We start from the raw sequence: 65,316 nt of genomic DNA, 5'->3' as shown, positions 1-65,316 counted from the left end.
TGGAGATTCATTCATCCAGGTAGAAGTTCCTTCTAAATAGAGTTTAATTTACAAAAACACTGGACTTACAAACATACTTAAAAACACAAGACGTTTCAGTGTTCATCCAAACACCTTCATCAGTTGTTTGGTGCACAGGAAGTAACTCTGGCAATTGTAGACAAAGGGGTCACATGATCTAAATCAGCTTAAACAGCTGCTGGAGCACCATCTTCTCTGGCACACAATTGGACTAACACCTGTCATGTGATTTAGATCATGTGACCCCTTTGTCTACAATTGCCAGAGTTACTTCCTGTGCACCAAACAACTGATGAAGGTGTTTGGATGAACACTGAAACGTCTTGTGTTTTTAAGTATGTTTGTAAGTCCAGTGTTTTTGTAAATTAAACTCTATTTAGAATAAAAAAGTAAAATAAAATAAAATACAATAAAGTAAAAAATATATTTAAAAATAAAAGAAAATAAAGTAATATAAAATAAAACAAAAATATTTAATGTAAAATAAAATAACTAAAATAATGTAAAATAAAATACAATAATAAATAAAACAATAAGTCAAATAAAATATAAAATAAAAAAATAAGTAAAATAAAATAATACATTAAATTAAAAATAAAATAAAATTAAATTAAATTAAATTAAACATTAAAAAATAATAAGTAAAATAAAATATAAACTAAAATGTTAATTAATGTAAAAAGGAAAATAAAACAAAACTAAATTAAATGTAATTAAAAATGGAAATGAAATAAAACAAATAATAAATTAAATTAAAAATAAAAAAACTAAATAAAGTATAAAATAAACAAATTAAATCAAATTAAACTAAATAAAACAATTAAAAAATAAAGATGAAAATAAATTTAATTAAAAAGGGAAAATAAAACAAAATTAATTTAAAAAAGGAAAATAAAATAAAACTAAATAATAAATGTAAAAACTAATACATGAAATGAAATACAAACTATATTAACTAAGATTAAATAAAAAATAAAATAAAGTAAAATTAAAACAAAATATAAAAGAAAAGAAAAAACAAATAAAATATTAAAGAATAAAGTAAATATAAATTCAAAAACATTAAAAGCAGGAATGCGAATATCTTATTCACATATAAACTTGCTTTAACCAGTGTAACTTCAAAGTTACAGTTAAACTGCGATTCTTGCAACATTTCACTTCTTTCTAGAGGCAAAAAAGCTCTTGCGTGTATAATATGATAATGACAACATGTATTTCTCTCTAAGTTTGGAGAAGCAGAGGGTGCTGACCCTAATATGTGGATCACAAACATTTTTGGCGCCAAAAATAACATAATTATACTTATTTTTCACTTCAACCCTACAATTTGGCCGCAAGCAGGGATAAATATCATGAAATCCCCCCACACGTGTGACTAGAGCTGTGGGTCTTACATGCAGTGATGTTTCATCAGAACCATATGCAGTGTAATATAATCAACGCTCCTTAAACGGAGTGTAAAAACATTTTTCTTTTTTTCTCCTACAGTACAAGAGCTGCATAATTTGAAATTATATGGCACATAATACATTCTGTAGCTTTTTTCCTCATAAAAGCAGACCCCATAAGAAAAAACGCACCGATCAGCATCTCCTGCCCAATGGGTCAACATAAACAAATACTACACTTAAAGCTGTTCAGCCTTCTGTCACAGCTGATTAGTCACACCGAAATTCACATTACAGTACTTAAGTGAGTGAAAATGACTTAAATAGACAGGACAAGCAAGAAAAAGAATAAATGAAATGAAGAGGGATTTTATTTGTCCTGGCAATCTATTTGCTGCTGTTAAAATGAAGAATTTATATGGCTGCAGCACATACACAGTTCACAGAAGGATGTGTTTTTGTACCTTACAACATTTCACACATTATGAACTTTCTACCTTAGAGTCTGCAGAGAGGCCTCTTACAACACAGTGTTTTATGGCTTTAATGGGCTTGTAATACAGAGTTTATGGGTCGTTAAAATGTAGCATCTGGACTCATTAGCGTTCGTCTTGGTGTTGGCATGTATAGAAAACTAACTCCACACTCGCTCGAGTCAAAACAAGCCTAATTAGACACTTAAACACAAAGCGCGTCATTTTTCAGATGCTCAATACTTTCTTCATTCCCTGTTTAACATGTGATTTAAAGCCATTAAAAGGCTCATTTGCCTTTGAAGTGTAAACACTAGCTCTGTGGCATTTTCAAAACATAGCTTGGTGTATTTGAGCAGCCCAGAAACAGCAACACTGGCTCAACCAATATGAGTTTGAGGGAAGAGCTACCTGATTTTTTGATCAATGGAAGATAGCGAAAATGTTCCTGTTTAAAAACAGCTATTATGTTTAAAATTTCATTTGGTGATGCTAATAGAGTGCAACATTTGGGTTGAAGTAAAAATCCTGATTTTGAATGATAACTTTTAAAGACATACTGTGAGCTACACTACAAAACTCAAAAATCAGATGCTGTTTAATTCGATATGTTGTTCTGAATCTAACGAAACCAGTCTTTTGATTTTTGGCCAAACTGGTCAGAAGTTATAAGCATAAATGTCAATTTCTTATATCTTTTGACCAGTAGGTGGCACTGTGCCGAAACGATTCATGTGCCTTCAGATCATGCTTGGTATTTACTAAATTTACTCTGAATCCACTAAAGCATTGCAAAAATATAGCCTTATGTCCATTTTTTCACAAATTACATCAAATTCGTTAATGCGCTATACAAAAATGGTTTGGTATGTTAAAAACCTTTTGATAACTTTTTGCCTTTTTGTCTTAAGATGATCTGAGCCAATTTTGGTGAAAATCTGACAATCCGTCTAGGACAAGTTTAAAAAAGTAGATTTTTAAATAAACAGTATTAGCAGAAATATGGGTGCAAATTTGGCCTATTGGCAGTGCTACAGAGTTTAAGACAGCGACTCCAAATTTGCTATGCTTGATATTGAGACTGCTCTCTATCTATGTGCAAAATTTCATAACATCCCTGCAAGTGGTTCAATGGGCTGCCACAGACTTTTTAACAAATACGCCATTTGCAATGCTTCATGTAGTTCTGTCTCTCATTAAAGCCATTAAGTAAAGTCAGTACAGGCTCTTAAATGAAGACTTTTAAATACATACTGTGAGCTACACTACATAACTCAAAAATCTGATATTTAGTATGCCATTTTGACTCTAATGGGATCAGTCTTCTGATTTTTGGCCAAACTGGTCAGAAGTTATAAGCACAAATATATAATTTTATATAATAATATAATATAATCTTTTGACCAGTAGGTGGCGCTGTGCCGAAACTGCTCATATGCCCTCAAGTCATGCTTGGTAAAACACAGACCAAGTTTGGTCCGAATCCGATAAAGCGTTGTGGAGATATAGCCTTATGTCCTTTTTGAGCAAATTTCGTCAAAATTCAGCAACACGTTATATGAAATCGGTTTGGTATATCGAAAAACTTTTTGCCAGCTTTGTCTAAAGATGCCAGTTTTGGCGAAAATTGGACAATCCATCTAGGATGAGTTTGAAAAAATAGATGTTAAAAAAGTTTTGTTAAAAAAGTTATTAGTAGAAACATGAGTGCAAATTTGGCCTATTGGTCGTGCTAGAGAGTTTGAGATAGAGACACCAAATTAGCTATGGTTAATATTAAGACTGTCCTCTACGTGCAAATTTCATAACTTTTCCGCGAGCAGTTATTTTGGCTGCCACAGACTCCCACAGCAGAAGAAGATGACTAACGGATACAATAGGGGCCTAAGCACATGGGCGCCTTTGTTTTAACAATTACGCCATTCACAATGCTTCATAGGATTGTAGTTCTGTCTCTTATTAAAGCCATTAAGTACAGCCATTCAGTCACATCTTTTGTCCAGTAGGTGGCACTGTGCCCGAAACTACTTATGTGCCCTGTTTGGCATAACATGTACTAAATTTAGTCTAATTCTGCTAAAGCACTGCGAAGATATAGCCTTGAGTCCAATTTTAGATAGCGGAGATGTTCCAGAAGCCTTTTTGAAAGCTATTATGTTTACAAATGTCATTTGTTGATGCTAAGGGTGCAGAAATGACATGCTTCAGCTTTCAAGTTGTTGTATTAGCCACATTGTTAACTTGCGCCACAGAATTAGACCGCCCCCCCCCCCCCTTAATTGAAACCACACATCTCTCCAAAAACCCTTCAAAGACATGTCATGAAAACCAGACATCAGCAAATCCAAATGTGCAAAATGACTGACAGTTGGTCTGGTGCTAAATTTTTTGACAGGCCTTTCTGTTGTTTACAGAGCTTAGGGCTGTCACAGAGACAAGCGTGATTCCTCATGAAACCTTTTTCGCTGATATCTGTCAGGTAGTAGCGTAGGTAATAAAAAAATAGCTAACAGCAGCTTAAAATCCTGTGGTGCTCTGTGATTAAGGAGCAAACTGAGCACCAAGGACTGCGAGTTCCTAGTTCAAACACATACGGCAGACTCAAGCAGGGAAATAAATTCACCCTCTGTACCGCTGAGATACGCCGGGCCGCCCCTTCTCTAATGCACTGTGGCACTATTCATTTTTCTAAAAAAAAAAAAAAACACCATTAAGTCTCTTCCATTTCTATAACCAGTAACACTCTGACTGCTGAGACACACTATGCAAGTGGAACTGAAAGCATATATAAAAGAGTTACTGAAAAGCCTATTCAGAACGATCCCTCGACAGCCATTTTGTGTAATCACAGACACTTTTTTTTGGAGTTCTCAGAGTGGAGAGACACACAACCCACACTCAGACATGAAGGAGGACTGTTATGACCTCTCGGTTCAAAGGCGGTGAGAGCATCCAGCAGTGATCTAGGACTTAAAAAAGATCAAAACGCAGAGGTACCAGTATTCATTTTCAGGCCCCTCTGCCCTGAAAAACATGTTTTTCATCTACAAATATATTTTTATGTAACCTACGGGTCAAAAATCTGAAAAAAAAATTGTGTAAAAACTACAAGAGTTTGCCTCGTTTACGAACAGAGGAATGTGTCGTGTTACTTAAGGCTGGGTATTGTTCAAAAATTTTCGATACTGATACCAACACCTAGAATTCGATACTGGTTCCTGAACGATAGTTTTTTCAATACCGATTTTATGAAACCAATTTTAACAAGATTACATTATTCCAAAAAAAATTGGGTTTTTTTTTAGCTTGTTGACATTTCTACAGACTCAAATACTCATCTTCTGAGCCACTGCACAAAGGAACAAAAAAAGAAGCACAAAGGAACAAAATGTAACCAACACAATAAATCAGTGCAAATAGTTTTAATAAAGTTCTAATAGTTTTCAGTTTCCACATTTAGGCTACGTTCTCACTAGTGCGTGTTCATTTTAAAAAGCATTGCCCAGACAGAATCATTTCTATCAATTTTCCACTGATTTACTGATGAGCATTAGCTGTATAAAAAAAATCAATAAATAAATAAATAAACATTTTTACGAATGAAACAAAGCTAATAAACACGATTTGTATGTGATTTTCATGAGATTCTGCCTATTTTCATATTAATACAGGGTGTTTAAGAAATTCTAAGAAGATGTAGCATTATCTTGATATAAAGGCTACAAATAACATATTTCAGCAACATTATACGGTCAAAACACATTAGACCGCAATCGGAAGTTATTCCAAACACTCGATTGTGATTTAAAGTGAGTAAAAGCAGAATATAAATCTTATTCATTGTCTTATGCAGCATGATGCTACAGTGTGCATGAATGGTCATGTAACATGTGTTTTTGGTTGTCTAGTTTGGGCGATCTTTTCTGAAACTCACTGAAACTCTGAAACTCACTGTAAAAGCCAGAGGATAGTTTTCATTTTAAATCACCATTGGGACACTTGGGACACTTTTACGTCTGTAACCAGTGTAAACTAGTAGGTGTGTTCGACTTGACTTGACTTGACGTGGCACTGCGCAAACCGACCAGTGTATGACATCAAAGTACCAGAAGAACTATAGAGAGCAAACTAATTCATACGCTTTCGAATCGCTCTCGCTGTACTCTGATGTCAAACAGCAATTGATCTGCGCAGCACTGCTTCAATTTGAACACATCTAGTGCTGCATGCTTTTTGCCTTACTGACATTGACTAGATTTACCCCTTAGGTATCAACGTTTGGTACCAAATGACAAGATGTTTTTTGATACTCAAACAGTTGAGGCAATTATCGAGAATTGAGGCAATTTGGTCGGTGCCTAAAAAGTATCAAACTCAATACCCAGCCCTAATGTTACTCTTGTGAACGTGTGTCAAAGACTGACACGGAAGAGGAGAAATTGTTAAAGGTGCAATGTGTAATATTTAAGATGATCTCTAGACAGATGTGCAATATAATATACATAACTATGTTTTCAGAGGTGTATAAAGACCTTACTTAATGAACCATGATGCTTTTATTACCTTAGAATTATCAGTTTATATCTACATACACCGCGGGTCCCCTCACATGGAAGTCGCCGTTATGTTTCTACAGTAGCCCTAATGGACAAACTGCTCTACAGATCGTGTTTCATCACTGTTGTTCTTTGTGAAAAACACTGACACAAAGATGAACAAGTAACAGTAAAATTCATAATAACAAAGTTTTATTGAATAGTTAAGTAAATATAATTCCCTAAGTTATGTTTTTAAAAGAAACCTCATTATTCGTTGCTGTCTAAAACGACGACATCTTAAACCTGCATTGGCCACCGTAGCTTCTGTAAAGGGAGGGGTGAGCGGTGGACCGTAGCAATTCACAGCCTCACCGCTAGATGCCGCAAAAATCTACACACTGCACCTTTAAATAAAGTCATTATTTTTGTTTTCGTTTTTGCACAAAAGTATTTTCATAGCTTTATAAAATTAGGGTTGAACCACTGATGTCACATGGACTATTTTAACGATGTCCTTACTACCTTTCTAGGCCTTAAACGTGGTAGTTTCATTGCTGTCTATGCAGGGTCAAAATGCCCTCAGATTTAATCAAAATCTTATGGGTTTGGACTGACATGAGGGTGAGTAATTAATGACAATTTTGGGTGAAAAAAATTATGAAAAACTTGACAAGTTAGATATATTTTGCAAGTAAAGTGTACAATCTTTCTACTTACAATCAAGTTTACAATTCAAATCAATGAGTGTTTTGCTACATACAATCCAATTTCCTCACCTCTTTAAACAAGTTCATGAAGCGCGGGCCGTACCTCCAGGGCTTGTGTCTGTGGCACTGGAGGGAGCTCACTGTCATCTGCGTGGCCCGCTGAGACGCAACGGAAACCATGAACACTGCGTCATACATGAGCGCAGCCTCTGTCTGTGGAAGGAGAGAAAAATTTACACACGAAACATGCTCTAAATATAATCAAACTTCATTATGCACGAATATACCAGCAGAAGGTGTTTTTGTTTGCCATTTGCACAATATTGGATGTTACGTAATGGTATTTAAGTTTAATTTTCTTTCCATCCGATCACAGAAGGAGAGCCCCTCCCCCGCCCCCTGCCGCACACACCTTATGTTTCTCTGGGTGTTATTCAGTGCTAAAATGTGACCTGGATGGTAAAAATAGATTTGAATAAATCTCCCGATGCTTCCTGCTTTAAGCCTTTCATGCATGTCTAATGAGGCTGAGTGTGCTAGCAGTATCTACACTGCCTTCTGGAGGACGGGTAGATTAGTCAACATCGGTGAGACTTAATCCCAGTTATTCTAACTGTGAAGGAAGGGCTTAAAGAGAGAAGTTAGGATCTGGTTTTAGTTCTGGTCTATATGTAAATGAGGATTTTGAGCATTGCACACAACAACCGTAAGAGATGTGACTCCGAATTGTCCCGTTCATGCAATATCTTACAGAAGTGGATCAGCTGCTGATCTGTCAGACACTCTGTTTATGTGATAACTATAAGTCCTGAAAATGTAACAGTGTCACTTCGGTTTGACTAGGTGTGAATAGAAATGTATGACAGCAGATCAGTCCTCACAGTCATAATGCCGCTCATCAGTCCACTCTCAGGTTTAGGTGGTGCCAGCTGGCGCTCCATGGACCACTTTTGGATCACGGAAGCCACATATGGATCATCTAGATTCAGGAGGCGGAAGGCTGTCATGTTGACTCCACTATAGCGGTACGGCTCAAGATCCAAAGCAAACATATCCTGCAAGGCAGTGAGAGTTTGTCCAGATTTACCCTTAAGAGCTGTGCAAACTTTGCACAAGATATAGACTCTTCACGCCATGGTTCTTTGCTCTAACAGATGAAAAGGAGCACTAAGCCCTTGTTAGGAGTCCACAAATCATAGCTGTGCAAAAATATAAGAACTGGCTCCATTTCAATTCTTATGTTGAAATGTTTAATCAAACCGGCAAATGGAACTGGAGTTTGAATTACAGAAAGCAGAAATTCAACAGGTAATGCATTTTGGGAAATGAAGTGTCCATAGTCTTCAAATTTGTATTGTACAAAATTATATAGGTGACATTTGTAACAGATCTATTAATTTTAAATCAACAGGCCTAATTTTAATATATGTTTAAATGTAATTTATTCCTGTGATGGCAAAGCTGAATTTTGTAGTTATTACTACAGTCTTTAGTGTCACATGATCCTTCAGAAATCATTCTAATATGCTGATTTGGCGCTCATGAAACATTTCTTACATTATCAATGTTGTAAACAATTGTGCTGCTAAATAATTTTGTGGAAACTGATTTTTGTTCTGGACTCTTTCATGAAGAGAAGTCCAAATAAAAGAATAAAATAATTATTTTATAACAATGTACAAAACTACTGATCAATTTAATGGGTCCATGTTAAATAAAAGCACTTCCTTAATCGGATGGTTCACCCAAAAACAAAAATTACTCTATTTACTCACCTTCAAGTCATCCTAGGTGTACATGACTTTCTTCTTTCAGACGAATACAATCAGAGTTATATTAAAAACTGTCCTGGCTCTTTCAAGTTTTATAATGGCCGTGAATGGGTGTTTTGATATTTTGAAGCCCAAAAAAGCACATCCATCCATCATAAAAAGTGCTCCAAATTGATGCCTTTGTGTATGAAAAATATCCATTTTTAAAACTTTAGAATACGGTTTGTATTCATACAGACTGTATTCGTCTGAAAGAATAAAGTCATATACACCTAAGATGGCTTGATTTTCATTTTTAGGTGAACTGTCGCTTTAACCCCAAACTTTTAAACATTAGTGTGTCTGCTTACTTGTTAGGCTTTTAAATCCTTCAAACTCCGAGACTTTTTAAACTTCTTTTAATTTTCTGATTAGGCTGCCATGCCATAATTCAAAGTAAGTTTTGACAAACCTTTCTTTTTCTATAGTTAAAATTTTTTGCAAATTTTCTCTGAATCTTAATTCATTAATTCGACTTCCCTGAATTCAAATTCAAACGGCAATTCTGCATTCTGTTTGCTACTGCATTTAAAATGAATAAACTGAATTGAAATCTTACATTTTTTGATTTACTTCTGAAATGTGTACAACCCTGCCACAAATCTTTTGCTCAGGCACAACTTAAGTTTCATGTGTCAGGGAAAATGTCAGAATATGACATTATGATATTTAAAGCCCAGTGAAAGCTGTCAAACATAAATTAGGATGAACTGTTGTACAGCCTGACATGAAAGACAGTTGATGTCGCCCAGGGTGCATAAGGGCTTTATGTCTCTATGTCATTGCTTTATGTCTTTATGTCATTGGGGTCGTATCACACAATCTGACAAGCAACAATTCTACAAAACAGCAGAAAATCACTCAGCCTGTTCATCATCTATTGTTATGAAAAACACTCAAGCAGTCAGCTTTTCAGACTCACCAAAGTTGTGAAGAAGAAATGATAGTACTCTGTCATCATACCCATCGACATCAGCTGCGGGGAAGAAACCCAACAAAACATTTTTTGGGAAGAATCCGAAAGTAACAATTGGTTGAGTGTGAAATAAGACAGTATTCAGGAATGAAGGCAGCATGGCAAAAACTGTATTACATCTTTCTGCTTTAAAGCAGAGCTTTGAAATCCAGCTGGGCCACAGCATGCAAGAGCACTTCACTCTCATTTTCAATCCATTTCAATCTGTGTGACGTACTTTGCGAGTTCATTGAAAGTTCAGAACAAAAGTCTACTGGAATGGTGCCGCACCTGTTTGAGAAGCTCGGCGGCTACTTGGTAGGAGCAGTCGAAGATGATATAAAACTCTTTTTCTTTCTTCATCTCCTTCAGCAGGGGGCGACTGTCGCCTCCTCCCGACGCCAGCTGGCGGATACGGATCTTCAGGTTGTTTTTGGACGGAGCTTTGATCAGTTCCTGCATACGCATTAATCCTTGAAACAAGAGAACACAAAAGAGTGATCGAAGGTGGGGGGCAATGGAAGAGAAACAAACTCATCACGAGCTGCAGTAATTACACTTTTGATTTCCCCAGTGTGATAGCAGATGTTTACGCGGACCATAAATTGGGACTCATCTATTCCGCTGATACATAACAATCAGATGTGTTTTTTCGGCTTCTCTTTAATCAAAACACTCAGCAAAAAGTAATACATTAAATGGTAGCAGGTCAAATGTTATCCAAAGGTTAAACAGACCTATGGAAGGGATGAAAATGACTGTGAGGCAGTTGTGAGGCAACTGTTATTAGATAACATGATACTTTTATTAAAGTATAATTGCATACTGCTCTAAATCTTTCTTAGTGTTTCAACAGATTTAGAAATATTAGTAAAGGCTAGAGATATTCTATAAATATCCTTTTAAAATGTAACATGGTGAAAGCCTAATGGTTTCGCCTAGGCAGGATCAAAAGTCCACAGGGCTCTGGGGTACAAACATCCACAAGACAGTGTGATGCAATGACCTCCATAAACACAGTCTCAACTATAAGCCACATTTAACAATGTCTGCACAGTATAACTTCAGCTGTTCCATATTATATTCACCCAATCCCTAGTTTTTTGACTGTTTAAAATTTGATGAGGTGCTGATCATTTAGATCAGGGGTCCCCACACTCGGTCCTGGAGGGCCGGTGTCCCTACAGAGTTTAGCTCCAACCCTAATCAAACACACCTGTACCAGCTAATCAAGGTCTTAATAGGTATACTTGAAACTTCCAGGCAGCTGTGTTGAGGCAAGTTGGAGCTAAACTCTGCAGGACACCGGCCCTCCAGGATCAAGTTTGGTGACCCTTGATTTAGATCAACACTGAGAGGATTCTAAGTTAAATGTTATTTAAAGGGATAGTTCACCCAAAAACGGACAATTCTGCCATTAATTACTCACTCTCATGTAGTTCCAAACCTGTAAGACAAAAATTAAGATTTTTTTTAAGACATCCGAAAGCTTTCTGACCGCATAGACAGCAATGCAACTGACACATTCAAGGCCCAGAAAGGTAGTAAGGAAATTGATAAAATAATCCATGTGAATTGTTGAATAATGTCACTATTTTTGTTTTCTTTGCGTACAAAAAGTATTCTCCTAGCTTCATAAAATTAAGGTTAAAACACATGTCACATGGACTATTTTAATGATGTCCTTACTACCTTTCTGGGCCATAAACATGGTCGTACCCTTGCTGTCTATGCAGGGGCAGAAAGAATTTTTATTTTTGGGTAAACTATCCCTTTAATTATTATTTGTTTACGATTATAGTATTTATTAATATTCTAAATGAGCCTTTATTTTTAGATTTACAGTTTTCATTGAGCTGTTTTTGTTTTAAGTATCTCAAAAATGAATGTTTTAGTAATAGTTGTGCTTCTGACACTTTTATTAGTTTTTTGTTTCTATTTAGCTTTAATTTTTTGTTTGTTTACATTTTAGTAATTTCACACTGAAGAAAAAATCACCCAGACACTGCTAGTAAATTTCACATTAAATTAAATATGAAAATTTTAAGTGGAAAGGCTGAAATGGTTTGTATGTATTTTACGTAAAAAGTGGTTCTACAAAATGTACATTGACTTATGTTGTTACAGTCACTAAAATGTACAATACTGACGTATCTACAGCATATAAGCATACAAATACGTATTTTCAGCAATGCCAACATATTGGTGACACCTAAAAATGAATCCTTATGAATACTGAAATCGCTGCAAAAATTGTATTATTTTTTTCAGTTGTCATATCAATGGTATTATGTTTTTAGTTGCGTTGCACTTTATTTGAAATGATAAAATTTCGTTCTGTTCAGTGATTTCTGCTGTCAGCTGTTGCTACTGCCAAAGCATATTGCGAAACAGTGCTGTGAACAGGGCTGCAACTAACGATTATTTTAATAACTGATTAGTTGATCGATTGTTTTTTTTTTATTAATTGATTAATTGGTTTAAAAAATCCATTAAAAAAAATCTCACTATGCCACATTCTGCCCAATGTCCTTCAAACAAATGTGCCGACTGAGAGCTATGAAAACACAGTTTTTAACAATTTATTAGACCATCTAACACTATAAAGCGCTTGACTATATTTCTCATAAATAACCGCAATAATTATTATTAATAATAATTATTAAGCATTAGAAATAGCCTGCTGTTGCTAAAAAGCTTATGCATATTGGAGGACTAACCAATACAGAAAGCTAAAAAATGATTTTGGTAATCACCAATACTGTTAGTTTTGAGCAGCAGTGGCACAAACCTTACATAATTTGTTAAACACCTTACATAAATTAGTTTTATTAAATTTGTTAAGCACTGTATGTAGTCAACATACTTTAAATCTCTACATTAAAAACTAAAAGAATAGCCTAATACAGAAAATAAAGATGAATAAAATCAACCAACAGGTAAGAGGAATGTTCTGCAGGAACACGCGTTTACTTTGATCAAAGTCACATTTACTGTCATTTCTTTATATAAAAGGCGGCTATGAAGCGTCTGGTATTTATATATAAGATAATTACATGCTGTTATCCCTTTACAGTTCCTACTCTCCATAAATATGTGCACTACACGTTGTCTTTTAAACCTACATTTAACATTCAACAACAGATATTTCATCACAATGAATGTTTTTGCGCTGAGTATTAATTGTCTCCCTCTCTGTGTTCCGGCTGTCTGACACGCTCATTCAGTAAAGATTTAAACTTAACACAGACTGCCAGGACGGACTTTTAAGCAAAATTGGAAATGCTCGGGTGAATTTGTGATATTTACAGATAAGGATGTGACCGTAAACTGAAATTTTCATGCTTAGGATGCAAACGAATCTGTCAAAGCGCCTCACAGGGCAAGCCATTATGCTATTAGCTTAAAGTTTAAAATAAAAGAATTCTCATGTTTTGGGCAGCTCAGATCAGGTAACTCTCCTGCAGCATCTCATTCGGTTTCCTCCACTATTTTTAGATGCATTTTGTCCATAGAAATGCTTCATTCAGTGCTGGAATTTGACACAACCCTCTGTCCACATTAATCAATAATGAAAATCGTTGTCGATGATTTTCGTTATCAATAATAAACGATTTTATCGACTAGTTGATGCAGTCCTAGCTGTGAGTATTAAAGACATAACTGCTGCTGCACAAATAGCATAAAATAACCCATAGCAGATCTATACAGGTGGAGCTGGGGAAGGTGGAGGGTTTTTCTGCAGCTGTTTTTAACATTTCTGCAGCTATCTGCCCAGTTGCCACTGCTTTTTTTTCATTTTCATCCCATTTTTATATTTTATTTTAGCTTTACTTCAATTATTAATTTTACTTTTAACAATAACAATACTGTTACAGATGAGCAAATACACCATTAAAGAGGCTATCTTGCAGATGAGTCGATCAAGTGTAATGCTTGTGCATTAAAATGTGACAACACTGTGAATGACTATTGATTCTTTAAGACTCAAATTACCTCCTCATGAACTCATCAATTATCGTAGGACATTAATAATCACACAAGCTGAGAAATCAGGGGTCCCTGGGCTCTTAGGATAAGACTCTGATACAGGGCATTCAGTTACATATTGGGCCTCTGTACTGGGAATCACAATGCTGAAATATTTTTTTATTATTCTATATTATTCCCTTAATATTCTCAAAAATTTATTATATTATAATCCACACTTTTAGGACATACAGTATGCATATAATGAACATGTCAACACGTAAATTAAAAAGGTTTCCTGATGTAGGATCTAATCAGACCATATAAGCTACCTGATTTAATTTGTCAATTTAATAATTTGTTATTAAATCATCAAGGCTTTATTAGGCCATCGCAGTCTATTGACACCCTGGCCGTTTTGTACAACCCTAAACTATCCCTAAATATTCCTGTCTACCGAAACTCAAAGGGATCGAAATTGGATTACAGAATTATATATTTTAAAGAAAATATCCTATGCAAGATCAAAGGAAAATTCAATAAAAGTAGTGGCAGGCTAATATTAGGGACATGCATTTCTTATAAAGGCAGTGCTACTGCACATGTTCAATGCAAATGACATGCAAAAAGAAATATACTGGTCATAATAAAGCCCAATAATACAAGCAAAACACATATTTGAACAACAAAACTGCTTTGATGCTCAGAGGAAAAAGAGGTATGAAACCCTTTTAGCTACAGGCTACAGTCATTTGCCTTAAGTTCAGTCTTGGCCATATAATGACATACTTCCATGCAATGATAACATCATAAATCAGGCTATCGACGTATGAGATTCCTAGACATAAACACACAGAAAGTAGTGTGTAATTTGTCTTTTCAAACAGATGGCTCGCAGGAATTCAAGACAAATCGCACTACAGCCGAGACAGTGTGATGTGTAAATACTAGGGTAAATTTGCGCTGGCATCTGTTCCCTGAGCTCCCCTAATGATTTCGATCCAAGTCACTGGCTATGAATCAGACACACTAATCATTTTGAAACTGGTCAATCTGACACAAATTTTATCTGTTGCAAGCAATTTCTGCAAAGGCATTGGCTAGAGTGTCGCCGTGCTCATTTTAGGCTGTAGAAATGGAAGTATTCGCAGGGCAATTTTCCATTTGTTTTGTCTTGAGGTTATTTGTTTTTATGTGTTATTAAGCTCTAGATTTGTTTGTCTGCATTTGATTTGCTGTCCAAATTAGTTTGCTGCCATCAGGGGATCACTTGAAGTGTGTTAGTGTACTACAGCATACCGCAGAATTTGCATATAATATGATTATTTTGATTCAATGTGTTGGTCGTTCTGCTGCTTTTTTTTAATTGACAGGAGAGAGGGAGTTGTATCAGGATGTGATTCAGGTCAGATTTTCTTATTTTGTTTACCATAGGAACATAAATAATTTTAAACAACAGTTCTTGTCCTTATAGAAGCCCATTTCTGCCACTGAATAAAAAAAAAGAAAAAAAAAGGTTACTCTTTACCTCACAATTTTGACTTTTTTTCTTATAATTGTGAGATATAAACTTGCAATTGTGAGTTATAAAGATTTAAGCTTGCAATTCTGAAGAAAAAAGTCAGAATTGTGAGATATAAACATATTATTCTAAATAATTTCAGAATTCAGACTATTTTTTAATTAGAACTGCTAGTTTATAATCATGCAGTTCTGATTTTATAACATGCAATTGCGAGTTATTAAATCAGAATTGTGAGATATAAACTTGCAATTCTGAGAACATATCAGCCTTTTTTCCCCTCAAAATTCGACTTCTACAACTCTCAATTGTGAGCTTATATCTCATTCTGAGAAAAAAAATAAGAATTGCGAGATACACACTCGCATTTGCAAGAAAAAAAGTCAGAACTCTGACTTTATTTCTCGCAATTGTGAGTTTATATCACGCAATTCTAACTTTTTAATTTGCAATTGCGGGTTTATATCTCTGAGAAAAAAGTCAGAATTGCACATTTATATCATGCAATTCTGGCTCCATAGCTCGCAATTTTAAGTTTATATCTGACAATTTGGAGAAAAAAAGTCCGAATCGTAAGTTTATATGACACAATTCAGAGGAAAAAATGTCAGAATTGTGAGATAAATGTTGCAATAACCTTTTTTTATTTTTTAAATCAGTGGCAGAAACAGGCTTCCATAGGTCCTTGAATCTGATTGGCTAAGAGAAGTAAGATATTCTTGTGATATTGAAACTCCAGCCGCTTCACCGTTTGTATCACTCTGCTTGTGGTATTCTTCGCAGCAAGTGTCATGACGGACGCCTAAATCCCCCGTAATTATAAATAATACTGTTTTTGTGTCATGGAATGTAGTTTTAAGAGTTTTTTAGGTGAGAATGTACTTTTTTAGACTTCAAATATGGGGTTTGTTAATACAAATAATGCCTATTTGAAAATTTGCTTCAGCATTTTCGGAGATGTGAGCTGTGAACATTTTATATAAATAATAGTAGTATTTAATTATAGTGTTTAGTATTGGGAAACAATGTTTGTGATAGTGAGTTTAGTTCAATAATTCGGCCAATAGATGGCTACAAGACTGCTTTTTTGAGTGAGTCTTTTATATTAAAAGAGACTGAAGATATTTTTTACTTTTAACAACAGCCTACAAATGCACTGAGTAGCGCTGTCATCAGAAATCACCCTTAACAAATGAAAGGATTGTACGACAAAGATATCGCTTTCCTCAGCGGACATTCAAACTGTTTGTTTTGTAATGTTTTATTGTGAACATGAGATTGAGCAGAAGAATGAATGATCTATTAGGTCCAAGTCACACTCACACTCGCTCAGTCCATCTTTCTTTTATAATACTCGACTCCACATAACACAGTGATTATTTAATACAGTAATACAATAATCTTTTAATGATACAACTTAACGTTCCTTTGTTACTAGTTCTAAAGTGACGCTTTCAAATTAGAAACAGAGGCTTGGGCTTAGCTGTTAAACTGAGATTTGAATCTGTAGAGGAAGGAGGGTTTTTAAAGACATTCCTTTGTTGTTTCTTATGTATTTATACACGTGTGTTGTCGAAACTGTTGTATAAATGCAATATAACACCCGTAGCCATGAGATATGGCTGTATATGCTGACATATAGCCATATTGCACAGCTTCTTGAGTGATATTGCTACAGAACTCAGAACATTTAACAGATTGTCTAGTTGGACATAATGATATTATATTTTCCCCATCTGTGTGTCCCTGATTACATCAAAAAAGAAGTCATCTCAGAGGCAGAGTTATTACAATTGAGGACAGATTTGATCTGGTTAGCTGGCCCGACGCCTCTATCGGCATTGTGTTTCTGTTGGGGTTGGAAGAAGATACTATATGATTTCCCATTTGTCGAATTGGTCAATATCATTCTTTATTTAAACTGCTCTAATTTCGAGATAGAACAAATAGAGAATGTCAGTCCGATGCAACGTCCAACCCCCTCAGAAACGCGTCACATCGCACCAGCTCACCCAAAGCCAAGAACCTCCACATACCGATCCAACAGTTCAGACCAGCTGCTACGCCCTGAACATCCAGAGATCCTCCAAAGCTCCATAGTCTTCCTCAGTCCAGTACCGACGGCTGCTATGCCCGAATCTGCACGCAAGATGGCGGCAAAGCCCGAGTCTGCACGCAAGATGGCTGCAATGCCCGAGTCTGCACGCAAGATGGCTGCAACGTCCGAGTCAGTATGCAAGATGGCTTCTGTTCCTGTTTTCCGGGCTGAGATGGCCGCTGATCCTGAGTTCCAGGCCGAGATGGCCGCTGTTCCTGAGTTCCCGGCCAAGATGGCTTCTGTTCCTGTTTTCCGGGCTGAGATGGCCGCTGATCCTGAGTTCCAGGCCGAGAGGGCTGCTGTTCCTGATTTCCCGGCCAAGGTGGCCGCTGTTCCTGATTTCCCAGCCAAGATGGCCGCTGTTCCTGATTTCCCGGCCAAGAAGGCCGCTGTTCCTGAGTTCCCGGCCAAGATGGCCGCTGTTCCTGATTTCCCGGCCAAGGTGGCCGCTGTTCCTGATTTCCCGGCCAAGGTGGCCGCTGTTCCTGATTTCCCGACCAAGAGGGCTGCTGTTCCTGATTTCCTGGCCAAGATGGCCGCCGTTCCTGATTTCCTGGCCGAGATGGCCTTAATGCCTGAGTTCCCAGCCATAAGGACTGCCAAACCTGAGCCTCTGGACAGGATGGAGATTATTAATATTATGGACATGGCACTCCCAATGGAGTTTACGGCCCCAATCCTCTCTCCTGGATCTCCGCTGGTTACGTCCAACCTTCCAGAGCCTCCGCTGGTTACATCCAGCCTTCCAGAGCCTCCGCTAGTTACGCCCAGCCTTCCAGAGCCTCCGCTGGTTATGCCCATCCTCCCAGAACCTCAGCTGGTCCAGCCCAGCCTTCCAGAGCGTCCTCCGGTGTCCGCTCCTCCAGAGCTCCCTCCAGAGCCCACACTGCCAGAACCTCCTTATGAACCATTAAATTTCCCCAAGAAAATTTTTTTTTGGGGGGGGGGGTGGCTACAGGTCCATAGCCAACGTGGCCAGGCCGAAAGTTGAGGCCAAGGCCATGGGGGCTGCCCAGCCATGGCTCCTTGAACTGTCTACCCAGCCATGGTTCCGTGAACTGTTTACCCGACCATGGCCACCTGGATTGTCTGCTTGGCCATGGCTCTCTGATCTCCCTGACACGCCATGGCCTTATGAACTGTCCGCTCAGCCATGGCTTCCTGACCCACCATGGCCTTATGAACTGTCTGCTCGGCCATGGCCTCCTGACCCACCATGGCCACGTGAACTGTCTGTCCGGCCGTGGCTTCCTGACCCACCATAGCCAAGTGAACTGTCTGTCCGGCCGTGGCCTCCTGACCCACCATGGCCAAGTGAACTGTCTGTCCGGCCGTGGCCTCCTGACCCACCATGGCCAAGTGAACTGTCTGTCCGGCCGTGGCCTCCTGACCCACCATGGCCAAGTGAACTGTCTGTCCGGCCGTGGCCTCCTGACCCACCATGGCCAAGTGAACTGTCTGTCCGGCCGTGGCCCCCTGACCCACCATGGCCAAGTGAACTGTCTGTCCGGCCGTGGCCCCCTGACCCACCATGGCCAAGTGAACTGTCTGTCCGGCCGTGGCCTCCTGACCCACCATGGCCACGTGAACTGTCTGTCCGGCCGTGGCCTCCTGATCCCCCTGACCTGCCTTGTCTCCCTGATCCGCCCTGGAGGCTCTCCCTGTCTAGGTTATCCTGGTCCCGTATCAGCCTCCAGGGCGCCCGCCCTCCCTCCCCGGTAGTATCGTCACGGCGCGGGACGCGCCTACCGGAAGGGGGGGGGGTAATGTTATATGTAGCCTTGTTTGCCTTTGTTTTGCACTGTTTATCATTTGGTTTCTCCCTTTGTTTCCCCCTGTCATTTTGTGATCATTTGGTTTAGTCCTCATTTGGTTTATTCCCGTCACCTGTGTTTCATGATTAGTTCCCCTTTATAAGTCTGTTTGTTTCCTCAGTTCTCTGTCGGTCATTTCATGTGGTACGTGTGTGGATATTCCCTGTGTTATATTTTGAAGATCAAGATTAAAAGTATATATTATTTGAGTTTGTCTCACGTCTCGTCTTACCGGCACGGTTCGTAACAGTAACAGACACGTTTTATAATTTCTTTAAGAGAAATAATAAATATAAATCTAATATTAAAAATAATTATAAATTATTAACTCTGAAATCTAAATATGAGCCAAGGCCTGTAATAACCAGTAAACAATGTGAGAGAAGATGTTCAATATTCAGTCAATATTTCACTGTTTTCAAAAGCATTTTGGTTTAGAAAAGGTCACAATGTCAAAATATACAGAAAATGAAATATGGTATTGAAATGATGCTGTGAAAAGGAAATATACTGATAAGGTCAATGGAAAGTTAAACCAAACTGACCTAGAAAAACAAACAAACAAACACTTCCACTTGAAATCACATTAAAATTGCCAATGCCACATCTAAAACGTTCACCACGGTGCATTTCAATGCAGAGATTTAATGCCAAGAAACTGAATGTAAATGCTTTGAGTGACAGCGCCCTGCTAATTAAAATAAAACCAACATTTACACATTATGGGCTGGCTGTGTGCAATGTCTCGTCTTGAAATTTGCTGGTTACAGAACTGTCCTACATCAAACATTACCAGAACAAAAAATTCATTGTGCCTGATGAGTAAAAGATGCAAGTTGACAGCAAAAAATGTAAAAAATGCATGAGGGGATCCCTGCTGAAAGACTGAAAAGTTTCTCCAAAACTGGTTTATGCTGGTTTAATTTTTTGTCTATGCTGTTTACCAATGAAACTTGCATAGGTTACTGTTAAATTCAGTGAATTCCCACTTAAATATAATAGAATGTAAATGTATGAGGATTTCAGTATAAATGTTGTGGCCTGCAGTTTTCCATTTCAAAGCTTAAAGGTTCAAAAATCCTCTCAACAATACCTTAAAAATAGCACATTGAGCTGCCCTTCAAAAATCCCTTTGTAAAAACTGTCACCCCTTTCTAAACCTTAGCGGTCACTCACCTGTGCTGTCCTCATAAACCACAGTAACAGACTTCCATTTGTAGAAAATGACAATGTCCAGGATAGCCCTGCTTATGGAGGTGTACTCAGGGTAGAGGTTAATGTAAAAATTGTCTTTATTGTCCACAGATGGGTGTTTCCAGCGCGTCTGGATGTGTGGCACCTCTAGGGCATTGCAAATGGATTGGACGGCACTGACCGAGGAGCTGTGAGAGGGGCCGAAGACCGCCGCAACCCCCAGGGCCAGCTGGTCACATACTGAGAGAAGACCGATGGAAAAAATTGGAAGAAAAGTGACATGAAAAAATATGTAGTAGAAAAAGAGAAAAGGAAAGCACAGTACAAAGTAAGTACAAAAGTCTAGCCTTTTTAGTTCTGTTAAGTTTTCATTATCTAACAATGGCACTTTCAATTAAAATTCTGGGTGTATAATTTCTATTTTAAAGCAGAGGTACAAACAATGCTCTTTGTAGTCAGACTTACTAGATATGTTGAACATAAATATAGTATATTCAAATTTGTCACAATTGTATAGAATAAAATTGTAAAATAAATACAAAACATACCCCTTCGGGAGGCTTCAAAGCTATCAAAGAGGTTTACTCTCTGGATATCGTAGGTCAACGTGGTGTTTGGCATCAAGGTTCTGTTTCGGTTGATACTTGTAACTGCAAATTTAAAGGCGAGTTCATCCATGCTGACAGGTTCATTCTCCCGCGTCTCAAAGATGCCACCTTCAATCAAAACAAACAGCATTAAGCAACAAGTAAAAAGTAAAAATTGCACTTTCAAGTCTGTAAGTAAAGTAGATGTCTAAACATGTGCTTAAACTCAGTGTCCTTGTAATGCATAAAAGTCATTAAAATTCAGTTCAAAGCACTGGTGCCAAGCCAACATTAAATACAAACCAAATCTGATGCAAGCAATGCTAAGGCAAACTGAAAAAAAGACAAATCCAGCTTTTGTTCAAGTGTGTTATTTAAAACACATTTAACAGTGTCTAAATGCACAAATTAAACTAAGTTAGTGCCACACTAATTCAAAAGTAGTTAAACAATAGTGCCAAGCTAATGCTAATTACAAATCGGTTCCAAGTTAATGCATTTTTTGGAAAAAAAGCAGAACGCAGCATTTGTTACAAAACGTATTGAAAAAACAACGTCTAGGTAAATGTATAAATAAAATTAAAATCTGTGCCCTGGAAAAGGATATAGTTCAGTTCCACACTAATTTAAAAGCAGATAAAAACTACAGTACCATACTGATGCTGTATCAGGTCAATTCTGGGGAATTTTGACGGTTTATCATGTTTTGTTTTTTTTCCTGACTGTGCCTTTATATTAAAGGATTAGTTCACTTCCTAATTAAAAATACCCTGATAATTTACTCACCCCCATGTCATCCAAGATGTCTTTTTTTCTTCACTCATAAAGTAATTAAGTTTTTTTAGGAAAACATTGCGTAATCACATCTGAAATGTCACATGCTGTTAGTTCTTTGTCTGTGTACTTCGGCTGAAAAAGGTAGGGTAGGACGACTGAAGAAAAAAGACATCTTGGATGACGTTGGGGTGAGTAAATTATCTGGAAATTTATTTTGGAAGTAACTAATCCTTTATTTAGAATGCATGAACAGCTGCAGAACCACTGCAGAACCAAACATGCTACATGTAGCATAAGTGCTTTTTGATATCAATTACATTGCATAGCTTTAAAATTTGAAGCAAAAACAGAATGGTCTGATCTTAGCCTTGTGATATTATGCTACATAAAACATATCTGAAAAAAACTAAATCAGCAGACGGGCTGAATGAGAACGCAAATTCACCCTCTGACAGCAGGTGGTGCTTATGGAACAGCAGCGATACAGCGTTTCCTTGGTTACTGCTTTAAACAAAGCAGTGCTGTGCTTTTAAAGGGAACCCCGGGTATTAAGACTTGTATGGCTTAATATAACATAAATGTTGTCTCTTACTGAAATGTAGTAAAAACCCCTCTTATTTAAAAAATCCACATTGGAATGCCATTATTCTGATTACGTAGAACGGTTGCACTCGGTGAGCTACTGGCACTGTGCTACGCTATTTTTACCGCAACACAACTCGGATAGTTCACCCAAAAATGAAAATTTGATGTTTATCTGCTTACCCCCAGGGCATCCAAGATGTAGGTGACTTTGTTTTTTCAGTAGAACACAAACAAAGATTTTTAACTTGTTAAAAGTCTTTCAGTCATATAACAGCAGTCAATGGTTACCAAATCTTTAAGAGTAAAAATAAATACACAGACAAAACCAAATTAAACCCTGCAGCTTGTGGGGCGATACATTGAGGTCTTAAGACACATAACGATCGGTCTGTGCAAGAAACTGAACAGTATTTATATCATTTACCTTTGATCCACCGGAATGTTCATCTGTATGGGGCGCGTTCACAACAGCCAACGCGTCAACGTGCTCTGGTAATATAGTTGGTGAAAACACTCCCAGATGAGTTCGCACAAGGAAACGTAATCTTTTAGTTTTTAATCGGTTGCCAGAATCAGGATATGCACAAGTAATTACCATTTTGTAGCATCTGGACCAATCAGACATAGTTATTTGTTATATTTAACAAATTACCCAAAAACTCAACAATTTAGAAACAACCTAGAAACAACATTCTAGAAACAACCCCCAATTCGGCAAACATTAAGGGAACTGGGCCTTAAGGGTTCAGTTGCCAGGGCAACTAGCTGATAACACCAGTTTTACGATCCAAAGGAATGCAGCAACTATAGGACAGACATTTGGCCTGTTGAAATGGACTCTTCCCTAATTCATAGAAAACCCTTTCTATGAATGAACACCCAAATCATTGTGTATAGTAGTGCGGTTTATGTATATTGTCTTTTGTATTGTGTAATGTTTTTATGCATGTGTTACTATAGATATAGATAGAAATATTATATACTATAACCACACGGTCATGTTTGGTATCTCTGAATTCGTATTTTGGTGATCTAAAAAATGATGCATATTATATGTTGATACACATGTAACATATTAGAGTTTCATGAATCCCTAGTAGATTTACATGAATTTACCCACATGCAAAATACCTTGCTCTCAAACAAAGGGTCGTAAAAGCCCACATCATTTTGAAACCTCCCGCTTGGAATTTCAGCCTCTCTCATTGGTCAAGCCCATTCTGAGAGGTGTGACTCTTCCCAGAATATAGAAGGACTCACACACAGTTCCGCCAAAAGTTCTTCTAAAAAACTTGATTGCTGCCTGTGGAGGGCCTCCACAGGCCCAGGCCCAGAGGGGGGCCTCCACACATGGAGCTGTGTGGACTCTCCTCAGCCTGAAAAGAGTCAGACTACTCCCACTGGAGTTCATTCCATTCAACCATGGAACTTATCAAAATGTCCATGATCGGACACCTCTCTCTCTTCACTCCTGGCCGTCTCTGGATCCCCATCTCTGAAGTGCGGCCTGCGGTTCCTCAGAACTGCTCACTCGGGAGAGAAGACTCCCCTGACCTCAACAGAGTCAAGAACAACCTAGGCGTTTCAAGAAATTGCAACTTCGGCCATCGAATGGAACAATCCATGACTTCTTCAGAGGCTCCACGAGACTCTCGTTCGGATGCAAGTATCGTTTCTTTCACTAAACAGAGGTTTTGTGTAAGCTATCGTATACGGTTCTTTGAATTAGAAACCGATGGTTCTTTCAGACGGTCAGCTCAGCCTCACCCCCTTTTTCCTGTACTTTTCTAGCTATCCTATACTCTTCCCCTGTAAACATGTATGAGTGAGTATATGTTTGTTTGTTTAGATTAGTTATATGTTAGTCGTTAGTTAATAAAACTCTTGTGCACAAATTACATGAGTCTCTGATTCTGCCTTGCAAATTAATGTCCCTTTACGATTTCCGATCAAGCTACATGCTCTAATGCATTATTACTGTAAGAATGTTATTTTTCTGTGGCCAAGAAAATATCATTGCTTAGGGTTGATATGAAATTACCCTGTATGTTCGCTAGACGAACAGATTAATTGATGGCGATTAAATTCCGCTACAGTTACTACTGGCGGCTGATATAAATAATGGTAATTAATCCAAATTAATTGTAATTATTTACATACATTTCCCTTTTGAGCTAAATTCGCTACAATTTTGAGAGGCCAATATGCACCATGAGTGACATGTATCTGACAATGAGTTACGTATACGCGCGTGCATCTACTATGGTAGATCATACGATGTGCCATGCACCGGCTGGGTGAACGCGCTCAGGACAATAGAACGTTGCGATGGATCAGAGGTAAACAATGATATAAATACTGTTCAGTTTTTAACACAGACTGACTGTTTTGTGTCTTAAGACCTCAATGTTATCGCCACAAGCCACAGGGTTTAATTTGGTTTTGCCTGTGTATGTTTTTTACTCTCAAAGATTTGGTAAGCATTGACTGCCATTATATGAGGACAGACTGCAACGGTTTGAGTTAGGAATCTTTGTCTGTGTTCGACTGAAGAAACAAAGTCACCTACATCTTGGATGCCCTGGGGGTAAACAAATAAACATCAAATTTTCATTTTTGGGTGAACTATCCCTTTAATACCTAGGGCTCCATTTAAACACAAAATTAATATGCTTATACAGACATAAGAAAATACCATCTAAACTAAAGACAGTTAGCTTCCCTCAGACATACATTCATATAAACACCTCACCCCCAATTCAGTAATTGGAATTTTCTTCCTATATTTTGCACATCATGAACAGTAAACTTGATCTGTCTGCTACAGTATTTTCTGTCTGCTTCATCTCAGACAGTTTACAGTTGCCTTATTTGACCAGTTAAATAATTGTGTGTTAATAATAGGGGTGGGCATAGATTAATTTTTTTAATCTAGATTAATCTAGATTAAATTTTGGAATTAATCTAGATTAATCTAGATTAAAATGGCTAATTTGAATTCTGCTGAAGGCATTCAGAATATGTGTGCTACCCAAATAATGACTTAAAGTCTTTGAGAATGGATCATAAAGCTCATGAAGCTGTTCTATGATAATTTGTTGATGAAAATAAATTATGTTCAATTAGATGTACTTGTGTTTACTAACTAACTAACAATGAAATTATTTTTTCTACCTATTAGATTGTGTTTTTTTTTAACGTCAACACCTACCCAGCCCATTACATGTTACACCGTACTTTTATTTTGACAGGTTGCCGAGAAGTTTCTGTGTCATACAGTATGATATGATGCTAGTTTTCTCAAATGAAACGGTATAAGTGACACTCACAGCAGTTTGGGAGATTGAGTTTATCTGTTCATGTGAGATGCAAATGCCAAAAATTACCGGGAGCGTCACGTGGGTTTCAGTATGCGTGTAGTAAAAGCGCGTCTCCGCAATGCATACATACAGCTAGGCAAACGGAACATATCGGATTCATATTAAAACGGTCTTTTTGCATTTCAGTTTTCACATACACTAGTCCATATCGCGATTTGAATTAAGTGACTGACCAACATTTGATTTATGAATCCAAAAAACGACGAATTTACGTGGCATTTCGCTATAGTAGATTCGGTTTTTATGAATGGAGGATGACGCGATCCCGTCTGTGTTTTGGCGGAGGAGACTTAAACGCGCGAACATATTCTACTACTACAGTCTTCGGTATACATCCGTGTTAAACTATCAAGGTGAAAGTCATCATAGCTTGCGCAGTTTAGACCCAGCTCCCAACCCAAATTTGAGAATAGATTAACGGCGATATTTTTTTTATCGCGCGATAAGAGTTTCACGTTAACGCAGCACGTTAACGCCGATAACGGCCCACCACTAGTTAATAATTCTAAAAGTTTTCCAACCATTAAAGAAGATGCGGTTAACAGGGATCTCCTCTCAATTAACGACACCGTGTATGTTGTTTAGGCACTTGCACCGGTATCCCGGCTTTATAAACATGTATACCATTTAGGGATGGGACGATAAATCATTGCAAAATGGCATATTGTGAATACATAAGGAAACACAACAATCCTAAGACACATGTGAAGAATAAACTACTTGGTTCAACTACTTGGTTATTCATGGCTGATTACTGCTCATGAACAGTATAGTTTATCAAACAGGTAAAAAGTTCACAGTCTGTTCAAGTTGACAATTTAATACTGCAGCAACAGACATAGATCTTGTTGCTCTTGATTAAATAACACCCCCCTTGAGTGATGGACAACATTTAAAAAGTCATGTAGCTGTTATGGTTGTACGTGCTGGACGAAGCGAGACGAGATAAACAATTAACACTATTTTAATATAATCTTCTGAATAACAAGCAGGAACAGGCAGGAACACAGATAATTTCCACACACGAATAACGAGTAACATATGCAAAGGCCGACAGCGAACTCAAGAAACAAACAGACATTTAAAGGGTGACTAATTACAGAGACAGGTGCCGGGAATCACACAAACGATGGGCTAAACCAATTGACACAGATCAACAGGGGGAGACAATGGGAGAAACCAAAAACATAAACTGACAGAACTGTGACATTACGCCCCCCTCCGAATAGGCGCGTCCTCGCGCCGTAGAAAAAGAAAAACAAAACAGAAAAGAGGGGCGAAAAAACAGAAAACTAGAGTCCATAATGGAGGAGGGCACCCACGGAGGGGGGCCAAAACAAAAGTCCAAGGGGCAGTAAAGACAGTCCAAGAGGGCGACGACGGTGGGAGGAGCCAGGGAGGACACGGGAGGGACCCAGGGCAGGAGGAACAGACCCAGACCGCAGCCATGATAACGACCCACTGTGGAACCGACGGAGGGAGGAAACAATGTTGGAAGAAGGCGTGCGACTCCATGGGGCTGACCGACAGAGGCGGAGCAGATGGAGGAGGAGCCCGAGGCGGAGAGCCGAAGATCCAGGGTGACGCCGAGGATCCGGAGGGCCAAGGCGGAACAGGAGGCTCTGGCGGCCGAGGCGGAGGCAGAGATCCGGAGGTCCGCGGCGGAGCCGGAGCGACAGAGGATGGAGGCTGTGCCCGCAGGAAGGAGGAGTCCCAAGGAGCCGGTGGGACGGCGCGATGAGGCACAGCCGGAGGAGCAGAGTCCTGAGGTGACGATGGGGTGACGACTGACCAGGGCGGAGCCGAAAAGACGATAGAGCCCGGTGAAGCTGGTGGACCGACGAGCGACGCTGTAGACGAGGGCGCTGAGAGCCGTGGTGAAGCCGCAGGGTCGAAGGGCCGAGGCGGAGTCCTGGACTCAGAGGCTGGAGGCGGAGCTGAGGGATCCTCCAGCCGAGACGCTGATGGAAGCTGGCAGCCCCGCGGCGAGCCCACTGCACAGGTGTTGGGCTGAGGGTGAGCTGAGGGGCTGTCAGGGGACAGCGGTGGCCAGACAAACATGGATGTGGATGACAAAGGGTGGGAATTTCAGGCAGAGAGATGGTTCGGTGAAAAAGTCAATAAGATCCTCAGAGTTGTTTGCTGAAATTTCTGAAAAGAAGTCTATGAGATCCCCAGAATGTAGTCCAAGTTCACCCTCAGTGGTGGTGCAGTGGGCAGGGCTCTCTATCGCCCTCTCTTGCTCCACGTCATACTCCACCGTCGCGGATGTTGTAGTCGGCTCTCGCACCTGGTCAGATGGGTCAGGCTCTGGCTCTGTCGCTCTCGGCTCTGGCTCTCCATCTGCGGTAGGCTCGGGCTGCAACTCCGCTTGTCGAGGTGATGTTTGGCTGGGTTCTGGGTCTGAAGTGGGGCTGACGTCCTCTTCGACGAAGTCGATGGTCCAGGATGATTGACAGGACGCCAGCACCCACTCAATGTAATCCGGCAGGCTCTCTTGAGGACCCTCCCCGGATAGCAGCGCCTTGATGGTGGTATTCAGTCCAATGTGGTAGTAGATGATTAGGCTGCTATCCGGAAAGTGTGACTGGTTTGCCAGGAAGAGAAACTCACGTGTGTGGTCCTCAAGAGAGCGTTCCCCCTGCCTCAGGAGGATGAGGAAAACGGTAGGGTCCATAATAAACTGAAAAAAACAAAACACTGAGAAAAAACGGAAAAGAAACGCAGGGAAAGGTGCCGGATATGAACTGTTTCGGTCGGTCTTTCTGTTATAGTTGTACGTGCTGAACGAAGCGAGACGAGACAAGATAAACAATTAACACTATTTTAATATAATCTTCTGAATAACAAGCAGGAACACAGATAATTTCCACACATGAATAACGAGTAACATATGCAAAGACCGACAGCGAACTCAAGAAACAAACAGACTTTTAAAGGGTGACTAATTACAGAGACAGGTGCCGGGAATCACACAAACGATGGGCTAAACCAAATGACACAGATCAACAGGGGGAGACAATGGGAGAAACCAAAAACATAAACTGACAGAACTGTGACAGTAGCCTTTGAGTATTTTTCACTTAAGCAAACATTATCAGTAAACAGCCTGTCATTCATTTTAAAGAACAAAGAAATCTATTACAAGTGAAAGAACAAAGAGTGCTTAAAGTTTCTCTGTATCTACAGTAACTACAGAGGATTAATAAAGTGAATGTTTTTTTTTGTTAACGTTGCATTTAATAAGAACATAAAAGACAGGCTTGTCTATTGCTTATGAAAATGTAAGAAATTAAACCAACCACTTTATGAATGCATAACCTTAATAATTCATAACAAAAAAAAAACATACAATGGCTGTTTTATTTATGCTCTTAAATAATTCCCAGTATGATATGATGCACATAAATGCCAATATCAATATGTGACGTCATTCACTTACAGGTTTGAGCAGGTTATTTAGCGATCCCATAACATTTAGGAAATCTGAAATGGCAAATCATGCAGATTTAGCCGCTTAAGAAATTCAGACTAATTGGCCAACACAGCGTTTGACCTTTAACATGCCATTTTTAAACCACTTCCCTTGCTGGCGGTGAAGCTTGCTCTCACAATTGCACAAGGTTAATCAACATCATCTCTTCTCAATGATCACATGCAAATCAGACAATCATAAAGAGCAAAACAGACTTTTCACACCTGAATCAGCAAATGATCATGATCAAAACACCAGACTTTGTTGGTGAATACGCCAATCAAGACTCAATTGAACTCAGTCAGGTGCAAAGTCAACATGATGTAAATGTCTAGACTAAGTGGCCAAGAGTATATCTCCAGAATTATGCATGAGCATCTGTTACCACATTGTAATCTGTTATAACATTGTTATGTCATATTACCACTGCAGATACTCAAGCTACAATGCAAAACGGCGAGATCCGTCTGGAGGACATCCACCTGAGATCAGACTCTATTCATAGATGGCCAACAAACAGGTCTCAGCAGGAAATAATGGCCCATTAACTCGCCAATAAACAGCCAACCTCCAACAGTGAAAGTGACAGATTGGCTCTTTAATGAAAAGACTGTGAATGAAGATAAGAATAATTAAATGGAAATGTTAATGTGTGAGAGATGAAGCTCATCCGAGTGCAGATACGAGCTTCTGTGAAACCCAGTCTCAGTGGCTTGTTTTGGCTCTTTGAAAGCCGAATTGGAATGAGCAGGACTTCAAGCAAAGCCAGAAAGTCCTGCTGTGGATAACACCGTCTGATGTTCAGATAGTCCCTCGGGGAGAGCGCAGACCGAACGCTCCACACAGGGAGAAAGGAGATTTTGTCTGTGAAAAACTGATTGCTTTCATATAGTGGGAGATGGTCAGATTGGGTTGGATTGGGAGGCTGGAGATGAGAATGAAGCCTGAAGGTTTTGTAGACGAGGCAGATGCACTAACATGAAGAAGAGTTGATAACAATAAGTCTCGGTTCGTTTTTGAGGAAGTGTCAGATCTGCGGTTTTGCTATGTTTATTTACTCTTTTTCCACCGTGGCTAAGAAGTCTGATCCCTCAATTGATCTTTTATTATCCTGGAAACACCAAATCCATCTAGCTTTGCTTTTTCTTTAATTGGCACATTAAGAATCAGCCATTGGAACCAAATAGATTTACAGTGTCTTTAAGACATCAGGCGGCATTAGAGCGGAATGAAAAAGCAGAGAGAGTGGCATATAGACACTTTTGTATGTGTGCGTAGGCATTGTGATGCTTACTTGAGCATGCTTAAATGCTTTATTTCTATTCATTGGAAAATGGTCCCCTAGGGATGTCCAAAGCCTCTGCCGTTCACCTTGGAGACCACAGCTTTAATGAATCTATTTTCTATCATGATGTTTGTGTCATTACATGCATTTCGCCCTTGTGAGAAACAATAAGTTAACAAGAATGTTATGTGCTTTGGATCTATATGCTTATATTCAGAGCCAGAGATTTGCATATTTTTATAATTTGAAAAAATATTAGCTGTAAATAATTTATTTCACATCAAGGACAATGTTCTTCTCTGAAGGTAACAAACTGAAAAAATATATAAATGCTTGACAGGGTTGTTATAGTTAAAACCAAAAGCATAAAAAACAAGTTTGTTATATGAAATTAAATAAATGATAACTGAAATATGATAAATATATATATATATATATATATAAAAAACACTTATTTTAATTCGGCTAGTTAACAAGGCAACACTGGGCAGCCTGTTGTGTCAGTTTATTGGGTTGTTTTTAATATTTTTTACCCAGGTTCTAGGTAGTTATTCTGCACTCTAAAAAATGCTGGGTAATTTTTTTAAACCAAATGCTACATTTTTTATTTCTAAAATGCTTGTTAAATGAGTTCAAATGTAATATTGTAAACTATGCTATATTTGTCCAAATAAATTCAATTTGTATAATATTTTTGTCCATGGGTGTTCTTGCTTAATAATAAATGCTCATCATTTTATTTTTGCTGTCATTGTCATAATTCTTAAACAATAGTTGATTTAAATAAAACAACCCAGCATGGTGGGTAAAAAAATTTTAACCCAAGCAGCTGGGTCAAAATAACCCTGTCACGATCCAGGCGGGGTTGAGGAGTGGAGAATGATGAGGAGAACCGGAGTAAATGAAAACGTAAACAGTTTATTAAATAAAACACTGTAACTAATACAAACAAACAAAAACCGGGAGTATAAGATGAGCACATGAACACAAGCAAACAGAGGTAACAGAATCATTGACGGACAAATGGGGAGTGCACACAGACTCTTAAATACACTGAAACGGGGGGGTGGTCACTAACAAGATAACAAGGGGGAAATACAAATATGGGCAAGACTAGACTAAATGAGACAGAACTAAAGGGGGAGACAAGGACTAAACCATTAGAACTAGAAACATAGGGGAAAAGACACTAGGAAAACATGACAGAACACAGACATGATACTGACAAACCCAGCATGTGTTGAGTCCAATATTTACCCATTGCTAGGTTGCCAAATAACCCAAGTTGGGTTGTTTTTATTCTATCATTTTTAGAGTGATCTAAACTAAAAGGTAAAGAAAAATAAACTATACAGACATGATTAAAAACAACAAAACTGTCTACATAGACATATTTTTTTTAAATGGCAGAAGTGCAACAAGAAACAAAATTACTAAAATTAAAATTCCATTATAGCTTCTTTTTCTCGCTGTAATAACATATTTTGACTATTGTCAAATAAACTTTAACACCAAGCAACAAAACTTCATTAAATTTATTGTGTTGCTTTCTCCGTTGCGCTTTGTCTATTTGATGCGCTGTAATGTGGGACTCAACAACAGTGTGTAAGATCCAATTGCGAGCTTTATTGAACAGATCGTGGTCAAGACAGGCAGGGTCAAACTCCAGCAAACAGTAATATCCAGGGCAAGACAAAAGCGTAATCCAGAAAATACAGGCAGAGTCCAAAATCCAAGTGGGCATGAAGCAGTGGCAGACAGTGGAACAATGGAGGACCTGGACCGTGGAGTGATGGCAGACAGTGGAGTAGTGGAAGCCATGGCGGGGCCGGCAGAGCAGGAAGCCTAGGTGGCGCAGGCAGAGCAAGAAGCCATGGCGGGGCAGGCAGAGCAAGAAGCCATGGCGGGGCAGGCAGAGCAGGAAGCCTAGGTGGCGCAGGCAGAGCAAGAAGCCATGGCGGGGCAGGCAGAGCAAGAAGCCATGGCGGGGCAGGCAGAGCAGGGAGCCTTGGCGGTGCAGGCAGAGCAGGAAGCATTGGCGTTGGAGGGAGAGTAGGAAGCCTTGGCGTTGCAGGCAGAACGGGAAGCCATGGCGGAGCAGGAAGCCTTGGCGTTGCAGGCAGAGCAGGAGACCATGGCAGAGCAGGCAGAGCAGGGAACCTTGGCGGTGCAGGCAGAGCAGGAAGCCTTGGCGTTGCAGGCAGACAGGGAAGCCATGAAGCAGGCAGAGCAAGAAGCCATGGCGGGGCAGGCAGAGCAGGAAGCCTAGGTGGCGCAGGCAGAGCAAGAAGCCATGGCGGGGCAGGCAGAGCAGGATCATTGGCAGCAGTTGAGCAGACAGTGAGTTCATCAATGGGTGGTACCTCCTTTTGAGGATCTGCAGTGGGAGCTGCCTCCTCAGGGGGTTCCGCCATAAACACCGCCTCGATAAGAGGCTTTGGTGCAGCGGACACGTGGACAGACTCATGGACAGACGAGGCCTCTGGAGCAGACTCGTGGACAGGCTCATGAAGATCAACTGTGGCTTGGCTTGGCTCAGGGACAACAGCAGCAACTTGATTTGGCTCATGAAGATATGCTGTAACTTGACTTGGCTCATGAAGATATGCTGTAACTTGACTTGGCTCATGAAGATATGCTGTAACTTGACTTGGCTCATGGAATTACAGCTGTGACTTGGCTTGACTCATGGAGAACAACAGCTGTATCTTGGTTTGACTCATGGAGAACTGCTGTATCTTGTCTTGGCACTGAAAGTGTAGCCCTGACTTGACTTGACACCGGCTGGACCTGTCACATGAACCTCAGCTACGACGTGACTTGACTTAGCAGGAACAGCAGCTGTAACGTGACTTGACTTGGGAGAAACAGCAGATGTGACATGACTCGGCTTGGCAGAAACAGCAGCTATAACATGACTTGACTTGACAGGAACAGCAGCTGTAACGTGACTTGACCTGGCAGAAACAGCAGCTGTAACGTGACTTGACTTGGCAGAAACAGCAGCTGTGACGTGACTTGTGACTTGCTGGTTAATGCTGGTCTTTAGTTGGTTTATGCTGGTCCTTAGCAAAGGACCACCATAAACCAGCTAAGGACCAGCATAAACCAGCTAAAACCAGCATCAAAACATACCTAACCAGCATATGCTTGTTTTTTCAACAGGGTTAAAAACTCAATGTCAGATGCGCATTCTTTTATGTGCCTGACAGGTGTTTTCCTTATCGCATAGCTTACATTTGACAGCCATATTCTTATCTGTAACTGTTCAACAAATAGTCCTAGTAAGTGCTTAACATGTTTTAGCAGGCAAAACCAACACCAGTGCTTGGCAAAAAGTAGAAGCTGCAGCCATAGGCCAGAATTGCAATTTTATAGATGTCAGACTCCCAAATATGCACGAGAGGATCTTTATATGGTACATGAAAACATTTTAAAATGTAGGTAACATTTTAAAATGTTTTCATGTACCATATAAAGATCCTATTTACACTGTGTAAAATTAGGCTGTGTGTAAAATAATGTTTGGAAAATATTTAGTTTCTATTACATTTTCTTCATTATACAGTAACTATTATTACGCATTTTAAATTATTGCTTTTTTCATTTAATATTTTAATTTTTTTGAATCCATTTAGATTTTTATTTACCATAATAAATTATTGTATTTGTTTAGTTAGTTTAATCTTTTTTTATTTATTAATTTGTTTCTATTTTTTACTCTCTGTCTGTAAAACCCTGCAATAGATAATAAAGTACAGACCACAGATATCACACTATAAAGACTAAACGTGCAAGTAACTTTAAAAGACCTAATTTGACTGTCAACAAAAGCTTGAGAGGAAGTATTTGCTTCACATTTTTTCTTTCATTTAAATTCTGCAAGCACAAATAACAACGGCACAGAGGTTAGACAGTTTTCACATTTAAATTGAAGTAAATTAGCTGAATTATGGGTAATTGTCACCATTCCCAGACTGTGCTACTGGGTGCATTGTCTTTTTTCTTTTTTAACCCACAAGCTCTTTGTATGTCTTTCTCATTCTTGCACATTTTATGCATACTCTTTTTTTCCCCAGGAACTGGATGATGAAGGAAACAGCAAGCCTTTTCATTCATAAAATACTGGAGTTTTAGCTAATAGCAATAATATAAATCCAAATGAGGAATGTGTGCAATTACATTCAAAAGATTTCTCAGCATTTCTTTAACATTCTACCAAAATTAACATCTCAAAGGCCTTTTGGAGATTATGACTGAATGAAACCCATAAAAAAGCGCTTGGCCTTTAAGCGCCTTCATTTTTTACCCCCCAATTATTGAGCTCAATGAACTTTGGAAGATTAAACCCACAGACATGAAATAAAAACAAAATGGCACTGTAAGTGACACCACATCTAAAAACACTTTTAAAAAAAGTATGTACTTGACATTGTTTAAAAAATTCCATATAGTTTGAATGCTTGTCATGCTGACATACTATATTCAGGGTTTCTGCAGATATGCACAAGTGAAATTTAAGACTTTTTAAGACCTTTTTAATACCACCTTATATGAAATTTAAGACCTAAACCTGTAATGGAAATAGATATTATATTACATGCATATATGTAATATTTAATGTGTTTAATGTAAAAAGTAAACGCAATTTAATGGCTGTCATAAATTAAATTTATTACTACGATATACAGTGAACTTTTCATATCAGCAGATACTATTCCACACAAAATATCCCCATAAAAGTACCACTAGAAATATCTGATGTAAAAAAAAAATCTGACGCAATATTTTCATCAGTGCTCTATTAGCTTTTACATCTTAAATCTGCATATATATATGAATCTTTCTTGCCTTTGGATGCTTCGCTAGTGGTTTTTGTCACTTCAGTTTTAATCAGGTGGTTTGTTCGGTCGGGAAAGTAAAAAAAAAAAAAACATTTTAAAAGTATTTCGAAGGCTGGTGGTCAGCTAGCTCGACCTATATAACATTATATACAGAAAAAGGTCGTTTGACCTTGTTAATGAAATATGCAATTTTCCTGTTGCAAGTATGTCCTTTTCTTCTATACAACACTTGTATTGTGATAGCTTCATTAAGAAAGACACCGAACACTTGTATTGTATACGTTTTATTGAAAGTAGTTTATTAAGAAAGACACCGAACACTTGTATTGTATACGTTTTATTGAAAGTAGTTTATTAAGAAAGACACCGCACACTTGTATTGTATACGTTTTATTGAAAGTAGTTTATTAAGAAAGACACCACACACTTGTATTGTATACGTTTTATTGAAAGTAGTTTATTAAGAAAGACACCACACACTTGTATTGCATACGTTTTATTGAAAGTAGTTTATTAAGTAAAACACCATACTTGTTGTTTTAAAGCATTTATTAAGTAAAGGTTTGTGGCATGTACTAGCAAGAACATAGCTAGGAAATAAACATGTATTAGAAAGAGCTTTGCTAAAAAGATCGACCAAGAGGAATTCAAATGTTACCGTCGAGTGTTCTGTAGTAGACAGGCGTAGAGTGAAGCAGAGGAGAAGAATCCGGAGAAGATAGAATGCGAAGATGTAGAGAGGTTATATAGGTACTTTCTTAGGGGATTTCCAAAAACTCATGGTATCTCAGGACATTGGAATGCACCTGCTGGTTATAAAAGGCTGAAGTACGAAGAGGACATCAGATGCTGGTTCTGCAACAGCTTCTCCGGTGCCAGACGACCTGCCATGACGACCTGCCATTCAAGCCTTCGAACGACTAAGATAGCAATTTATTTTCTTTTGTATTTCTTTATTTTATATATTAGTATTTGTATGTAAATTATATAACCTATAGACAATAAAATTATACTTTATTATAACCAAGAAGCCTGCCTGCCAAGAGACTCTGATTGATAGACTTGCACTGAACATACCACGGAGGAGTCTTCTGAAGCCTATGGTGTGAGTATGAAAATTACTTATACGATAGGGCAGATTCGACTATCTTTACCTAACCTGAGAATAAACAAAATAAGGTAGAAGGTGTAGGAAATTGAGCACCGCAAAACATGGCGCCCAACGTGTTGGGGGGGCATATTGACCATTGATTTCTGGCCAGGATCAATGATCACTTGCTCAACTCAGCTAATACGATTTAGGCACGAAAATATAGAGTTTAATAGGTAGGGAAAACCTGTAGGAAACTCGAAAACTAAAAATAATTCAAAACGAGTTATTTATACGACCCATAAAGGGTTGTGTGCGCGCACAAAACTAAAAATCTCTGAAGGAAAAGCGCTTCCTGAGATTAGCTAAATCTTAAAGTAGATTTAGAAAGGGCTATGAAACTGTCAAGTGGGGGACGCTCCACTAAATGATGGTGAGGCCCCGAAACATACAAGTATGCAGGACTAAAGATTCTTAAATACGCGTATGTTAGAGTAGTGCCGTAAAAGAAGAGAATGTTGGTTTAAAGAAGAAAAAACGATTTGGGATAATTTGGTAACCATCCAGAGACATTAAAAACTGTAAAGTTTAAGAAAAATGAGATAGTGATTCTCAGTTTTAATTATATTGAATTTTTATTCAATAAAAAATAACATAGTAATAATAGAGTACGTAACACAGTGCTAAGAAAGCAGGTAAAAATGGAGAGTAGTAAAAAAGAGGATAAGGAAACAATTAGCTTAAAACCTGAAGAAGGAAATCTTTCAGGAAAACAAGAGGTTGAGAATAGTAATAGAGAGAGCTTAATAATGCTTAATAGAGCCAGGATCAATACTTAGGCTGAATAAACAGGGATTAAAAATTGGCAAAATTGAATTTATAATGTATGATGGGTTAATAGAAGAAACTAGAGGAGGAATTGTGGTTATTGAAAAAGAACCCGTACAGATAAGTGCCGTTTCTAGACTGCTAGAAGTACAGGCGTAAAGAGAGATAGAAAATACACAAAAATAGTTAGGTATGCAGAGTCCAGGATCCTTTAGAATTACGACTGGATCGCCTTACTGGAATTTTGTAATGCATGCCGTAATGACAGACTGCATGGCGAAGTTGCGTACTATAAAATACTCAAAATTAAAAGATAAAACAATAATGTAGTCCTTGATTGAAATTGCAATCAGTAGAGAGGTTAAAATAATACACTTAACCTTAATAAGAATAGGACAGTTTAGACATTTTGGAATAGCAGTGATAAAGGAATGCTAACTAGAAAAAATAAGTAGAAAAGGCATTGGATAAAATAAGCCTGTTAATGAACAACAAGAATAGAGAAAACTAAAAACAAACTTACAATGAGAGAAAGGGAGTAATAAAAACCACTGAACGGCAGTTTCTGCCACAGAGAGATAGAAGGGAGCTCTGAAAAACCAGTAAGAAATAGAAATGAGTAGTAAAGAAGAAAAGAAAAAGACTCTTATTAGTCAACACTAACTAAAGAAAGTAAAAGTAGTGAAATAGAGTTAGAAATATGATAAGATACAAGACTACATTAGAAAAAAGGAGGTGGATTGCAATTAAGAAGAGTGACCAAACAAATTTAAAGTGAATGACCAGAAATAGAAATTAAAGTAACTAAGTATAAAGATCCCACTAGCAATAAGAAAGGAAGAGATTTAAGAGGAAAATGGGTTAGGAAGATTGTTCCTGAAAATAATTTAACTTACAGGCAAATGCGAACAGCAAGCCAGTCACCTTATGCCACTAAGATAAGCGAGGTAAAATGAATGGTCAAAAATAGGAAAACAAATTATATGCCAAAAGGGTTTGAATTTAACAGAAAAATAGTTGATAAAAAGAGATAAAAAGGTTAAACTAAGGCAAATAAGAAGGGAGTTGAATACTGTGAGGGGTCGGCAGGCTATAGCAAAACTAGAAATCGGGGACTTCAGAGAGTTGTGAGAGCGAAAAGACAGATCAGGAGAGAGTAAAGACCAGAGGCCCCTTTACACCTGCCACTAGAATGTGGGAAACTCCAGCGAAGCGATTAGAATTTACAACTCCAAAACAGAGTAGAGAAGGAGCAAAATGATATACAGGCAAAGTTATTAGAACTTCAGTTAACGGAGGCAGTTAGACAGCAAATAGGATCTAAAAAGGCTGGAGAAGATCATAATGCTTATACAGATCGGATTATAAAAGCGGCAGAGAATGCAAATTTAGGTTGTGGAGCTATAACTCGCTTAGTCCATACATGTACAGGTCATGCAATTTCAGCAACAGTTATAGAGAGGGTGAGGAATTTAACCGTGACAGAGGACAAATATACGCAATGGAAGGAAATGTTAATAAACGCGTCCAAAGATCAAGTTCCAGAGTTAAGTGTATGGTTATCGATAGAAGAAGAGATACCTATGACAGATAAAGTAAGGTTGTTAAGAGATGTAGGATGAAATATTCCAGGCGGATATAAGTTAATAGCAATTTTAGAATACTGTAGCTAAGAAATAAATAGAAGAGAGAATAGCTAATTTGATCTGAGTTCTCACCATGTAAGAATAGTGAAAAGAAGAATCCCGAAATATGCGTAGGCAAAAACAACAAAAAGTTAATCTGTTGCAAAAGCAGAATACAAAAGTGAGTGAAGGAAAAACATAATACTCATTTTCAAATTAGACAGAGAGAAAAAAAATTGAGGTGAGAAAAATAATACAAGAATAGGAAAAAAATATATAGGAAGTAATCTTGGAAAAATCAAGTTATATTCCAGAAAATAGATGGAGAAAAATTACTCTAGAAGAAAGAAACCATGTGATTCAAAAAGCGTAAAACAGAAAAATCAAATTTAATGTGTGTTCAGGTAGTAGATTTCTCATCTTAGACAGAACAACAACAGTAGTCTAGAAAGATAAGCAGTCAAATGTAGGGTACGAAACAGGAGTAATAGAAAAAAAAATAATTTAGTACCACAACGAAGGACACTTGGCCTGTTAAAGCGGAACATTTGTGACCAGAGAGTAATAGAATGTGAAGAACATTTATTTGTTGATTTAGAAGGAGAGTATTTTTGGATACAGGAGCAGATGTGACCACTATAACAGAGCCAATACAATTTACAGATAGTATTTTAATTCAAGCTTATAATAGAAATATAGAAAAGAAACAAATAGGAGATAAATTCGGCATTAAGATGTTAAAGGGTATAGAAAACTTTAGCTGCTAGAGATCTAAAAAAAGGTCCTGAGATTAAAAAAAAAAAAATTAGATATCGAACACGAATTAAATAGAATATGAAACAAAATGATAGGATCAGAAGAAGCGAAAAATGAACTAATACAATTCATGAGAAAAGCTCCGTATAGAAAATATAAAAATGATGGTGGAAAAATAAGTGATGAATAGGCGCATGAAATAATAGGTGGAATACATAAGCCTCAAAGGCAATATCCAATAAATTAAAATGGCCAAAGAAGAATTAAATCAAACAATAGAAGAGCTAGTAGAACAGGGAGTACTTAAAGAAGTTAAGTCTGCGATAAAAAATAGTCCCATACAATTAGTACCAAAACTAGACAAAACGTACTAGTTACAGATCGTAAAGCATTGAACAGAGTAATGACACCAAATAGACGTTATGTAAGTAATGCTAGAGACACAGTTAAAAGGTTAAAAATTGAAGATTTCTAACTAAAGCTAGATTTAGCGAATGGCTTTTGGTCTATTCCATTAACAGAAAAGAATCAGAGAAAAAAAAAAAAAAAAAAAAACTGTTTTTACTTTAAGTAATACACATTATGTATTTAAACAATTGCAACAAACTTAGTAATATGTAAACCGTAATGAAGTTACTAAACTATTCATAAGGAAATACTAAAGCAATTAGAGATTTATGGTGGTGATATATTAATCATTGATAACAATGAAAAAACTTGTAAAAACTGTAAAGAAAGTGGTGAATCGCCAAGCGGAGGCAGGATTGAAACCGAACATTAAGAAAGTAATGACAGATAAGGGTGAATTTTTAGGATTTTGGATATCAGCAGAGAATAGAGAAATTACACAAAGAATAAAAAAAGTGAAGTACAAATCTAAAAACTTTAGAAAGGGTTAAAAAAAGTACAACAAATGATGGGACTTATGAATTATGTAAGGGATATAGTTCTTAAGCTTAGTAAAAAGCTTAACCAATATGCTACAATGAAAGGTAGTAAATTAGGTTGGACTGAAAAAGCAGAAAAATGCTACAAAACTTAAAAGACGCAATTCTAAGTTTAGGTCAAAGAAGAAAGGATGAAATTATGAGAAGACTTAAAGTAAATTTAGATTGCGATTAAACTGGCTATCAATTAATAGAAAAAAATTTAAGGGAGTAATTACAAATACCAATTCGTAAAAGATGTGAAAGCTGGAAAAATCCAGAGAAAAATTTTTACCTATCAAGAAGAAACTAGCAGCAATTAGTAAGAGATATGCAGAATGTTAAGATCTAGCACAAGGACAGAAGATATTAATTAACATAGATGAAGCAATAACGGGACATTTAATGAAAAATAAAAGATCCGAAAGCCCAGAATTTGCGATGATAGTGATTGGTTAGGTTCAAACTATAAAATAAAATAGAGGTAGAGAAAAATGTCAGAAAATGAAAGTAAACGTGTTTAAAAGAATAACAGTGTACACAGATAGGTCAAAAACCCTCGTGGACGCTAATATAGCTCATTGGACATTTATCATACAAGTAAAGAAAGGAGAAGAGTTAAGAGACGAGAGCTGTGTCCTCGAATTAACTCAAATTGCAGAGGTAATAGCTTTATTAAAAGCTTGTGTAAGATTAAAATAAGCTAATAAAAGCTTAAGTTATTCTTATAATAGATAGCAAATATGTTAAAACAAGAATAAATGAGAACGTAGACATATAGGGAAAATTTTGTGGAAAACCTGTTGAACAGTGAACTAGAAGGAAATTTATGATCTAATAAGAGTTAGATCCGATAGTTATTCATCAAACTATACATTCCACAGATGACACAGAAGTAACTTAAGGAAACTGAGAGGTAGACAAGTTAGCAAAATTAAGAAGAATAATTGTAGTAAGAGAAAACAAGAATAACACTGTTTAGAAAATACATATACATGAAAAATACATGAAAAATCCCAGTATAAACCTAAATAGGCAAAGTTTTATCTGACGATTATATAACTATTGCCAATTAGAGGAAAAATATAGACAAATAGGACTAAAATGTAAAAAATTGTATGCAAAGAAGATACAATGAAGTTATAAAAAATGACTATGCTAAAATTACACCAGAAAGAGTGAATGGTCATTAGATAAAGCTGGACCTTTAAATCCTAAATCAAGGTCAGGAAATAAATTCATGCTGATAGCAGTAGATGAATTTTCAAGTCAGATTTGGGCAAAATCCTTAAAAGAGGCATCTGCAAATGTGATTATAAGAGCATTAGAAGAATACACAACTAGTTGGTTTAGACCTCAATCGTGTAAATGTAATTACGCTAGTTCATTCAAAGGGAGTTAGAAGATTAGCTTTCAGAGAAACATATAGTTTTATATAAAGCTTTATGCTGTACTCCTGAATTAAATGAAATCGCAGTATGCAAGTGCATTATTATAGATCAAATCACAATTATGTGAGATGGAATGAATATACTGTATAGACGAAGCCTTGTATTATAGTGACTTAGAAAATCAAAGAAAGAAAAACAATAAAGTGTCAAGGTAGAGATAATGTCTAATAATAATAAGCTTAAACAATAAGGAGTCAGCTTATTCTTTTTAGGAGTTTAACACTAAAAATGGATAAGATAGTGAGAAGAGTTGGATAGCAATCAAACAAAAGAGCCATCTGAAAATGGAGTTTGGAGTAAAATAAATTTTATTTTAACTAAGAAAGTTCTTGGAAAAGAAATCCAAGAGAAAGAAAAATAACCCTGTTTATAGAGTGCAATGTAAATGCAGTTACATGCATAAAAAGAAACAGAGCAGCTTTACTCTAGTGTACAAATGTGAAAGACAGACATTAGTAAGTTATGGAAGCAATACTATTATGTCTCTGGATGGACCAAAGTTAAGAGAAACTATGTTTAGTGAAGAATGAAGAATAGAATTCAACGCTAAACTAGAGTCTGAGTAAATGGCAGAGCAAGAAAAAGAGGCAGTGAGCGAACAACGAATATTTGCTGGCAGTGGTCTGGTCGTCTGGCACCGTAAGTATACAATTCATCAATTAAATAATGAATTGGAAATAACCCCCAAAGAAGGGGAACAAATAATAGAATGTTTTGAGTGTTGATCAGACTTTTAGAAGGGGAAGAAAGCCCAGTCAATAGAGAAAAGTCTTCTAACACACAAAACAACTTCAGAGTTGAAGCTTCAGATCCAGAAGCAAGTGCTGGAATGTGAGGAAACGAATGATTAACGACTAAGGGAGATTCCAGAGCACTCCATTTTCTGTTGTATGATACAAGATAACGGGAACTGAAACAAAATGGACGAGCAGAGGGAAATATAGCAGAATAGTGTGAAAAGGGAAAAAGGTCTGCTTAAGCAAACTAAACTTTGTAGTAACAATGATAACTAGCTATACTTATAGTAGTAATTTGTAGTTTGAGAAAAAGCGATAGGAATGCGACTGTAATAGATCAAGAGATACAGGGATAAGGTACCACTTATCCAGACTATGAAATTGACAACCTTAGTGATAAACAAAGATTTCACTTGAAAGTCAGAAAAAGAAGGATTTAACATAGAACATCATAAAATGTTACCCTTAGATGAATAACAACAAGAAAAGATAAATGAAAAACATTAGAGTGTAAAGAGCTGTTTGCAAACGAAAATATATACATTATATGAAAGTTTGAGAGCAAAGGTTAAGAAATCCATTTCCCGGTCTAGGAGGGTATGGCCAATCTATTAGGGAAGTTGAAATAGCTCTAGGACAAATTAAGCATTTTAAAAGAGAAAAGAACCTTTTATCAAATCAGTATTATAATAGATAAATACTGGTAAGAGTGCCCTGACAATAGTTTTAATAAATGAACCAAGACTAGATATTGATTGGAAATTACATGTGATGTGGCATTTTAAAGTACTAGAAATATTAAATAAGAGATTTAAAAACCAAGCTTGCACGGTCAGAGTGTTACATTAGATCAGCTGTATATGTGGGCAGGGCAGTGAAGAGGTGATGAGAGTTATAGTCACAGAGCAGGAATAAGGGCAAAAGTCAAAGACAGTTATTGGATAATATTCTCAGATGGAGATGGAGTTAAAAGTCAAGGAGTCAAAATTTAAACAATGTTAAAACAACCACTGTTGTGGAGAAATCTGATAACGAAGAATAACACGATGACTGATCAGATGATAATACAGTTTAGGCTGTTTGATTTGCTGCAAGAAGTAGCAATGAGTGAGTATGGAAAGATAATTCCAATTAAAATTAAGGGTCCAATAAAATGATCCACAGTAGGAAATTATCGAGCTAGAGTACAGTATGATACCAAGAAGTTAGGGAAGGAATATCCAATACCTATAGTTTGAATAAGAGTTGAGAACGATAAACAAATAAATACATGGGTTATTCCTGAAGAGATTCCAGAATCTTATAGGAAAGAAGATGAGCCAAATATGGCTTCTAAATTGATAAGAAGTTTCAGAGGTGATTTGGACATAACAAAGGATTAGTTCATCTGAAACTATTTTGGATGGTGAGATATTGTTATGATATAAAAGAAACTGGAATTTTGTGATGGGCAAACAAAAGATAGCAACAGAAATAATATGAATCAGGGAATTAGTAGGTTGCTATCCAAGACCATTAACACTGATAAGGCGATATATGCAGATGCTAGCCCACATTTCATATATTTCATAGTGGCTAAAAAACATTATTTTAAAGAAAGTAGTAACCCAGAGAAAACTAAAGGTACAGAAGGGGAATTGAAGAGAGTAAGGTCTCTAAAAATAAAAAATACAAATACAAAGTAAAAAGGAACTTTTTATTTCTTGGAGGAATGTCAAAAAGTACCTATAGAAATTTGAAGTGGATCATGAGTAATTTTCATGTGATATTAATCACAATAATTGGACTGTTGGTTTTAATCATTTTGGAGAAAACTGATAAGAATGATTTGTTTCAGAATCTGTAGGATAATGAAAAAGTGTAAAAAGGGTGTAAAATAACCCCGACACTAATTTACATTCAACTATTCATGCACCTGATAAAGTGGGTGTTGTCAAACCTAGATCCTATAAGACCTCATACGTCTAGTAACATAAAGACAGAACACTTCAAGACTTAAGGACACACCAAGACTTAATTTGCCAACACGAAGAGAATATATGGCACATAGCAGAATGATGACTGCAGAGTCTGACTTAGAAGGACTTGATCATTTCGACCAAATGGTAATTATATATTTATTCTGTCTAAGAAAGAATAATGCTGTTCATTGGCAACAGCTAAGCATAAGAATAAAAGAAATAAGTAAAAGTATGTATAGCGATACTTTGAATTGTAATATATTTTATAGGAGTTTAAAAGAACTGCAAGGTCAACTGTTGTCACGAAATCCGAACTACTGTATTGCTGTTAGAGAAGATGAATGCATGTGTTATCATCAGATGTTATTTATTCAGAAAACTAGATTTTTTATGGGAGATCTGTGTAAAAATTGCTTTAAAAGATGTAAAGTGATAGCCTGGTTTAATGATGATGATGTAACAATGGAATACTGTGTAAGATCACACGAGTTGATCACATGCCTGAGTACAGATGTATTTAAACAATGCAAGAGTAAACTGAAGTTGCTCCACCCAGAGGCCAGATACTGGTACAATGACTTAAGTGCTCACAAAAGTTGGCTAAATGATGACTTGCTTTTAGCGCATGAGTTGCATGGCAAGTACACCAATGATGTTAACAAAGTAGTGAAATTTGATGGAATGTTTATTTCATAGATGAAAACATTGAGGGAGTTGCTGGAGATGAAAGAACAGCCACCCTAGACACAAACGTCTCGACAGAGCTTCAAAATGACGTAGACGGCCACTGGGACGGTATTTGTACCTAGATCCAGAATTCCATTGGTTGACATTTGTAGAACATGTCTGATTAATGGAAGGAGCCGCACGTTTATTTGTGAAGACTCTAAGGGACAATTGATTGGAGCATGTTATCATGAAATTACTGATGGGAAATTGATGAGACAAAAATTTGGGCAATATTTGACAATTATAAAACAAAACATCAAAATTTGGCCAACTGGTGATATTGTGAGTGGAAAAACTATAGAAAGTAAAATTATGTGGCCTAAGAACAAATGACCCTGGGTGGATCAATATATGAACACATTCCAAATGAACGTTGTTACGGAGTCAAGACAAGTGTATACTAGACTAAGCAAATGTGTCAAGAATAAGAAATGTTAAATGCTATACATGGGTTTCAAGATGCAGAACAAACTTGCAAGACTGGGGTGTTAATGAAATATGCAATTTTCCTGTTGCAAGTATGTCCTTTTCTTCTATACAACACTTGTATTGTGATAGCTTCATTAAGAAAGACACCGAACACTTGTATTGTATACGTTTTATTGAAAGTAGTTTATTAAGTAAAACACCATACTTGTTGTTTTAAAGCATTTATTAAGTAAAGGTTTGTGGCATGTACTAGCAAGAACATAGCTAGGAAATAAACATGTATTAGAAAGAGCTTTGCTAAAAAGATCGACCAAGAGGAATTCAAATGTTACCGTCGAGTGTTCTGTAGTAGACAGGCGTAGAGTGAAGCAGAGGAGAAGAATCCGGAGAAGATAGAATGCGAAGATGTAGAGAGGTTATATAGGTACTTTCTTAGGGGATTTCCAAAAACTCATGGTATCTCAGGACATTGGAATGCACCTGCTGGTTATAAAAGGCTGAAGTACGAAGAGGACATCAGATGCTGGTTCTGCAACAGCTTCTCCGGTGCCAGACGACCTGCCATGACGACCTGCCATTCAAGCCTTCGAACGACTAAGATAGCAATTTATTTTCTTTTGTATTTCTTTATTTTATATATTAGTATTTGTATGTAAATTATATAACCTATAGACAATAAAATTATACTTTATTATAACCAAGAAGCCTGCCTGCCAAGAGACTCTGATTGATAGACTTGCACTGAACATACCACGGAGGAGTCTTCTGAAGCCTATGGTGTGAGTATGAAAATTACTTATACGATAGGGCAGATTCGACTATCTTTACCTAACCTGAGAATAAACAAAATAAGGTAGAAGGTGTAGGAAATTGAGCACCGCAAAACAACCTGTATTCTGCTACTTCGATTCTGACGCAGTAACTTCCACAGAGGGAGAAAAAAAATCTAGTTGTTAGCAACTGGCCTTAGCCAAGCCCTATATTCAGTTTTATTCAAGCCAAGTATCGCTAAACTTGCACTTCCCCATAGCTAAAAAGTTAAATCCATTTTGCTTCTGCGGTACAATCCGAGAGAGACTCGCGCCAATAACAGAAAGCTGATTGGCTATTGCATGCTGGTCTCTTTTGTAGTTTAAATACAGCAAATTATATTTGGAATAGTGAAATAAAGAACTACAACACCACGGAAACAACAAAAAGAGAATTTAAATGAGCTTTAGAGGTAGCGTTACATGGACATCGGAAAAATAAGACCTGTGTAAAATTATTTAAGACCTAGAACAGCGAATTTAAGACTTTTTAAGGCCTAAAATTTTGATTTTTAAATTTTAGACTTTTTAAGACTTTTTAAGACCCCGCGGAAACCCTGTATATTCGTCAGTCAGTCAAGTCCTTTCCCATGGCCTCATGGTATAGTGAAGTGGCTAATGGATGCACACTTCATCTCACTGGAAATAGATCATCCAGGCTTTTTTCCTTGAATGCTGTGAATTCAGACTATTCTTTCACAAACTGTTTTTCATCTACTTTTAAGTATGGAAGTAGCATATTTGGACGAAGGTCAATTCTTCTGGCACACAAAAAGCATGCACCAATGTTTTTAGAGTCTGCTAAAGTGCATTTAACCTTGTGATTTCATGACAGATGTAAAACTTTTCTCTGTGGTTTCAGTCAGGTACTGTTTTTCATTTCCCCCACCCCCCCGGACCATTCCGGGAGATGTTCGATTGATGCTATTGAATGTTACATATCTGTCAGCTCTAACAATATATCATTGTCATCAGTCGCTCTGCTCTTATCCAGACAGAATGCTCCTCTCAACGATCAGTCCAAGAATGAAACATTAGAGTCAGAACAAGCTGAACGCTCTGGATGGATGTGGAAAGGTTTTTATCCAGCATCCAATTTTTTTTGGCAAAAGTACAACCAGTTTCAACAGTCTGTGAAAGAAAATATTTCACAAATGCAGAGGGTAGAACGTGGCTGATTAATATAATGTACTGTTGTATGATTAAAATTGATATTTAGCATTGATGATTAGTTTCCCTTTGCTCCACTCAATGTAATTATTCAAATTTGACTCAGGCAAATATAATTAATCATGATGAGTTTGAGATTTTGTTCACAGATGTACTGGACACCTGATGGCCTGGATGCATGGAGTTTGTTTACTAACTGCTTGTTTTTCTTGTTTTGATTCCTTTTTGTCTGTTTATCTCTATTTCATGCTGCATTGCACTGTGACCGCTGGCTGTCTTGCTGTCATGACTGGATCTTGGATGAACACACAGGCATTTTGCGTGTCATGGATTGTTTTGTCATTCCCTATTTGAATATTTATTTTTTTCATTTGGTGTGCTTGTTTTGTTTAGTTGTTTGTTTAGAGCACTGGCTAAAAGTACTATAAGAAATATAATTAGTAACTTGCTAATTACAATACATGGCTCATGATCTTAACATGGCAGTGAGTGACCGACTGCACATAAAATAGAACAGATTTTCTATTGACATGACTGTACTGGAATCATTAGGTTAAAATCACAATGAAATTGAAGTAGCATTAGAGCTTTTCTTCCATATTGTGATGTACATCCAAACGGTTTATTGAAAATAAAAAATGTATGGCAAAAATGTGGTTCCATCAGTTATTGATTGGATAGAGGTCGATCTGAGTAGCTGGATTTCCATCCAAAGTTGTGAATTTAACTTATGCGCAAAATCGCATAAAACTTTTACGAATAAGCACCATTTCGAATCAAAGCGCCAACGAGTCACTTCCAAATAACCTGGCACTAAACATCACTAAGGAAAGTTGGAGAAGCCACTGAATATAATAATTTTCGTACATATTACTTGTGCTTTAGAGAGAGCAGACGAAACAATAAAAACTTTCGGAGGTGGATGCCTGTTGTTTGGAAACGCAGTCGTGTAAGACAGTTCTGGGAGGCAATTATACAGAAATAGTTTGACAACAGACTTTGCTCGGGCATTTAAAGTGACAGTTCACCCAAAAATGAAAATTTGATGTTTATCTGCTTACCCCAAGGGCATCCAAGATGTAGGTGACGTTGTTTCTTCAGTAGAACACAAACAAAGATTTTTAACTCAAACAGTTGCAGTCTGTCAGTCATATAATGGCAGTCAATGGGCACCAAAACTTTGAGAGTAAAAAAAACATACACAGACAAAATCAATCTGTGTCAGAAACTGAACAGTATTTATATAATTATTTACCTCTGATCCACTGCAACATTCAACTGTCCTGAGCACGTTCACAACAGACGGCGCGTGACGTGTCAATGTGATCTACCGTTCTGCCCTCCAAAGGCAAAGCGCAGTAACTACACATTTGGTCAAAATTGAGTTAAGGCTTAAAATGGACTTTGTGACAACTGTTTTGTCTTGTGACAAAGTCTCCTGGTTAAATTGTGTCCCATTTCAGATGAGAGTTGCAACATGTTTGACTAGCTGGTGTAAAAACTTTAAAGGCATTTTTCTCAGTTTCAGTGTTGGCGTAGTTACTGCACTTTGCCTTTGGAGGGCAGCATAGAAGATGCATGCACCGAGGCGGTCTGCCGTGTGTATACGTCACTCATTGTTTACACGGTGCATAGCGGCTGCTCAAAATGGTAATTACTTGTGCCTATCCTGATTCTGACAACCGATTAAAAACTAAAAGGTTACATTTCCTTGTGCAAACTCATTTGGGAGTGTCGACTTTTCACCGACTACTATGCCAGAGCACGTTGATGTTGATAGTAGAGGTTGACTGATTGATTGGCTGGCCGATTAATCAGACCATTTTTTTCTTTAATGAATCGGCATCAGCTGATTGTGCTGCAAATTAGGCCAAATAATATGCAGGTGCATCTGTGAGCAGCTAAGTGTTGTTGTGGAACATGTAACAACGCTTCTTGTGTGCAATTTAGACAAAACTTCTAACTAAATGTGCACATTAACTTTTTTCATTAAATTTGTCTGTGGGTCCGACATAACCTCCACAACATCACTCACGGCCAGTGCACTCTTAAGCAGTTATGAGCATCAGGGATGCAAACTTGTCACTTTTTGCTGACAAATCTTCTCATTATAACAAGAAAAAAGCATACACACTGTGTAAATAAAAGATTTAGTGTGTGGTCATTGATTATATCAGAAGTTTTCTATCTCTGAACTATCTGACAAGCAATGTCCAAAGAGAGCTGTACAATAATGCAGAGTAAATTTGAGAAACAAAACTACAGCAGCAACAAGTCTGTGTTGGTTGAATATATAGCAGCTTCTACAGTTAAAGATTTAATTGTTCTGTGCTAAACTGTATACCTAAGTATAGTAAAAGTACAAAAAGTTGTTATAATAGTCATTTTATAATAAATTCAAAACCAGGATGTGAAAACTAGGAAGTGGACATGGTAAATAAGCTCATGAGTGATCCTCTGCTGCCATCTACAGGATATAATGGTCATTTCATGTCATTTTCATATCAAAGACTTAGTTTTCTATCAGGATTTTTGAAAATTTTTTGTTCATTATCTTAATAAATGAAAATTGAATCTTTAAAGTGAATTTTACTGCACAACTATAGAGTTAAAAATAAACTACTGTCTACTAAACTACTGTGTCTAGCATTACTGTTTTTATTAACTTTGTTGATTACTTGAGAACTTTGTTTTACTTAAAATGATAAGTAGAGTTCAGACTCTCAGAAAATCAGCCAAACATATCAGCCCCCAAAAAATAATAATAATGGCATCATATATCGGTTATCGGTCTGCCCTGATTTCTAAATATCGGCACTGGCATCAGCCAGAGACAAATCTATATCAGTTGACCCATAACGCAAAGTCACATGATTTATGTGTATTTTTATGTGCATTTTGAAGTATTGCATCAGAAAATGCCAAATTTTGGGGCATATTAAGAATGACCATAACAACATTTCAGATGCTGTGCAATAAGATGGGTCCACTGGTTACTAGTCGGGTTATGCCATCCCGTAGCGCAAAGTCACATGACTTTTGCACATTTTGAAGTATCACAGCAGAATGACCATAACAACATTTAAGATCCTCTGCGACAAAATTGGTCCGCTGCTTAGCCAGGATTACGTTGTCTCATAATGCAGTCACATTACCTTTTTGATGAGCAAGAAGGAATTTATGCGTTTTCATCTCCCATTATTCGCATTACCACTTTTTTTAAGTCAAAAACCTCCTCAAGTGTGCGTAAAAACATTTTTGCCAATGAAGGGATTTTTCCCCCGAAATTTGCTGTTTCCATTACTAGTCTCTGATGCAATACTTCAAAATGCACACAAAAGCAGGGTGATCGAAATAGCTAATGACCCAAGAGAATACTGTTGTTTCACTGTTTTATGGCAAATTAAAAAAAGAAAAATGCAATGTACTGTAATGAATTGTTTACAATATAATGAATAACATAAAACACACTAAAAATATTTTACATTTTAATTTTTTTTTACTCAGAAATTGGTAGCAAATTAAAAGAAATGACTAAGAATAGCATCTAATGCAAGTTTGAAAAATGTATTTTTTCTTTAATTTTGTTCCTTTTTAGTTTTAGTTAAAAATATCCATTTCATTTCATGTTAAAAATGCACATTTGTACATTTGATTAATATTAACCCTAATATTAAAATATAAACCACATGTTTATCAAATCAGTTAAAACTCTTTCAAATCTGTTTAGTGTATCTTTAAATTACTTCATTTTATATAGTACTTTTGGTCACATACTTTCAACGTTCAATACTTTGCTACAAATACTGTGGCTCATGATATAATGCTTACAATGTTCCTCACTTGTAAGTCACTTTGAATAAAAGGATCTGACAAATGAATGATTGTAACGTACACAGTTCTTGATGAACCTTTCCAATACACAAATTCTCATAACAACAAACGCATGCATGCACACTTACAAACACATACACAAACCTGCACGCAAGTGACTGCTGAATACTCAGGTCATCTCGGACACAGTCTTTGACTTTCTCTCTCTCTGTTCTTCTTTTCAACATTTCTGTCACTGTCTATGATGTATTCCACACACTCCTCATAAAGACATCACAATGATTTCTGCAAACACACAGGCCAAACGCATCATCAAAGAAAAAACCTTCTTTCTCATTCAAATTCATGAAATCTTGTTCAAACACATCCCTTCTGACAAACACAAGAAAACACAAAGGGATAAGGAGTCAGCATGCATACCAATGCTCTCGCAGAGAACGAGCCAGAGACATTAGCTATTCTCCATTCTCTCCGCCACTGTGATCGAACCCTTTGATTTTCTCATGGGACTCATTCTAAACGCTCAAATTCGTTTATTGTTATTTCAAGCTCAATCTATAAGAGGCTCAATAAAAGCGAGTATGTTCAGATGCAAATGTTTACAACCTACATTAGTCGTTAATCATTTGACAAAAACTTTGTAGAGTGTTCAAAACGATGCGACTTTGAAAACCAGGTTCTTAATTCGCCATATCCGTACAGGCTTTTAGGGAAATTCTGCTGACGGTCAAAGAGCAGTGCCATTTCACAGTGCTGAACATACATCTGAGGCCACATGGATCCAAATCTAAAAGGATTAATTTCTCTTCATAGCCTGTGAAATACTTCCAGCAGCACTGCACATTCCCTCAGTCAACACTGTGATACTTCCAGAGCCCGGAGATTATTTTAACCCACTCACAGGAATGAGCTGATGCAGCTCTATATTCACAACAAAATGTGCTTTAAGATATTAAAAACAGTAATTTGTGCAAGGTTGGACAATAATGATATGATTTATAGAGGTCTTAAACAAGAATGCATGCGGTAATGGTCCTGCCCGACACTAACAAAATTGCTGCCATACGGTCACAAAATCTGTGCTACTAACCAGTGGGATGATAAATGGCATCAGCAGACATCCTATATAGGACACGTTTATGATTACATTTTTGGGGTAGACGAGTAAACAAATTTAGCTTTTTTTCCCCTCACGCTGATAGGAACTTGTAGATGGCTGTATCAAACCACTTACTTGCTGGCAGACGTTTTGGACGCACTGGCGTGGACACAGCATTATGTAAATGTAGGCCCAATGAAAAATGTTTTATTTTTTCCCCAAGTCCATTTTTTTTCCATTTTACTGGCTGAATAAAAAAAATATCAATCAAAATTTTTAAGGCTTATGAAATGTTTTTTTTTTCTCCTGTCAAATTCACTTTTATTATTGGCAAATTATTATTTATAGTCATTTAAAAAAAAAAAACATCTAAGTAACTTATTTTATAAAAAAAAAAAATTATTTATTATTTCCAGAAATACTGTGTTATGTATTTACATTTTCTCTGGTTAATATATTCCAGTAAATCTTTTTTTCTTCTGGTAAATATTTCTTAAAAATAAAAATGTTAAAATAATTTTATTAGTAGTAGTAGTAGTACTATCATTATATTTAATAATATATTTCCGTCACAATTTCTTCAAGTTAAACCAAACTTTTATTTTGATGGCAGGGCTCTAGACTAACTTTTTGCACTGGTTGCACTGGTGCGCCTAACTTTTTTTCTTAGGTGCACCAGCACAAAAGTTAGGTGCACCCAAATTTTCAACCGCATCACATTTAACACCGCAGTTTTACAAGTTCACTTTTTTATTTTTTTATTTATTATTATTTTTTAATCCCTGTCCATATAGGCAATATTGACTTGTAAATGATTAACTAACAATCTGGTCAATATAAAGTTCTTTATTTGAAGCACAATTCTACAAGAAAGGCAACTTACTGAAAAAGTGTTGGTGCTTAAAGTGCTGTACTGAGCTGAAATTTAAACTTAAAAAATTTCAAGATAATTAACTAAAAAGAAAATCTAAATTAAGTGTTTTAAGGGCTTCAAACTGAACACCTCATGGCTTGATGCGATAACTCCTATAAATTGGGCGCATGCAACATCATTGCTGTACGTTGGGTTTACGTTCAAGCCACTTTTCTTCATAAGAATCAGTGTTCCCCCTAGGTTTCCAGCTTTTTTGGGGGGGGGGGGGGCATATTTTTTTTCCCGGTACTTTACCCTACTTGGTGTAATAATGAAAACATTAATAATGAAATCACCTTTTTAATTTTTGGCAAACATATATATGATTTATAAATAGGAATATATAAACACCTACATTATACTGTACAATAGTAATACAGGACTAATATTGTTCTGTTTCATGTCAAAACATACTTTTATTTTGACAGGTTGCCGTGAAGTTTCTGTGTGTACAGTATGTTATGATGCTTTCTCAAATGAAACGGTAAAAGTGACACTCACAGCAGGTTTGGAGATTGAGTTTATCTGTTCATGTGAGATGCAAATGCCAAAAATTAGCGGGAGCGTCACGCGTGCTTCAGTAGCCTATACGCGTGTAGTAAAAAAAAAATACACGTCTCCACCATTAATACATAGAGGCAAACGGAACATGCAGGATTCATATTAAACGGTCTTTTTGCCTTTCAGTTTTCACAGACACGAGTCCATATCGCGATTTGAATTAAGTGACAGACCAACTTTTGATTTATCAATCCAAAAGTCGACGTATTACGTGGCATCCGCGCCATAGTAAATTCGGTTTTTATGAATGGAGTCCGCGATCCAGTCCGTGTTTTTGCGGAGGAAGCATTGTAAACGCTTGACCATGTAGACAGCCTGACTGCATCACATGCATTTTCAAACGTACACACACGTACATGAATATCTGGACCACGGCCAATCAGAGGGGGCGCGGGATCTGTCCTTCATCTCTGATTGCTTTAGACCACGATATGGGTCTAATGTGTGTCTGTTGTTGAGCAACAGGGAGACTTTGACGGAGTTTCGTTTTTTTCCCCCCTCGAACGGCTGGTCGCACCGGTGCAACCTTTGATTTTTTTTAGTCGCACCATTGAGAAATTAGGTCGCACGTGCGACCAAATTGGTCGCACTCTAGAGCCCTGGATGGGTTGCTGTGAAGTAGGCTTGGGCGGTATCCAAATTTTGATACCGTCAAACCTCCTCCCTATTTTACCCCGGTATCCGGTATTACCGTAAATAATAAAAAAATTATGACGTAAGGCTCAGACAGCATCACCAAACTGTCGGCTTGTGCCTAAACCATTCAGAAACTGAATACCAAACACTACAACAATGTTAACAACTTTAATTAACAACAAATAGCAGTTTATATAAAAAAAGTGCAAATACAACAGTCAAACAGAATAAAATTAACAAACATCCTGGGGTGCGTTTCCCGTAGAACGACATAACTCGCTGGTTAACCTCCATAGTACGATGCATTGTTGTGGAAACGAACTAGCTCATGAGTGTTTCCCAAACATAGTCGCATCTCCGTCGTCTGAACCACATTAGTTCAACAATGTAGGGCCGTTGTTAATGACGTAACCGAGTGATAACTTCGGCTATTTAACTGATTAGGGATCTCAAAAATGCAGCTATATTGAACATGGCACCTAATGACTCATTTTCTTTTCCCCCCTGTCATTACGCTTTATTTGATGTTTGATTCATCACGGGTTCCCTCTTACGTCATACACCGGGGTTCCCTCAGGCATTTGTGCACACGCACTACTCATAAACGGTGCTTATAGAGGACGCACAAAAATACATAGATTAATTTTAGTTTAAATGGAAGATATAGATTGTGACGCTGTTTGTGAATGTTTTATTGACCTGTTGTCGGGAAACACCGAAGCGTTGAACTATGTTGGTAAACGACGGAACTTGCGACCATAGTTGACTAACGATGCTTTTGGGAAACGCGCGCCCGGTCACTTGATGCGCGACTCCCCATCTCTCTCTTTCTCCTCCACGCTGTCACGTGATGACAACCACGCAGAGATGCGCAAACGGGCTCAATCCGCAGCTTCAAATAAATTATCCACCCGCACCTATATTTTTCTCTGATTTAGATAACCGCACCCGATCGTCATATTACACTCAGCCAATTGTAATTCTTAGTTTTGCATGATGAAACGGTTGGTTCATTTTTAACAGCAGATTGATTCAGCTGATCTGCACATCGCTGCACACTTATATACGTTTATCACTCATGATTTTAAGCCAAATCCACGCAGAAAAGAATAACGTTAACTGACATCTGGATGCAACTCTCCGCAATCTCTGACGAAATCGGTCGGATTTTCTCTGTATTAGAGCCGCTCTGAACTTACTATTTGAATGCATGCTTGGACTGAAGTTTACAGGGGTTCACCAGTTTAAGAAATGTCTGATGGTAAAAATCTGCTTTTCATTTTTAAGGTATTGTCAAAGTCCCTTTAAGGCAAGTCATGTCACTCGGCGGCCATCTTTGAAACGCCTCTCGGGCATACAAGTGCAGCTCCTATCTGTTTGAATGGGGAAACATCAAATTCTCCAAAACTGTTCACCAAGCTTACGATTAAATTTCATATTTTAAATCTTCAAAGAAATCCAACAAGAACTGGCTCATAAATATGGTTCCTTGTGCTCCAATAGCGTGAAAAAACGCTTATTTTTCCAGCTAGATGAGCCAGTGCGCATGCGCAGTACTGAGCGCACGTCTTAGAGCGCCGATTGTTTCTATAGCAACCGGGACTTCTAACGGCAACTGCAGTGACGCGCTGACTTTTCTAATCAACTATTGGCTCTTTCGCTAAGAAGGCGGAGCTTCGCGGCCATAATGAGCGTTGCATTTTTCCCCATTCAAAACTACACGAGTGACATGTCTTGGGTATTCTATAGTCTTTGGTATTGTTTTCGTTATAATCTACTGATTCAAATAATCAATAATAATTATTATTATACCACTGCATGCCTAGCCTGACAGGCAGCATCTGTGGACACAGCGGGCGCAGGCGCATTAGGCACATATCGTCAAATATAGGCTATTTCAAAAGAAGCCGCCGCGGCCCTGACCACATTGCTGTCTTTACTGGGTGTTTTTAGGGAATATTTCAATTTATTAACATGCGATTGAATTCGCTATTCATACGGTGGACTGTCGTGATTTTGGATAATGCAGGACACTACCGAATGATGCGCATCAGAGAAGTGGGTAAACGCAAAGCCGACCACTGCATTACCGTGCTCAATAGCAGTAGCACAGGCATAACTCCCTTCAAACTTTGTAGGGAATGTCACCGTTTCTGTCACCAAAAACTACACACAACTGAAATCGTCTGCCTGATGAAAAAAGTACATAAAACACGTTCATGTTTTAGAAAATGTAGTTAATATTAGCATCATTATTGATTTATCTCATCCAACCGCAAATAATAAGAATGCATTTTTTTTATTACCCGACCCACCCGACCCGCGGATAAAACCACCATCCGCGCATCACTACGCATTTTTAGGCATTAAATAAATTATATTTTTATATTTTTATCTATTTAATCCTTGTCTTCTATATAAGTGCATTGTTTTATGACGGTATAACGGTATTGAAACTGATACCGTTGCTATTTTTAGATCCCGCGGTATACCATATTACCGTAATACCGCCCAAGCCTACTGTGAAGACCTTTAAGTTTGGGTTTGTATATGATTTTTCTCAAAAAAAAACAATGAAGTAAATCTCTCAGGGCAGTTCTAGAGATTGTTTATGTGTTCATATACTCACATATTTATTAAAAGTTAAAGAAAAAATTTAATTTAAATATATAAATATATACATTTTAAAAGTTTGGTTTAACTTGAAGAAATTGTGACAGATATATATATAATTTAATAATATATTTCTGTCACAATTTCTTCAAGTTAAACCAAACTTTTATTTTGATGGGTTGCTGTAAAGACCTTTAAGTTTGCATTTGTATATGATATGACAATGTTTTTTTCTCCAAAAAAAAAAATGCTCATGAAGTAAATCTCTCAGGGCAGTTCTAGACATTGTTTTTGTGTTCATATACTCATATATTTAGGCAGCAGAGGCTGAAAACACTGTGAGCTGTTTTAATGGCTAAAATGTAAAAAATACCAATCAAAAAGCATGTCTAATTAATTGAAATCATGAAACTTGCAGAATCTAAAAGAAATTTATTAAAAGTTAAAGAAAATTTAAAATTTAAATATATGAAATATGTTCTTTTTTCCTACAAAAATACAAATTTTATAATAATTTTACTTTTTTTGTAGTAGTACTATCATTACATTAAGTAATATATTTCTGTCACAATTTCTTCAAGTTTTATTTTGACGGGTTGCTGTGAAAGCTTTTCAGTTTCTATTTGTATATAATATTACAATTTTCTCAAAAGAAATTGTAAAATGCTCACAAAGCAGTTTGACAGATTATGTTTATGTGTTCATGTACTGGTGGAGCCTGAAAACACCCCGAGCATCACACACGCTTCAGTATGTGTGTAGTAAGCTAAACCACACGTCTGCGCCATTCATTCACACAGAGACACACAGAACATACAGGATTCATATTTAAATAGTATTTTTGTGGCTGTTTTAATGGCTACATAAAAAAAAAAAAATCAAAAAGCATGCCTAATTAATTGAAATCATGAAAATTACAGAATATAACAGCAATTAATTAAAAGTTAAAATAGATTTTTAAGGCCTGTGAAATACGTTTCATTTTTTATTTTATTCAAAGTCAGTTTTTATATTTAGAAAATTATGTGTTTTCCCAGACTTTTCTGGATTCCATTTTAATGGTTTCATTAATTTTCATAATCAAAAGCCTCTCCAAATAATAGATTAATTGATTTTATAAAAAAAACAATTTATAATCATTTTTATTTTTCCAGAATTTATTTAATTTTTTCTGGTAATTAATTTTTTCCGGTAACTATTTCTTAAAATAACATTTTTATAGTAATTGTATTAACAGTAGTAGTGCTATCATTACATTATGTAATATATTTCTGTCACAATTTCTTCAAGTTAAACCAAACTTTTATTTTGTTGGGTTGCTGTGAAAACCTTTATGTTTCTGTTTGTATTTGATATGATGATGTTTCGTTTCTCAAAAGAAGTAAAATGCTCAATTGACTCTCAGACCAGTTCCAAAGATTATGTTTATGTGTCTATGTACTTACATATTAAGGCAGCGGAGCCTAAAAACGCAGCATGAACACAGTTCATGCACGCTTTAGTATGTGTGTAGTAAACAAAACCACCTGTCTGAACCATTCATTCACAGAGAGAACATGCAGGTTTCAGATTTAAATAGTATTTTTGTGTCTGATTTAATTGCTAAATTAAAAAAAATATCAATCAAAAACATGTCTATTTAATTGAAATCATGAAACATATAGAATCAAACAGCAATTTATTAATTTTTTTTTAGCAAATTACGTGTTTTCTATTATTTTCTGGATTCCATTTTAATAGTGTCATTCATAACAATCAAAAGCATCTCTAATCAATTGATTTTATTTTTAAAAAAATATTATTAATATTTTTTTTTTTTTTTTCCAGAAATACTATGTTATGTATTTACATTTTTTCTGGTAAATAAATTCTGGTAAATATATATATATATATTTTTTTTTCAAATTCTGTTTTATTTTTCAGCAAATTACGTGTTTTCTCTTAATTTTTCCATTTAGATTTTTTCTGGTTAATAAATTCTGGTCAATATTCCTTAAATAATAATAATATATAATAATTGTATTATTAGTAGTAGTACTATCATTACATTAGGTAATATATTTGTCACAATTTCTCCAATGTTAAACCGAACTTTTATTTTGATTAAATTAATTAAGTTACCAAAAGTGTCTGATAAAATATGGATTACATAAATACAGCACACAGCACCCACTCCATGTAAACTAAAACAGTTTTAATTATACTGCCGCTCAAAAGTTTGGGATCAGTAAGATTTTTAAAGGTTTTTACGGATGTTTCTTATGCTCATCAAGGCTGCATTTATTTGATGAAAAATACAGAAAAAAAACTGTAATATTGTAAGATATTATTTCAATTTAAAATAACTGTGTGAATATATTTTAATTTTATTTAATTTATTCCTGTGATACAAAGCTGAATTTTCAGCATCACTACTCCAATCTTTAGTGTCACACAATCCATCAAAAATCATTCTAACATGTTGATTTATTATCAGTGTTGAAAACAGTTGTGCTGTTTAATATTTTGTTAGAACCTGTGATTTTTTCCCCCCAGGATGATTTAACAAATAAAAAGTTAAAAAGAACAATGAATAGAAATGTTTTGTAACAATATAAACTACCATCTAAACGTTTGGGGTCAGTAAATTTTTATTCTTTCTTTTTTTTTTTTTAGAAATTAAGTCATAACATGTTTTAAATTAAAATGTGGACCTTTTTGAGTTTTTAGAAGTTAAGTTATAAATAATTTAGAGTCACTAAAAATTAAAACGAATAGTTGCAAAAATGTAAATATAAGCAGTTGCAAATCTTTTCCTTCTACATCATTCAACATCTATTCTTAGGACATACTTTGCCCATAATCTGTGAAAAAAAAGCACTTGCTGTACCCTGTCGACCAATGTTGACGTGAACATTTATGAAAAGCTGAGGAATGTCAGTGTATCCATTACGGCTCACTGTTATGCAAACTAACCCCACCATCACCGCATGTCTCTAGCGACTTGCGTGTTTTTTTAGATGCCAATCGTAACACTTAGATGACAGATGGCAGTTGGGTGCACCTCTATTTTCAAGAGCACATAGGGACAGTCTCCTGTATCTCCAGCCTGATACAACATCCTACCAAATCCATGTGTACGTGTAAGGGTGTAAGTTTATCTAATAAAACGATTGGTTGCTCCAACGCACATCCATCTTAAAGACAGATCACTGTGTGTTCAAGACGACAGAACATCTGTAAACCAGCTATATCGGATAAACTTTGACAAATGTCTCCGATAAAAAGGGTCCACACATTGTGGGGTCAAAACCAAGTACCCTTGGGGACAGACCTGATGAGATACCTGTGGAATCAATAGTGAAGTCAAGAGGTTACATCTAGGGCTAAAGTACTGTTTCATTTCGCTCTATACACAAGTCCTAAAAAAAATGACCTATATTAAGAGTAGATCTAGAGAACTTAAATGTAGATCATTTTGTCATCTAGTTTATTTATGGATTTCCATATAAACTATTATTTAAACTATACTTATACTTCCAATTTCGTTTCACAATCTATCTCACAGAAGCAATATGCCAAGATTTCTGTTTCAACTGAAGTCCCATCATTTGAAGAGGAACATCAAATCAGTCTTGGGTAGGAAAGAGGATTAATGTAGGTTGTTAAAACTGCTTTGGGGATTTACCGTGATGGCAAAGTCAGACAGCAGCAATCATCGGACACTGCTGTGACTACAGGACGCTTTATCTCAATAACACACAGAGGAGAGCCAGTCATCAAATCTCTCAAATCTCATTTCAGTGATGATGATGCTGATGGTTTAATATGAAATGGAATGCATGTATTGTTAGTTTACTTTCAAGATGACCTGCCAACTACACTTCTTATGTAAAGAAAGGTCAAACCATCACAAGCAGAACAAGTGACTGATATGCTTTGTTTATGATTCCATCCCATTTTGATACGTTTTAACCCTTAGTTTAACTTCTGTAACAAAATAGATTATTATAGTAGCTGTATCAATGACAATGCTGATAATTTAAGTGAATATGCAGACTATTCTACACGGATATACAGATACGACATAAACTGAATGCATTTAGAGGTCATAAAAACATCAGATAGATGGTCTAACAATGGGTAAAACAAGCAATAACATTTCCTCAAGTCGATTGAACACTGAAACTTTATGAATTAGCAATAGCTGCAGTTGACAATGAACGACTCGTGAAAGATAATCACTTACCAATTCGTATGACCTGCTGCTCACTAAGGTAAAACTTTGACATCAAGTAAAAAAGGAAAAATAACAGTCTTTTGCGCTTCTCCATGGCTCTGCAATCAAAAGAGGTAAAAATGCAAAACTTCATGTCATAAAACTGGATTTAAGGAACGGTAGCGCGCACTCATCAACTTCCATTCACCTCCCATCGCGCGCAATGGAAACAGCTCCCCGAAAAAGCCAGTTATTGCCTCAAAAACAACAGGTTATCATCCTTTCCCCGAATATCCACGACGTAACGGACTCTTCAAGATATTTCAGGTAGGATTTTGTGCTGATATCCTTTGTTCATCGCTTCAAATACTTGTAGCACCCCGACCGCGCACCGCGAGGATTGTAAAGAGCGCGTTCCTCTGACAGACTCATGATCCAGACGCAGGATTAAAGCAAAATCTCCTAAGCGTTTGGCTTTCTTCAAGACGTTAGCTTCATTTTTAAATTCACACGGATTGAAGATAAATTTGCAGAATTGTTTTCAGCGTTCTATTTCTAGTTTTCTTTTCAACCTAGCCACATATTCTGTGAGATTTCACAATCCATTTTAAGAAGCTCATATGCTGCCATAGGAAGTTGGATAATTTCTCGTTATTAGTTCAAGTTCAAAATAAATGTGTGCATTGGACAGTCCCCACAGAAATAGTGACGATGTCTAGTTCGCACGAAATGTTCTTTTGAGCCGATTCTTAAATGACTCGGTTGAAGTGACTCGAAGCTCGTTGTAGATCACTCGGCTGCAAATGATAACTTTGAGTAATACTGTAAAAGATGTTATACATATGTGAACCTGGACCACAAAGCCAGTCATAAGGTTCATTTTGTAAGCTAAGCTTTCCATTGATAGGATATTCATAAATCCATTTTTAGGACAGGACTCAATCTGGAATCTAAGGATGAACAAAAATTAAAATACTGAGCAATCACCTATAACGCTGTCCAACTTAAGTTATTCGCAATGCATATTACTAATCAAAAATTAAGTTTTGATTTATTTAGGCTACGGTATGAAATTTACAAAATATCTTCATGGAACATGATCTTTAGTTAACACCCTAATGATTTTTGTCATAACAGAGAAATCGATAATTTTGACCCATACTATGTAGTTTTGCCTATTGCTAATATACCTGCTTTAAGGTTAAGGTTAAGGTTTTGTGGTCCAGGGCCACATACTGTTAACGTGATTCAATATATTGAAATACAGTGAAAAGCAGAAATGATCACAAATAAAACGTTATAACTCTTGAAATACTTTTAAGTGATGACTGAATTCGGTCCTGTTCATTGGAACGAACCGATTCGGAAAATTGAATCAGACCTACAAACGCCATAGCGAATTAAAAAGCACGTTTTGCCAAATGGTGGAACACGACGCCACCTGTTGGACAAATATTATGGCAGCAAAGGAAGACGCAGTAGACGAACACTAAAATGTTGATTATTCACTAAAAACACCTTAAAGGGATACTTCTGCCATTAATCACTTACCCTCATGTCGTTCCAAACCCTTAAGACTTTCGTTCATCTTTAGAACACAAATTAAGACATTCAGAAAGGTAGTAGGACATTGTTAAAATAGTTCATGTGACATCAGTGGTTCAACCATCATTTTTTAAAGCTATGAGAATACTTTTTGTGTCGCAATACTCTCCATAATGGCACTAAGGTGATGTGGAGAATTATTGAATTAAGTCATTATTTTTTGTGCACAAAAAGTATTTTCGTAGCTTCGTAAAATTATGGTTGAACCACTGATGTCACAGACAATTTTATCAGTGGGTTTTATGGGTTTGGAACGACATGAGGGTGAGTATTTATAATGTTGCTGTAGCACATACTGAATTATTCTTTCAGTTTTTCTTTAACTAAAAAAGACAATCCATACTGGTACCAACTCAACCATGTTTACAATTCCCCAATTCAGGCATTTGCATTAGAGTCTAGGCTGGCTGAGCTAAACAGTGTGTCCAAACTGATGCCACTGTGACTAGAGGTCTCAGAGAAGCTTGTTTCTTCTCCTGCCCTGCCGAGAGGGCCAGAACAGCAGTGCAACAACCCGGCTGTGCATAGCAAACACGAGGCCAGCCAGCCTACAAACAGAGCCTCCCCCATGTGGAACCGAATGGAGCTCAAACCACGATCGGCATGGAAGATGCTGTGCACCGTCCAGGACAGAGGGATGAGACTAGTAACTGAAGCGAGCAGGTGCAAACAGGCTCCTCCAATCAGGCAGCGTCTGGCTCTGTTGGGACGGTTGCACTGAATGCTCACGAGTGAAGTGATCCATGCAGCCTGAGCCAGAACCAAAGAGAGAGTTACAAAGTAACAAGCTGACCACGGGACTGGATCTAAATAGGCTTTGCATGTTAATGAACTGGCATCATGGTTAAAAGAACATTTAGTCCAAAGTCCTTCATATTCTGCCCATGATTCAGAGCGTACAGTGAGTTTCCATTTCAGTGACCCTGTGATCACGGCTACACAGAGAAAGCCGATAAAGCACAAATCAAAGCTAGTATACAGTATCAACACATAGGATTCTTCCTCTCCTCAGTCTGATGAATGTTTCATGTGTTCGATTCAGCAACTCATCCATGATTTCTTCTTCTCAAAGCCTTTTCAGTCCTCTGTTGATTGTGGCAAAGCTAATATTGATGATCAACTGTGGCTGGTTGGAGAGGAGTAAAGAATTTCAGTTTCACTCCTGGAACATTTCAAATAATGCATGGTCATTGTGCATCTATTGACACATTTAGGATTTATTATTCATTAAAATCGACTAGTCAGCAGGCTGAAGTGTGTGGAAAGAATAAAAATGTTTTAAGAGGTGAAAAAAAAAAATCACAATCCATGAAGCAGATTGACCACAACAAATCAATTTGCAACCCATAATAAAGCAGTTCAATGATCAGGAAGTCCAACTACCCAGTCAAAACAATTCTAGCTCACTCCATAGATTTGGTCAGTTACTGGCGATACTCGGATGTAAACAACCGCATTAACTGCATGCTTTATGTACTACTGTACTTAAAACGTTCTGCTGAACTATAGAAATCATATAGAAAAAGGGCAAGCTGTTTTGACAAACTCAAGTTAACAGGTGGTAAAGATACATACAAGCAGTATTAATTAAGATATTAGCCTAATATTTAACTTAACTGACTGGAAATGATAAGAACAAATATGAATGTTGTCAAGATTCTTGCCCTGGAAATCCTGGTTCAGTTTGGCCAACCACAAATGCCTTTTGTTCCTCAGAAAGTCTTTTGCACTCTTCTCCTTGATTTGTTATAACGTTTGGCAGTCTATAGTACTCCAAATGTTTCTCCCGGTTAGTATAGTCCAAAACATGACAATAATTGACCATTTTCAGCAGCAATAATCAGCTAAATACCCAAGTTTCCTTTAGTTCAGTGGCATTGTTTGCATCCAGTGCCACCAATTTGGCAACCATTTTCAAAT

The 65,316-nt window shown here is 37.0% G+C and overlaps 1 protein-coding gene across 1 annotated transcript; it reads right to left on the bottom strand.

Moving 5' to 3' along the window:
* Window positions 1-5,219: 5,219 nt before the first annotated feature.
* Window positions 5,220-62,495, bottom strand: LOC141298955 (glutamate receptor ionotropic, kainate 1-like). The gene is made up of 8 exons (XM_073829247.1): window positions 61,822-62,495; window positions 21,042-21,209; window positions 20,476-20,733; window positions 10,188-10,369; window positions 9,864-9,917; window positions 8,012-8,185; window positions 7,200-7,343; window positions 5,220-5,234 (listed from the first exon to the last, which is right to left on the bottom strand). The coding sequence occupies exons 1-8, from the start codon at window positions 61,943-61,945 to the stop codon at window positions 5,220-5,222; spliced, it is 1,119 nt and encodes a 372-aa protein (XP_073685348.1). The 5' UTR covers window positions 61,946-62,495.
* Window positions 62,496-65,316: the final 2,821 nt, after the last annotated feature.

Source organism: Garra rufa, chromosome 23 (assembly GCF_049309525.1).
Source record: "Garra rufa chromosome 23, GarRuf1.0, whole genome shotgun sequence".
Taxonomy (NCBI): domain Eukaryota; kingdom Metazoa; phylum Chordata; class Actinopteri; order Cypriniformes; family Cyprinidae; genus Garra; species Garra rufa.
The sequence above is the reverse complement of the archived record's forward strand: the minus strand, read 5'-3'. Positions and strand labels throughout refer to the sequence as shown.

Bases quoted from the DNA above. Each gene is read 5' to 3' on its own strand.
- LOC141298955 (XM_073829247.1), bottom strand. From the start codon at position 61,945: ATGAAGTTTTGCATTTTTACCTCTTTTGATTGCAGAGCCATGGAGAAG. The intron at 20,734-21,041 runs GTATGTTTTGTA...GTCTTCTCTCAG, and splicing joins CTTTGAAGCCTCCCGAAGGG to TATGTGACCAGCTGGCCCTG. The intron at 10,370-20,475 runs GTGAGTGACCGC...TCTTGTTTCAAG, and splicing joins GGTTTATGAGGACAGCACAG to GATTAATGCGTATGCAGGAA.